Genomic DNA, 71,822 nt, shown 5'->3' on the forward strand with positions numbered 1-71,822 from the left:
GATGTCCTCAGAACAACCACTGCTGGAAAACAGGGCACTGACTTTTCCTCAAAGTACTCCTACACTGGTGACTTCTGCCACCACTAAGTTCTCTGTTGGGAAGCTTAGTGCACTTTGTCCTGTCTTGCTGCAGCGCCTCCCATCTCTTATAGCCATCTCTTGCCTGAGGGACTCAGATCTCTTCCCTTGGCTCTAAATGAGAAACACCAGGAAACAAGTCCTCCTCTGGGGCAGGCCAGGTGAGAGCCAGTGGGTGCCTCCCTGCTGCTAAGTAGTTCAGGACATTGTTCTCCCAGCACAGACCTCCAAACAGTGATAACGTGTGGAAGATAAGGCTGAAGGACTTTGTCAAGGCAAGCTTGGATTACTACATTTTTTCTGAGAGGGAAATAAACCACCACCACCAACAACAATAACAACAACAACAAAGCTCTATGACTGAGAGGACGTAAATGAGCTTCTGTCATGCTGCTGCTCCCTGAGCTGGGGTGCTGTGCAGCACTCTTACATCCATCACCATAATCATGCAACACCTGACCTCCTGCTTAGAAAAGCCACCTGATTACCAGGTGAGGCATTCCAGGTTTTGTCTGTTGTAGCTCTGGCCTCCAGTTAGTACTTGTGGGTAACCTCTGCTCCTTCTTCAGGAAGGTGCAGCCAGAGCTGCCCACAGACAATAGTCATGACCCATACTCCTTGTCTCTCATCAGGGTGTCATCAGCACTCTCTATGCCTGCTTTGGAGAAGTGGTTTGCATGTACTTGATAAGAGCCCTATAATCATCCCCAGTGGTGAAACTGGCTCCAGTGGGGATGAGGCAGCTCCTGCAGGTGATGCAAATGAAAGCAATGAGAAGAGGTAAGATGGAAAGGTGTAAACATCTGCTCCAAAGTAATCCCCTCTTCTCTGCTCTCTACATTACCGATGACCCTCCTACCAACCCTGGGGTGTGTCAGCCAGACAACCACTGGTGTGGGTACATCTGGCAGCCCTGCTGCCCAGCAGAGCAGTGGGGCTTTGCTGACACCTTCTGTTTGCAAGGCAGGAGCACAAGCTCACCCACTCTTCCCCCTTCTAATCTCTTTCACATCTGTTCTATCGTGGGCTGTGTTGCAACAAGCAGAAGCTACACTTACCTTCGCCTTATGTACCAAAACCTGCCTGTGTGCAGTCACAAAATTCCGCAGTGTGAGGAAATGAGAAAACTGACACCAAAGAAAACCAGTGCAATCATGGAACTTCCCTTTGCTTATCTGGCTGCAAATGTTCCAGCTGGTATGAAGCTTCAGACAGTGACGTGGGCCCAAGATTGTGGTGTTTTTCAGTTTTTCAGTGGTTTTCTTTCTTTTGTTTGGTTGCTTGGTTGTTTTTTTCTTTTTAATTATTATCTTATTAGAGACTCCATGCATTTCAGTTCTCCCTTCTATACACTGACTTCTGCCTGGAGCAGTGTAGGTGTGCCTCATGCAGCTGACAGGGACTCCCTTACACACCTTTGTAGCTGCTCCATCAAGCAATGGGCTCCCTTATCCCACGTTGTTTGCAGTGAAGGACCTACCCTGGGCTGCTGGTGGCTTTTATTCATTTCAAACACTTTAATGACTACAGAAAGTACCAGGTAAAAATTAGGTGACTGCCACCTCCACTAAAGCAGTTTTTTGCATACAAATTAAATGTTGACAAGTGATAATGGCAGGCTTGCTTCTGGACTCAGAGCCAAAGGCAGAAGACTACTGCCTAATTGGGAAAAACAGCAGAAAATGAATTAAATAATAGGGATGAGGAAGATATTTCATTAGCTGATCACATATGCCAAGCAATTCATCTTCAACATTTGTCACTTTTCCAACATGAATTTTAAAAGTACGGTGCTTTATCAAATGTGTGAGGCTCTTCCAGAGTGAGTGGTGACTGACCACTCACAATGAGTTCATTAAAGCAGTTTCATACTAAAAAGAACAAATATTGGTGGAGATTAATTGATTTCCTGTTACCATACATTCAGTCTGAATGATGTAGCTGAGATGCTTTAGTTACATCCACTTCATCTAAGTCAAGTGCAGCCTTCAGTGTGCTATTCATTTAAGTTTTCCATGAGTAATGAGTGTTAGAATAAAGTTAAATACTATAACTGTCCAAGCTGTTGTTCCAGCTTTTCCTCAGCTTGCCCTGCATTCTTTGGCTAAGAGCAGATCTTATACCAAGCCACTCTTGCTGGAAAGTACTGAAGGTTCATTCACATTTCTCTGTCCCCTCAGCTTTGCCAATTACATTTTCTACATGCACCATGTCATCCTCATTACTTGCACTCACTGGATGATTTCTGATGGCTGAAGAATGAGAGAAAGCTTTACAGATGCTTTCCTCAGAGCACAAGACCTCTCCATCCCCAAGTAGAGCAAGTCAGGAAAGGAAGGTAAGAGACCAGCATAGCTGTACTGGGACCTGCTTGTCAAACTGGAGAACAAGAAGAAAATGCACAGGCAGTAAAAACTGGGACAGGTCCTGTAGGAGGAGTATGAGGATGCTTGTGTAGGGATGTAGTCAGGAAAGCCAAGGCCCAGCTTGAACTAAACTTGATGAGAAGAACAAGAAAGTCTTCTACAGGTACCTCAATAAGAAAAGGAAAGTCCGCAAGGGTGTACCACCCCCCCCCCCCCCGCCTCCCCTCTCTCCCCCACCCCCCCCCTCCCCCCACAGTAGTGAGTGACACAGGCAAGCTGGTAACAACAGGCAAGGAGAAGGCTGAGGTGCAGTGAAATGGCATGTAAATTCAGGTCCAATATAGCAGTGAGCTATCTGTATGGGAGAGGAGCGTGCTCTTGCAGTGCTTCTCTATTCTCCTTGCAGCTGGATCTGAAATGTGCTGCTCGCAGCTTGCATTCACATCTGTCTGCTGTGGTTCTGTGCCTCTCTGTGTCTGCACTTTGCACTCTTGGTAGGGATGGCCTTTGGGCTGTTCTGTTACGTTTTCATTTGAAGAGAGAAGTGCAAATGTTTAATCTCAGAGATCCAGCCCTCAGGGAGCGCGCAAAAGGGCAAGAGTTTGAGCAGCATGTCTTCCCATCCCACATAGCCATGTGCCAGTCTGAAAGAACACAGACACAGCAAGCAGTGCAGCTCCAGTGACCCTTCTGTGTGGCTGTCCCAGGGTCCTTTCTCCTTTGGTTTCTGATCCCAAGAACTTTACACGGCATGCCTGGCATGAATCTGATATCTTAAAGATTATTAGGGACCCTTCAGTCACCAGCTCAGTTCTTAACTCTGGATTACATCATCTGAAGATGGAAAGTTCTGCATTGTAAGCTCTGGTATCTAAAGGCCAGTTTGGAGGGGAGGCAACACAGCCTGCATCTCTGGTACAAACTAATTTTGTTTTGGATTTTAGTGTGCAGGATTGTAAATATTTTAATTGCATTAAATTTCTCCTTTAATGAACAAACAGCTATATAATTACAGGAGCATATTCACATCTCTGCTGTAATGGTTGTTTAAGCATTTTAATTCTGCACTATGTTTGCAGGGTTGGACTCCTCTCTGAGAAAGTAATTTTGGGTGCAGAACAGTTCACAAGCCCTTACCTTAGGAGTGTATTTTCCCTTTAATTTACCCAGGAATATTGTGAAAGTTTGGGTATGTGCCCAAAGCCAAGCTTTGTCTTTCTGTCCTTTGATTACCTTGTCTGCACCTCCCTAAAGCCCAGAAGCCTCTGCAGATGGTCAAAAGCAAATTTCCAGCCTTCCACAGAAGGCCTGTGGCTGTAAGTTCTCTGCTATTCCTTGGTAGATCACATTATTTGGTTTTATAAACACTGAAGTAGAAAGCACTCAGATGCTGCACTTAGCAGCGCTGGTGTCTGGCACAAGATGGGCTGTATGATTTTGTACTGACACACACACCCACTACCACTTCCACTCAATGCAACTTCCTTGTGTCTCACCAAGTAACAGCCTGTTCTTGTCCAGTAATGTCTTCATCTTCCTTTTCTCCTGCTGCCCTTCCAGCAGTGACCATTACACATCGCTTTGCCTATGAGGGTCTGCTGCATCTTCAGTCCTGCAGTGTGCTACAAACTGCACTTTGTTAAGAATGGTCTCAGGATGTGCATCCTTTCATGCCAAAATCAGTTTTATAGTTTTCTTTTGTTGTTTCTTTAAATACTACATATGATTTCTTTAGATACAATATTAGCCTAATTAATGAGTGTGAGAAGAGAAACATTTATCCAGTGCCCCTTACTACCATAACATACACCTTTCAGCAGTTTTAACATTCTTGGCACAACACATATGGAGCTGGAAGGAATCAGTGGCCTGAGAGCAACTCACATCATATTGCTCCATAGGTTTGCATATAGAGCAGTGAAACAAAAACACAGGAGCTAAAGCACTGAGGTATTTTTTTCCTGGGCTTGATAGCTTAAAAAATGAATGAATAAATCACCGCATTGTTGAATGAAATGATGCAAGTATTGTGCCATCTGGCTCAGCAAGGAAGTTACTCACAACAACTGTTTTAAAGTGAAAATTGCAGTGACTGTCCACAAGCAGTAGCAGTAGACAGTTTCAGAAACAGTTTGTATCTTTAGTTATAAAAAAGATGTTAGCCCTTCATCCTACTGAAAATGTCAGACATGTATGTGTTGAATTTCTTGTTCTGTGAATCTAATGTGACCTACCAGGCTGTCACGGACTGAAGCTTGTACAGATGGAATCCCTTGCTGTCAGGCCCAGTTATTGTCAAGTCCACCAAAAAACCTTGCTGGTCATTCTCTTGTACTTCTTCCAAAACACAGGAATTCCCAGTTTCCTCAGGTCCTGCCCAAAGCACCTGGCACAGTTTAACTGCGATGGGCTTTGCCCAGTGCCAGGGGATCTTGTAGGCACGAGGAGCAGATGGATGTTGAAACTGAAAGGGACAAAGGAAATAGCCCCTGGTCTCCTGTTAGCACACTGGAGTAACCATTTATACTGTCAAATACTGCTGAGATTTAGTAAGTGCTTCAATAAGCAAATGATGGGAGGCACCTGTTAATTCTTCTTCTAAAGCAGAATTATTTTCCTTCTGACTTGGGAAACAGACATATGAGCCCAACTTTTCCCTCATAACTGTCAGTTTCATCAGATTCATTTTGGAATAACAGATCTAGCTGAAATCAGAAATAGAAAGCACCAGCCATATTTCAGACAGTGGATCCTATGTTAATTCTTTGTTGTTGCTTTGTTTTTTATTTTTGAAAAACAGAAGTTAATTTACTTATTTGGCTTTTAGATTCACAGTTGATATAACAGAAGATGGATAGGAGATTAAGTGTGGATTCCAAGGGGAGTTTTTCAGAGATTTTCATATGAGCAGTTTCTGTGGCTAATGGAGTTACTAACAGTACATTTAGGACTTGGTTAGTGTAGGCATTATAAAAAATCGAAGTGTGAAAGTTGAGCAGAGACCATAGGGCAAATGGGAATTAACTTGCTCAGGTAGACAGTTGTAAGATGAAAATTCAAGGCAGTAGCTGGATCTAAACACATTCAGGCAATGACAGAGTGCAGAGGTGAGTACGGAAATAGGGAGATGTAAATAGCTGATGGCATAAACAGTGCCAAGCTTGATTATTAGTTGAGAAATACATGGAAGAGATGGGCTGGCAGGGAATCAATTGCCCATTCATTCCTTATGCTGATGAGCTGATTACTCAGTGGGCTTTTGTGAGAGGAATCCATCGCTCTCCACTGTGCTGTGTTTTTGGGGAATCAAACTAACTGGGAACAGCTGGGACAAAGTTTGCAAGTGTTTGGTCATTGGTATAAAACAGATGAAAGTCAGTCTGTATTGCTTGTAAAGTAATTTTCCAGCTGGTGGAAGTATGAATTATGATAGGAAAGGCAAATAGGATCAGTTATAGGATTATATTTAGAATAAGAGGGATTAATGCATGTAATTTTGATGCAAAATAATGAACTAGACAAATGTGAGGAGCAAAGGGGGAATGGCAGAGGAGCAGTGAAAGCAAACCAAGATCATAGAGGGTACATACAGATGTGGCCGAGTAGACGGAAGGGAGGGAAGTAGATGAGAAATTTACTGAGGGTCATAACAAAATGAGACTTTTACAAGAGGTGGTGAAGTCCTGTGCTCCAGTTTTGGCTTCTATTGACTCCATGTGAAGATGAAGGCAGTGAAATGTCTCTGATAGGCACAGCAGGTCTCCCATTGGCATGAGGGGTTCCCTTGTTGTGAGGGAAAGGTTTGGGATCAAAGAGTTTGCCTGCCTGAATTCTTTTGAACTCATCTGTTGCCTGTAGCCTTGCCAAATAAGGCAACACCATGGTTAGCCTGTGCAGGCAGTTCTACCCCACTGTCAGAAGCTTCTTATGAATGAGATCAGAGACAAAAATTTCAGTAGGTCTTCTCACAACAAAGTGGGAACCCTAAACAGAGCCTATAGCACTGGGGAGGCAAGAATTCTGGCTCATGTGAGGGCTGAGCCCCATAATTTGCCAGACTGGACATACTGTAACTCTAAACCCATTTCCAGATTAATTACACAAAATCTGCAAACCACTGTAAAATCATTTTCATCTGCAGAAAATATATTATGGTATTTCCTCTTCTTCTCAGATTCAGTGAAAGCAAATTTTCACATTCTCCTCTGAACAGACATTGCCAGGAAAACACTTTTAAATGTGATGTGTGTTATTCTCCCATAATTCAATCCTGTACTCTGAATGCCACAAGTGTCTCTGTTATTTTGTCTTTCATTAGGCTGCGAACTCAGATCAGGAACAGTGTCTCCCCATGCACTTGCAAAGTACCAGGAAAACCAATGACTGTGCTGTGAATGATGAATGTGAAGCTCACTTGACCGCAGACAGTGTAGGCCAAGGGCAGTTCTAAAAAACAACTGCCTGATGAAATACTTGTGTTTCTTTGTGACGCTGAGTTCAAAATGCTGTATAAGAACCAACAGCTTGAAAGAAAATAAATATTTCTATTCTTCATTTGCTTCAGGTTTAGGAGAGGGTGACCCAAGACTTCAATTAGGGTTACATCTATTCCAGAGTGAAGAACGAGCAAAGCAAATAAGCAGGCAGGCCTGGGAACAGACTCCTCAGAATGATGCAAAGATGATACTCAAAAATCTTACAGGAACAATGTGTCCTAAGACACCTTCTATTTCTATGAATGTAGATCAAGTATAATAATGTGAGATTTTTAAATGAGTTAGTCTGATGGAGACCTTTATATTGCACATCTTTACTTCCATATTCCTTGCTCTCGGATTTCTGGTTATATACTGCTGGTTAAATGCTGCTAGCATTCTTCTTCTTGATATTTCTCTGGCTTGAATAACTTCTGCCATTACAGAATCAGTCTTGTCTGGAATAGAGGAGTCCTATTTCTATGATTTCACTTTGTGTCTTCATGAAAGAAACATGTACCAGTCTTCAATTTGTCTTTGTTTCAATCTATATAGGACTTTCAGGACCCATTCCCAGATACAAATATTTGAGATTTTCAGTTCTGAATATCCTGTCTCAAAAATACCCTGCAATATTAACTTAAAATTCCGTGCTTCAGTAGGAAGCCTCATGAATACCTGAATTAACTGAATACTTATAGAAAGCTGATACATGCAAAACTCATCCTATGAATTACACAAATGTTACCTAAAAGTGATCCTCACATGGTGCTTTCCCAGATTTTTACATGTATGTTACCAGTGCATCCAATGATGTGATTTACGTTGGAATGGTTTTATTGGTCAGTTTTTGCAACTTTGGTCTTTTTTCTTGATCAAAGAATTTCCATTCTTCTCCACTAGAAAACAGACACATTGAAGACTGCTTCGGTGTCCTAAAGATGTATTGAATCGAGCTAACACAGTATTTTCTGGGTAAACTAAGCACGTGAAAAGTGATCTTGCTTTTTTATTTAAAATTAGACAAATGCTCATGAGCTCTGGGTCTGCTTCCAAGTTGAAGAGAAGTAGTTTTATTGATTTTAGTGCTCTCGATAAATTAGGAACGTGCTGAGAAAAATGCTCCGCTCCCATGAGTTTGGAATTTATTTTCAAACTGAAGGGAATGTTTGCTGTGTTTACTGTGGTATTCAGGCACTGGGTTCCTTTCATCTTTCTCAAGATGCAGCTATATACAACTAGAGGATGCAAAGACAGTGAAGCATTTGTTGCTTTGTTTGTTTTGTTTTTGCATATACTGAAGGTTTTATTTCATCACCCACTTTCATGGAAGAATAATTCAGAATTAGTTCAAAGTAAAGGAGGCCTGAACTCCTTCCTTCCTCTAGCTCAGCAGAAACCAACATTTTTGGAAGATTTGCAGAGGAAGGAGCGCAATGAAAAATGATCCCACTGAGTCTGGAGTCCAACCTGTCATTGATGCAATCCACACAAAAAATCAAAGCCAACCTTCCACAGACATTCTTTGACTGAGATGAGCACCACATGCAGATTGAGGAGCAGACCTCGGTGATTACATTGCTCTGGTTGTGATAAAAGAAGGCAGCACTGGGAGGGATTCCCTCTGCTGGTCCTGGGGGTCCACAGTGATTCTTAGAAGGTCATCCTGCCTCTCTGGTCTGGGCTTGAGAGTGAAGGAGAGCAGTGTTGTGTAGATGAGCAAATCTATCTCATTTACCATTTCATGTTTTGAGAATGAATGAAAACAACTGAAAATCTGTCTCCACAACATTCTCATATAAATTATTTATATCAGGATTGTTTTCAGCCCATAGAGACTGCAAAGCAGTAAAGGTTCATCCGATCCCACAGGGATGGGCTGGCTGCTCTGATGGGGCACTGCCTGGGCTCAGCTCCATGCTCCCCCAGCAGCCCGTGCAGGCAGGCAGCAGTCAGTGCCTGCAGTCCATGCAGCCCCAGCACAGCACAGCCGGCGCACAGAAGGCTCAGCAGGTGCCGTTTCCCCCTCCTCCTCCTCCCAGCTCAGCACCCCGCAGTTGTCTCCACCAACTCTCCCGTGCAGCGTTAATGTGAGGGAAAACTGTGGCATCACCATGGTGCAACTCTGACTTCCCCTCATCCCTGATCAGTTCTCAGACAGGTGTCAAAAGAAACATGATTTCAGGAAAAAAGGGCATTAAGATGTCAGTATAGAGACAAACTCAACTTAGACTGTGAGCACATCTGTATATTCTTGATTATCTTTTTAAGAAAACTAAAAGAAATATTCCTGAGTGCTCCACTGGAAATAGTCAGCAAATAAGATTCAGTGTTCATGGAAGAAACCTCTATTATCTCTGAAACAAGTTAGCATAGCACGGGCAGTCAGCAGCCACTGCTGCATTTACACACTTAGAATGAGAAAAGGAAAACCTGAAATTTCACACAGCATTGAAAAGAAAACTATTTTTGATATCTTAAGGCAGATGCTGGGTCGTGGTCTGATGTGTTGTGGTTCAGAAATAAAATAGGTCTTTAAAAGGAACAACAGCTCTCTTTTCTCTGGAGGAGAAGTTCAGTGAATCCTTTCAATTTCCAAAGGCGTAGAGGTCAGACTGCCCCGTGCCCTCACTGTGTGCTTTCTGCATGAGGCTGAGATGACTTGTGTGATCTCATAGGCATGGGCTGCTTTAAAGACTGCTTTATGCAGTACATTCTGCCTGGAAAAGCAAACTTACTTTTAGTATTCCTTCACACATGATTTTGCACAGACGGCTTCCCAGGGAGTTGAACTCAGCCTGCGCTGTGAATGGTTTGAAAAATGTCTATTATTTAAAAGTTTCATTGTTAGAACTAAACCCGAACTGTTAAGAAGGAGCCTCAGCCACAACCAAGAACAAGTTCAAACTCAACAAAAAGAATTGCTGGCCATCTCTCCCGTTCTTGTCTTTTAAAGCTACAATAACAACAGAAAAACAATAAAACACTTTCCAAGCTTGGGAGCACTTTAGCATCAGTCTTGCTGACAGGAGCACCTTCCTCAATTATATTTTCATCATCAGAGAAACTATGAGCCCACTGTAACTGGATAAAAGCCCTTCAAAATGAGAGCTTCCTTCAGTGTCTCACTCCCAATCAGAGGTGCTTCCACGTGGCAGCCTCCAGACCTCACAGTTTATAACAACACAATGACACTTAATGACATTTCTCATCGCATTTCTGTCTCACATGGGGAGTGCACCACTGGAGGGGATGCACTAGGCCATGTGTGAACTGACTGGAGAAGAACTGGAAATACGTCATCACTGTTTTGTTTAGAAAAGTACTTCTGACAAAAAATCACAGGTTTTTTGTGACTTCATAGAAAGATTTCTTTCAAAAATATGAAGTAAGACCTGCATAAAAACTTGAACAAGATAAGCATGATTTTCAGGTTAGTGAAAATCAAGCACATTAATAGACAGCTCCTGGTTTCTGCATACAGAGCTGATTTTCTCTCCGTTGTCTCACTTGAGGGAAATTGAGCAATAAATGATGGGAACCAGTGGAGAGCATCCTCCTTCCAGGGCTGCAAACTACATTTGTCTCAGTTGTGCACACAGTCTGCATTCACACTGTGGTGAGTGCTCACCTGTGAGTGTGCAGTTCAAGTGCTTGTCCGGATTTATTTCTTGGTTGTTAATGAGTATTCAGTTTAGTTGTTTACCTGAAATGCAAAAAGTAGAGATTGGAAGTTTATTGTCATGTGCAAAATTATTGAGGGTGCACTGGATAGATGCATAATGCAAGGGGCTTTGACTGGTTTGCCTACAGAGGAACCCACATTGGTGATTCTCTGAGCAGCAGCAGCAAAGCCTCACATGTGGAGGCTGACCAGATTGCAGAAGGGGAACAGGATACAAACAGTTTGAGGAGCTGCTTCACTGACATTTCCAACACTGTTTTGGTAAAGGCCTTCGCTAAGCACAGTGACCTGAGATAAGCACAGAGTCAAGTTTAACATGCCTGAGAGGAGGATCTGGAGAGGAGGATGTCAGAAGTGCTCCAGTGTTACCATGATGACTGGCTTCCCACTTGCCCCCCATTGTAGTTGCACTGCTTGGCACTGGAAGGCACCAGCCTGGAGCTCCGGCTGCAAGGCTCCGCCAAATGCAGGAAACAACAGACACCCAGAGACTGGTGAAGTACAGAAATCTGAATGCTGAATTCAGATTCAGGAAAGAATAGGTCCTGTTTCACTGGGTTACACAGCTTCTGTTGGTTAATAATATTTATTGATATCCTTGTTACCGGAAACAGAGAAGAAGAGCGATTATCTTCTGTGGAGAAACCTACACTAGGGAACCTGCTGTAGCAGGGGATTTGGTCTAGGGGATCTCGTGAGGTTCAAATGACTTCCAACCCTGTTGATCTGGGATCTCCCCTGGCTTCAGGAGGTGACTCTGGCCTTACCTCCCAGAAGTTAATACAGCCATGGCTGGGAGCCTTGTGCTGCAGGCAGCAAGGTATGCAGGTGAAGCACAGCTGGTCTGACAGCTGCCATCACGCTCCTGTCCTACAGGGCTGTCTCCTTACCTACCAGACCACTCTGTGCCTGCAGGGCTGCCTTGGTTCAACACCCACAGGCTCCCAGCCAAGCCTTTCTCTGTTGGCCTTTGAGAAATATTCCTGCCTCGTGCACATGTGATTTTGCAACATGGGTGATGTATTAGGCGGCACGAACTCACGGGATGTAACGCGATAGGCCTCCCCGTGCTCGGTAATGTATATGTATGAGGCTGAAATTGGAGCCCTATATAAGGGTCTCACACGGTTCATTAAACGCCATTTTACAGCTCACCATATTGGTGTGATCAGCGTGTAACTTGGTCATGGGGCCGTCAGATGCACATTCTCAATGATGGACGTAGTTCTTTAGGTTACCTTACACAAGGCAACAATTGGTGCCCCGTGTGAGGCCGTCCTGAGAGTGAGTGTGCGACGGCTAACCGCGAGACGGATGCGAATCCTACGGTTAGATCCCGTGGAAGCGCCGGAGGGGCGATATATTGACTGCAGCTACTGATTATCCTGCGGTGAGACCGTGGAAGACCGTGGGACTTTGGGCCCGGGTATATATACAAAGGGTGCGAGGACGTACGGTGTCGAGCACCAGAAAAAACATGGATTCCGTCACAAAGGTACTATTACGGGTTTGTAAAACCCACTGCGGTAGGAATGCTCCTTCTAAGAAGGAGATTGTTGCCGTTATTACTTTTTTGCAGGAAGCGGAGCTTTCACCCTCCCCTTGTAATTTGCTCGATTCGGAGCGGTGGGAATCTTTCACCGCTGCCCTGCTCCTAAGAGCAACAAACGATTATAAGGCGGAGGAGTTAAAAACCTGGGTTTTGGTCCTGGGTGCGCTTAAAGCGGCTAAGGAGGAGAAAAAGATCCAGGCAGTCGCGAATGGGGTTTTTGGGGTGGGTTCCGGGACGTCTGGGGTCCCGGAGGGTGCGGAGGAACCGCTCCCTTGCGGCGACTCCGTACCCAAGATGGCGCCGACCACGCCGGCCGTTTTCACAATGGCCATGGCGGCGCCCGAAACAACTCCGGAAGGGATGGCGGAAGTTGCCTCATCTGGGGAGGCGCCGCCATATTATCCCCGCCTATACCCCTGTTTGCAGAGCTTTCGTTCACCTGAGGGGGGTGGGTCCTGTCCGAGGGAGGGAGAGTCATGAGGGGAGGCGCGCCGTGGAGGCGTTAAGCCACCCCTAGACCCGCCCCCGGAGGAGGGACCTCATTCCCCGAAAGGGGAGGAACGAAAGGTACTGCCTGCCCCTACCCCTTTGGTTTCGCCTCCCGAGGAGGGGGAGGAGAAAGGGGAGGAACAAAAGGTACTGTCTGCCTTCACCCCGTCGGTTTCGTCTCCCGCGAAGGGGGAGGAGAAAGGGGAGGAACGGAAGGAATTGCCTGTCCCCACCCAGTCGGTCGTGGTTCCCCGGAGGAGGGGGGAGAAGTGGGAGGAGCGAGAGATATCGCGTAAGCCCACTGATTGGACTGACATTTGTGATACGATGCGAGAGGTGGGGCTCAAGGAGCGGGACTGGGCGGTGTTCCCAATTGTAGTCAAACAGGAGGGACCGGTTTGGGTACCTTTGGAAGCAAAAGCAGTTGCTCGGTTTATAGAGGCGATTGACAAAAAGGGATTGAGATCCCCGATGACAATGAGTGCCTTTGAGGCTCTCGTAGCCCCAGGTCCCCTACTCCCATATGATATTGAAAGCCTTATGAGAGTAGCCCTCGAACCAGTACAGTTTACTGTGTGGAAGGAGGAGTGGATAATACAACTCAAAGCTGTTTTAGCACAGGCTGCGCGCGATCCACAGCATCCAGCAAATGGGAAGGAGGGAGATCCAAAAACTGATTTAATGAGGCTTTCAGGTTCATCTGCGGATTTGGCTGGATCTGCAGAGAGGCAGCTTAGGGACCTCCGCCCAGGAGAGCTGCTTGCCACCACGGGGGCGGCTACCTCTGCTTTTATACACTTTATAAGAAAAGCAGAGCCTGTAGCCCCGTGGTCAGAGATTATGCAGGGTCCCTCAGAGTCATTCTCTGAGTTTGCCAATCGATTGATACGGGCAGTAGAAGGATCGGAACTGCCTAAGGAAGCGCTGACTTCTGTTATAAAGGATTGCCTGAAGCAAAAGGCTCATAAAGAGATTAAGGATATCATTCGAGCGGCTCCTGAAGATCTTGAGACTCCTGGTGAAATTATTAAGTATGTACTGGACAAACAACAAACAACGCCGTTGTCCAGTGAAGGGCTAGCAAGCGCATGGCTTTCTGTTATGGCCATACAAAATGATCGAAAAAATGGCCCTTGCTTTAAGTGTGGCCAGACTGGCCATTACAAGACGCAGTGTACAGCTAAAGAAGAGGGGCATAGGAGTAGAGAAAAGTGCCAGGCCTGTGGCAAGCTGGGTCGTGAGGCCCGACAGTGCCGGAAATATGTTATCATGCCGCAGGGAAACGATTTTGGGAGGGCACCTCAGGCCCTGGGTCCCTCCCACAATCAAGCAGTTGGGCCTACCATCCCATCGAATTCGTTCAGGGGGAGAGGCCAGACCTCTCGCCCACAGTGGCGCTAACTATGGACCTCAGCAAGCGCCCCATAGTCAAGATAATCTTGACATATATGGGACAATTGCCTTACAAAAAGATTCCTCGCTCCATCCTTATCACCGCCCTGCTTGATTCCGGAACGGATGTTACGGTAATAGCAGAAAGGGACTGGCCACCAGCTTGGCCAGTTCTTGCCTTGACGAATTCCATCTCTGGGGTTGGAGGTACAGTGTCAGCTGGCGAGTCAGCGGAACAGGTGGAAATCGCCCTTGTCAATAGGGATGACTCCATAGACAAACCTGTACTGATCGAACCTATGATTGGGTCTGTTCCAGGCACAATTTTGGGCCGAGACTTCCTTGACGCCTTAGGGGTTCGCATGACAAATTTATGGTAAGGGCCACTGTCTACCAATTGGCAATAAAACACGCCATTCCTTTGCGCTGGAAGCAGGATGCTCGTCCTGTTTGGGTAGATCAGTGGCCTCTTCCTTATAAAAAATTAACAGCGCTCAAGGAGTTGGTTTCACGAGAACTCCTTTTAGGTCATTTGGAACCCTCTCTTAGTTCTTGGAACACTCCTGTTTTTGTCATTCGAAAATCATCAGGCTCATTTCGGCTGTTACATGACCTCCGCATGGTTAACGCTCAGCTCATCCTCTTTGGTCCGGTGCAGCAGGGCAGCCCTCTACTATCAGCTGTACCTGAGGGTTGGCCTTTGGTGGTTATCGATCTTAAAGATTGTTTCTTTTCCATTCCTTTGGCAGTCCAGGATCGAGAGGCCTTTGCCTTTACTGTACCCACCGTTAATAACCAAGGGCCTGCTGAGAGGTACCATTGGAAGGTACTCCCTCAGGGTATGGCATGCTCCCCCACAATTTGCCAACTTGTTGTGGGCAAGCTAATTGAGCCAGTCCGAGCAATGCTACCTGCTTGTCGAGTTGCTCACTATATGGATGACCTGTTGCTTGCGGCTCCTAGTGAGGTTCAATTACACGACTTGGAAAGGCGGGTGGTTGAAGCTCTCACCACGGCGGGTTTTACTATTTCCCAAGAAAAGATTCAAAAGGGGCCAGGGATTGAATTTTTGGGTTACCGTTTTGGACCCACAATGGTAGCACCCCAAGGCTTGGATATTAAACCCCACATTAGGACTTTGTGGGATGTCCAGAAGCTGGTGGGGGCTATCCAGTGGGTGCGCAATGCCCTTGGCATACCTCCGCGTATTATGAAACCATTTTATGACCAGCTGAAAGGATCGGACCCCAGAGAGGAGAGAGCGTGGACACAAGAGATGGACTCGGCCTGGCAGGAAATCTTGCAGGCTTGCTCCTCCAATGCTCTTGCTCGATGGAGCCCTGATCAACCCCTGGAGGGGGCAGTTACCAAGTGCCAAGATGGGGCGGTGGGGATTCTCGGACATACTCTGGGTTCCCGGCCACGTCCGCTCTGGTGGCTGTTCTCTGTACAGCCAGCGAGAGCATTCACCTCCTGGCTTGAGCAGCTATCCTCTTTGCTTCAAAAAATCAGGCTCGCTGCTGTGAGGGCATTGGGAAAAGAGCCAGATGTTATATACATACCAAGTGCCTTTAGAAATGTTAACCCTTTACCTGATGCCATTCTACTTGCTTTGCAAGGTTTTGGTGGTAAAATCTTCTACTCAGACTCACTGCCAATCTATGATCTTGCAAAACCCCTTCAGATTTCATTAAAACTCAGGGTATTTGACAAACCGATGAAGGGACCAACTGTATTTACAGACGCTTCTTCTGCCACAGGCCAGGGAGCAGTGGTTTGGCAGAATTCATCTAAAAAATGGGAGCACAAGCTGATAACAGATAAAACGGTCAGTGTTCAGGTGCTTGAAGCCAGGGCTGTAGCAATAGCCTTACGCTTGTGGCCAGAAATTCCATGTAATGTGGTCACCGATTCAGCCTTTGTGGCAAAGTTGTTGCTTCGCATGGGCAATGAGGGTGTGCCTAGCACTGAGATTGCTTTTCTGTTGGAGGAGGCTCTGGCCTTCCGATCTGCACCTGTGGCTATTCTTCATGTCCGCAGTCATTCGGAGGTACCGGGGTTCTTTACAACTGGGAATGCGATGGCTGACCGGGTTGCTGGTGGACAGGTGTTCACCCTTCAGAAAGCACGTGACTTACACTCCACTCTGCACATTGGAGCACGAGCTTTGTCACGAACATGCTCCATTCCTTTATCTGCAGCCCGAGACGTGGTTCAAACGTGTCCGCATTGTAATTCAGCACCTGTGTTGGGGGCGGGAGTTAACCCTCGGGGGCTCTCTCCTCTAGATATTTGGCAGACTGACTTCACTTTCGAAGAACGCATGGCACCAAAGCAATGGTTGGCGGTCACAATTGACACATCATCGACAATCATCATAGCCACCCAGCATGCGCGTGCTAACTCTCCTGCAGCTCAGCAACACTGGGCCACTGCCATTGCGGCCCTCGGTTTGCCACAACACATCAAGACTGATAATGGCTCGTGTTTCATCTCGCGGTCTACACAAGATTGGCTTGAACGGTGGGGAATATCTCACTCTACAGGCATCCCTGGGAATTCCCAGGGACAAGCAATTGTGGAGAGGGCCAACCGTCTCTTGAAGGACAAGATACGTGTCCTTGGGGAGGGGGATGGTCACAAAGGCAGGATCCCACTAGCTCAGCAGGCTGAAGTATTGGCACGAGCACTTTATGCAGTCAACCATTTTGAGCGAGGAGAGAGTAAGCACACCCCAATACAGAGACACTGGAGACCAACAATCATTGATGAGGGGCCACCGGTAAAGATAAAAAGGGATGATGGTACCTGGGAATCAGGGTGGTCTGTTTTAGTTTGGGGCAGAGGTTATGCTGCTGTAAAAGACAGAGAATCGGGGAGAATTTTATGGGTCCCGTCAAGAAAGATAAAGCCTGATACGACGATCACCCATAGGGGTGATCTAGGAGAAACAAAAAACTAATAGAAAGCTGAGTACTTTCTTTTCAGGCATGGTTGATGGGAACCCGCCAGCCGCAACCGCGAAGTGACTCTTCAGAAAAAGGAAAAAGAACAGATAAAGAACTGCTGCTAGTACCAACGAGAAGGACATCTGTTGTATCACTTGCTGTGTGTCTTTGTGTAATTGCATTCATTACCAGGGGAGAGGGTACTCACTTAACATCACAACCAGAAAATATTTGGGTTACATGGTCTAATCGAACTGGGCAGAAAGATTTCTGCCTTAGCCTGCAGTCAGCCACATCACCGTTTAGAACATGCCTTATAGGTGTACCCAGGTGGGACCCAAAGGAGTTCAACGGATATGTGCATAAGAACAACTGCAAGAGAGATGCAGTGGACAAAGTTTTCTTTATGAAAGCATTTGAGTCTAAATTCACTGACTGGGCCAGAATGTCTGCATGTTTTATTAGATCCCTGAACACCTCCTTGCCCTGGGATCCACCAGAGTTGCAGCTTCTTGGATCCCAATCGGTTGGTAACGTAACATGGAATAAGAACTCTCAAAAGTGGGAACGCCCGGTTAGATGTTTGTATTTTTCGGGTTTTAGGACACCGGGTAAACTGTCCAATCTCAGGGTATGGGAAGGCCTACTCGGGAATGGGGCACCATTCTCGGGAACAACTGGGTCGGAACCCTTTACTTTACTTAACCCCATTCAATTTGACACATATAGCTTGTCAGGGGCATATTGTGGTTTCTCAGCTGAAAGGGTGGAGGGATTCTCCCGTCCCTGCTCCGGGGATGGCTCCAAGAATGGATTTGCAGACCAATGCATAAAGCAGGGTGGGAGGTGGCTCTCTTACAATCAGAAGTATGTGGTACGTCATCCTAACGGGTCCACCTATAATCTCTCATGCTACTGGGGCCCTGACGATCTGGCATGTTCTGGTTGTTGTTCTCGAAAGGAACCTTTAGCTGGGGAAGGAATAAACTGCAATGGTACAGCCAAGGCCCTTCCTAAGGACATATTTTTGATATGTGGGGATAGAGCTTGGCAAGGGATACCAAAGAATCCAGTTGGGGGGCCGTGTTATTTGGGAAAGCTGACATTGTTGGCTCCCAATCACACTGCAATGATAAGTGTTATGAAAAAGATCGATCGAGCTCGACGCCAGAAAAGGTCAATAAAAACATTGGACCAGGATTGTAGTGATGAGGTTCAGCTGTGGGGTCCCACAGCTAGAATCTTTGCATCCGTCTTGGCTCCGGGAGTAGCTTCAGCCCAGGCCCTAAGAGAAATTGAGAGATTGGCATGCTGGTCCGTGAAGCAAGCTAATGTCACCACAGCAGTCCTGTCGGAACTCCTGATGGACGTTAACAACATCAGACACGCTGTTCTTCAAAATAGAGCTGCAATTGACTTTCTGCTGCTTGCTCAAGGGCACGGGTGCAAGGACTTTGAAGGGATGTGTTGTTTCAATCTGAGCGACCACAGTGATTCGATACATAGGAAGTTGGAATGGATGCAAGAACACACGAAGAAGATCGCAATAGATGATGCATTCGGAAGCTGGTTGGAGGGACTGTTTGGTAATCTGGGCCCATGGCTTAAGCAGTTTCTCAAAGTATTAATCATAGGTATTTTATTCTTTTTAGCTTTAATGATTTGCTTACCTTGTTTGTTTCAGTGTGTCCAGGGTTGTTTACAGCGTATGATAGAAAGAATGTTTAATGAAAAAATGGAGTACCAACGGGTATATGATAAACTTTGAGAAGAAGAAGGAACTGTATAAACCCAAGATGCCTTGGATATAATCATTAGAAAACTACTGATGTTATTAGATATTGCACTACCTACCTCTGTAGCTTGTCTACCTCACTTTTTAGATAACTTATTAAGTTTAAATTATAGAGACTAACATTTTTATATTAGGATTAAGGATTAGCGTTCGGGATGTAACGGGGCATACTTTATCGAGCATGGAGAGGGGGAAATGATGTATTAGGCGGCACGAACTCACGGGATGTAACGCGATAGGCCTCCCCGTGCTCGGTAATGTATATGTATGAGGCTGAAATTGGAGCCCTATATAAGGGTCTCACACGGTTCATTAAACGCCATTTTACAGCTCACCATATTGGTGTGATCAGCGTGTAACTTGGTCATGGGGCCGTCAGATGCACATTCTCAATGATGGACGTAGTTCTTTAGGTTACCTTACACAAGGCAACACATGGGGTAGACAGCAGTTGCTCCTGCTGTTTTCTCTACAGCATAAGCTCACCCAAAGGAGCCAGAGCCCATGCAGCTGAAGAGGCTGCTGCACATGTGGGCATCCTAATCATCATTGTTAGAGCCCCTTTGAGCTGCTTGGATCGAGCCATCTGGCCTTTTGCTCAGAGGACGTTCAGACCACCGGTGGCTGAGGGAGCAATCAGCAAAGGGCTGTGTGATGTCAGGTGCTGAGACTTTGACATGACCGGCACTGATCTTCAGCTTTGTTCCCTCTGTGGCATTTCAGCACTAAAATGAGTTTCTGCATATGCTGCAAATTCTTATGTTTCCTCAGGAGCAGTAGTTTTGATTTTCCATTTCTGTCCAAATGATTTTCCAGGGACAGTGTGTTTGGAACATAACCTGTGGGGTGGCACATGAGGAGCACAGCATCCATGGGAAATACCACCCCATTTTATTTTAAAGAAAGGCCCGGGCAGCTCCCACCTGCTTAGTAAAGAGCGTCCCCAGGAGCTCTGTCCAGAGATATGCCTCCAAATTGAGGCAGTGCCGTGGCTCAGTGGCCATGTGCCCACCCTGGGCAGCTGAGAAGGGTGGAGTCGGGCAGCCCATTTGTGACATCAGCAGGAATGCATTGCATCACAACGCAGGGGATGGGTTTAGGGCCACAGGCAGGCAGCGCTGCTGCATTTTTGACCTGGGCCAATGGTGAGTGCAGCAGCAGGGGAAGGTCGGGCTGGACGAGGGATGTGGTGCAAACAGCGGCCCCTGTGGGAGCACCACGGGCAGTGCTTGGAACTGTCCCTGCCAGCGCTGGCCTCGGTCCCTGCTGCCACCCAGCTCCCTCGTACCCACTGCTCCTACCTGAGCACAGGGCCATGCGGCTCCTGGCCCCGCTCCCTCCCAGCCCCACTGAGCCCCTCTCTCCCATCTCTTGCAGATCATGGCTTTGGTGTTTGTTCTCGCATTGTTGGTGCGGGCGCTAAGTGTCAGTGTCAATACTGATGTGCTCATGCTCGAGAACGTGCAGCGGCGCGAGGTTGATCTGCAAAAGCACATGATACCTCCGCAGCACGAGATTGAGCAGAGGAATGAGCAGCAGAGCTGGGTGGACATGTCATCTCTGCTCTTTGCTCTGCTGCAGCACTGGAAGATCTGTTTCAGTATGGGACTGATTCTGTTGCTCTTTTGGAACATGGTGCAGTCCCTAAAAATGAAAAAGCGTGATGAAAGCAGCAGTGAAAATGACAGCTCCAGTGGCAAGGAGGAGGCATCGGGAGTGAAGGAAGAGGAAGAGGAAGAGGTGGAAAAGGAGGAACAGGAGGAACATCAGGAGGAACAGGTGGAACAGCAGGTGCAGGAGGAAGAGGAACAGGTGGAACAGGAGGAACAGCAGGTGCAGGAGGAACAGGAACGGGTGCAGGAGGAACAGGTGGAACAGGAGGAACAGCAGGTGCAGGAGGAGCAGGTGGAACAGGGCGGACAGCAGGAGCAGGTAGAACAGCAGGAGCAGGTGGAATTGGTGGAAAAGGAGGAACAGGAAGAAGAGGAGGATGACGAGGAAGAAGACTTCAAAGATTCAGCACTGACAAAATTTCTCACAAGGCGTGCCCTGGAAAAGGTGGAAGGAAGGGCCACCAGGTGCCCTATAGTGGAGGAGCTGATGGACCAGCTCGTGCAGACCTTCAGATTCATCTGGTCCAACAGCTTCTTCCCGGTGCTGCAGCCTGCCATTGGGGTGGGCAGTGCCTTTGAAGGCTGGAGTCCCCGGGAGTGGGACAATGTGTACTGCCTGCTCGTGCCCATAGAGCCTCCCCCCGGGCACACCTTCCTCCTGGAGCTGGGAGATGAAGGGCACGGGCTGGCAAGGAACTCCCGCGTCCGCGTGGAGCTTCAGTGCATGTGCCAAAGGGAGAAGCAGCTGGGGAATGTGCTGTGCTTCCTCCACCACCATGAGGAAGAGCTGAGCCAAAATCAGGACCCCAGCCTGCTACAGACTCTCTGCACTGACTCCTACCTGGATGTGGAGAGAACTGTCACCTGGTTCACCGCACAGGTGGCAGCAATCTGGAAGACCACCCACCACGCGCACGCCTACAGCCTGAAGGTGCTGCCTTCCAGACGCTCCTGCAAGCTCCAGCTGACAGAAGCCTACAGCGGGGAAAAAGTCCTCGTCGAGCTGCTGTTCGGGGTGCAGCAAGACTACTCGGACATCTACCTGACCAGCCAGAACACAGACGCCGGCTTTACGCCCAGCACAACATGGCCACAGAGCTGCGCTGTGGCAGAAAAGAAGTTCTTCCAGCACACGGCCAGGAGTACCGGACAGGACAGCTCCCACCTGCACTGCCTGACGTTGCTTGCCAGCATCTTAGTGGGCATGGGCTTTTCCACCTATGTCATCAAGACTCTTGTCCTCCACACTTTGGCCATCATCCCTTTGAAGAAGTGGCGCAGGAAGTATTTCCTGAATCGGATGGAGAATCTCCTGCGGTACCTGCGCTTCTGCCTGGATGAGAAATGCCTGAACCACTTCTTCCTTGGCAGCAAGTCGGTGCACAGCACGATTGTCCTGCCGCAGTCCTTCCGATCCGCCAAGCCGCTCAACCTCTTCCAGCACCTGGAGGAGGACCCGGACGCCCACTCCATAGCGCTGCGTGAGTTCAGGGAGCTGAAAGATCGCTACATCAGACTGCTGCTGTTCGGACGCTGAGAGAGACCTTTGTCCGAACCCTTCTCTTGTTTTGGCTGCAAGCTCACATCCTGTGAGCAATAAGACTCTGAGACCTATTTAGGAGGCCAGAGGTGGCTGTTTCCTTGTGGCAGTCAGTGTCACGTTGGAGAGAGCTTACCAGTGGAAGATCCGGCCTGTGACCAAATGACTCCATCTTGGTATGGGAGATCTGGGGATGGAACCATTGTATCTTGTGAAGGCAAGATGCAAACAGATGCTTCCCTGCTCCCTCTGACGACCATCTCTACTGAAGATCAACATCTGAACTACGAGTCATGCTGGAAACCCAGTGGTGACTAATTCTCTCTTGCTTTCTACAAAGACTCTTTGCTTTTATTTCCTATCTCTTTTCTATCACCCGACTTCCCTTCCCCATTTCCCTAAACAACAACAACTTTTAATAAACTCTTATAAACTATATATCCTGTTGTGTCACAATCTCGCCGTCGTGTGTACGTATATTGAAAGAATATAGAGGCCACTAAGATGGTCAGGGTGCTGGAGCAGCTCTCCTGTGAGAAATGGTTGAGGGAACTGGGCTTGTTTAGCTTAGAGAAGGCTCTGGGGAGATCTCGTTGTGGCCTTGCAGTACTTCAAGGGAGCGTATACAGAGGAGGAATTGCTGTGTCACGGTGTTATCTAGATCAATCTATGTCTGTGACGGGGAGGGGCAGTAGGCTCCTGTTCCCCCTGGCTCCCAGCGTATAGGAAGGGAAAATAAGAAAGGGGTAGGGAGATGGGAGCTGGACTCAAGGAAACAAACAGAGAAGTGGCAACGATCTAAGGAGGAAAACTTACTATTTTACTAATTACAATCTAATGGAAATCGAGGCTAATAAGCCAAGTAAAATAAAAGGGAAAGAGAGAGAGAGGTTTTCCGAAGACCGAGAAGCCTACTTTGAAACTGAAGGTGCCACGGCTTGGAAGCACACCCAGACTCGCTACCAGGCAGTTTGAGAGAGAGACAGCATCACTTCCGTGATGTGTTTCCCTCTCTGACTGTGAGACCCTCTGGGACATGTAGTTGTTCTCTGTGCTCTATATGATGTTATGATGTGGAATACCAATAGAAAAATGTACAAAACCATGACATTGTGAGGGTGGGCAGTGATAGGACAAGGGGGAATGGCTTTAAATTCAGACAGGGAAAGTTTAGGTTGGATCTTAGGAGGAAGTTTTTCACTCAGAGGCTGGTGACGCACTGGAACGGGTTGCCCAAGGAGGCTGTGGATGCCCCATCCCTGCAGGCATTCAAGGCCAGGCTGGATGTGGCTCTGGGCAGCCTGGGCTTCTGGTTGGTGACCCTGCACACAGCAGGGGGTTGGGACTGGATGAGCACTGTGGACCTTTGCAACCCCGGCCATTTCATGATTGTATGATGGGTGACATAAATCGCTGTCTGATTATTGTTGCAATATGCTTCTTTTCATGTGCTCTTAACCAAATACTGCTGGTGTTGCCCTGGGTGTCCTGTTTGGGGTCGTATCCTGGTAGATGCTTTACGAATACAAATGGTGCATAAAGGCCTGTATAGTTCATTAGGACCAGATCTCATGTCCATCGATAGCAGTATTATATAGAAATAATATACCTTTACATATATAAAAATGATAGACCTTTCAGAAGGGTATATAAATGCAGCACAGTGGACAAACATATATTACTCTGTCCACCTGTTTGACAAAAATGTATATATTATTTTATACCCTGAAGCAGGGGTTTTAATATTCCTTCAACAATATTTTGATATAATCATCAGTGACTATAACTGCTCTGCTCTGGATCTTCTTGTCATCTTTCTAAATGTCTGCTCCATTTTTTCATCATGTTGGACCAAAAATATAGCGTGGTGATGAACTACACAGGTCTGTTTTGTGCTGTAGATGCTTAGCCCTGGAAGTTTATCAGTAAATAAGAGAGATGAAAAATCCACTTTAGAGAGAGGATTAGGTAAAAAATTCAGCTTCTTGAAAGTAATCTGGGAGGTACTACTGACGTATTCGCCAATTAACCTGACTTATCCCAGGACTTCAACTGTCCCGGGGAGAGAGACACAAACATGGATGCCATCATGTCTTCTCTCAATATATTGCTCTGTCACACACCTTATATGCCATCCTAAATCCTGCGCAGACACGTACACCCGCTACGCAAAACCCAATGCACGCAAGAGAACCTATACACACACCTACCTAAACCCGCAGCCCACTAACTCTTAACCTACAGGCCTAACTCAGCTATTCTAGAACACTCCATCTACTCAGAACTACTGTATGCACTCATAAATCCTCGCAAAGACAACTTAGCACCCCAACATACTACAGAACTCTGTGATCAGTGGGAGGTTGGCACAGGTTTGCTGTTAAAAATGGCACTTTCTGCCCTTCTGTGTCCATGGGCTCCTGAAGGATTTGTAAATCCTTGTGCTAAAGGTGGATGAGGCTTGCACATCTCCTGCCACCTGATTATTACCTGTGCAGATGGAACATATCTCTGGGTTCTGCCTGCAGGTAGCAAGGACAGAGCAATCCCACATGGACAGGGACTTGCCAAGGTATAGCTGAAAGCAGGTGGTAGATAAGATGAATTGCCTTCCAGCAATTTGCAACCAGAACGAGGAGAAATTTCATATGATAGTGAGCTGCAGTTCCTCCTATCAAACCTGACCTGGTGCTAAGCCTTCTAACAGCTATTGTCTCGGACCATTTAGAAGAGAGAGTCCCATTCAGCATTTCCTGTCCCTGCTGTTACCTGGAGGCTTTTTGCTGTGCTCTCACTGCTCCTTTCCATGCTGATCTTTGGGATGCTGCATTGCTGCAGCATCACTGAGGAGCAGTTAGAGAATCACAGAATCATCATCATAGACTCATAGGATGGCTGGGGCTGAACAGTACCACAATGATCATCTAATTCCATCGCTGGTGGCACCGCAAAGATGAAAGGAAGAGGCTTTATGTTATAGGAGCACTGCCATGCAGTGCTGATTGCCTATAGGGTTTCAAGCAAGGAAACACCAAAATAATAGATCAGAGCACCCATGATTTTGTGTTGTATTCACGACAGTATTTGGCCCCTTATTTGCTATGGTGAGTTTCATTTGCTGGAAACCTTCATCTCTCTTTTAAATGATCATTCTTTGGTTTGAATCAAGCTTTAAATGGGAGTCAGTGAATGCGCTCCTGGATTTCTGTATGTGTTTGCCCGGTGGGATAGGTTGTAGTTAAGTGAAATGCATGGTGTAAGCAAAGAGAAATTGCTGTATGCAAACCATAATTTTTGCGTACTTACTGTTTGGAGTGCTGATGAAAGGGATGTATCACAGCATTTTTATCATGTCGGCTGCTCTCCCTGTCTCACTGCCTGAAGGGTGGCAAAGGGCCCCTTTCATCTGGAGGATTATGAGGCCATCATGGTAAACAGCAACACCTGGTTGGGTTGACATTGTTGGAGCTTTCATCTTTTGTTCGAAGTTTTGAAGTGTTCCTTGTGGTTCTTTTGTTCCCCGAGTCATGACTTGATGTTTAGCGAGATCAGGGAGGAGCAGCTTCTTGCTGGAGTCATTAATGTGGATGGGGAGGGGAGAAGACAGTGGCCAGCTGAGTGCTTCCAGAGTCCCAAGGTTGGGGATGGCCCTACAGGTTTGGAGCTCAGTTCTGGCTGCACAGAGGGTGCCTGGATCTCTGCTTCTGCTGCTTTCACCCCAACAAATGCTCCTTAAGAATGAAATGCAACATGCCGCTTGGCTTCATACCTCTTAATCCCAGAACAGGAGTCCATCCACACGGGAGGCTGTCCATGAGGCACTGTGCTCGGGGGGATTTCCCTGGCTGGACCATTGCATGTTCTCTGCCTTGCAGCCTCTGAATGCAGACAGAGCCGGATCCTGGTGGGCGAATGCCAAAGAAATCTCTTAGTTGGTAGCCGAGTCTCATACTTGCCTTTATGATATTCTTTTAACATCAAAGTAAGATTCATATATAAAGCAGAGCACCCAAGAATATATCTCTAGTAATGGTGACAGTGAAATGTCATTTTTGGATGGAATGTTTTTATTTCCCTTCCTTTTTAGTCTCACCTTTTTTAGTTTTCTATCCACTGATTTTGCCCAGAATTTCCAGCCTGTGGAAATATATTCCCGTGTTTATTTAGCACTGCTGCTTTTCCTGCGCTAGCAGTATGGATTTAGACATTGGCTCATCCTTTATGCAGTTCAGAGAATGACTTCAGGAAAAGTCCTAATCCAGCAAAGGTGGATTCTTCAATAAGGAAAAATACAGCTCAGATTGCAAGAATAAAGATGGAATGGGTCTTTGCTGTGTTCTGCCTCTTCCAAGCATGTAAGATTTTTCACTCAGGGGTGGTGACCCCAGCACTTGCTCTTGTTGAACCTCATCCCATTGGCCCCAGCCTATTGATCAGCCTGTCCTGGTCTCTCTGTGGGGCCTGTTTACCCTAAGGCAGATCAGCACTTCCTAACAACTTGCTGTCATGTGCAAAATTATTGAGGGTGCACTGGATAGATGCATAATGCAAGGGGCTTTGACTGGTTTGCCTACAGAGGAACCCACATTGGTGATTCTCTGAGCAGCAGCAGCAAAGCCTCACATGTGGAGGCTGACCAGATTGCAGAAGGGGAACAGGATACAAACAGTTTGAGGAGCTGCTTCACTGACATTTCCAACACTGTTTTGGTAAAGGCCTTCGCTAAGCACAGTGACCTGAGATAAGCACAGAGTCAAGTTTAACATGCCTGAGAGGAGGATCTGGAGAGGAGGATGTCAGAAGTGCTCCAGTGTTACCATGATGACTGGCTTCCCACTTGCCCCCCATTGTAGTTGCACTGCTTGGCACTGGAAGGCACCAGCCTGGAGCTCCGGCTGCAAGGCTCTGCCAAATGCAGGAAACAACAGACACCCAGAGACTGGTGAAGGGTCCTAAACCAACAGGCGGTACCACCCTCATTTGTAAATACAAGTCACCAAGCCCTGGCTTAGATGAGCCAGGATCCTGTTCACAGAACTACAGACTTCTGTGGAATAGCCATGTTCTTCTTTCTTTTTTTCTTCCTATTATAAATTTTGCAAACAGATCACTTAACCCAGAGCAGAACAAAACCACGTGTAATTAGCTGTGAAGTAAGTGACACCATTCAATTCATGAGAATTTTGTTTTCTGCTTGCTCAGAAGCACAGCACTCAGCACAGGATATGATCTGCAGTAAGAAAGGAACACATCTGACACATTGGAGTCCTACTGGGATTTGGCAGTTTATTTCCATGAGCTGATTGTCAACAGTGGGGGAATTAATGACCACGTTATAAGCAGTGTGCATCTGCACACAAGCACTTATGTTTGGCATGTATAGTGTCACACGTGCAATGAAATTAATTACAGAATTATGTGCAATTATGGTTATAAGTGTAACATATTAAGCAGTCTCTTGCCAACTATTTAATGCACGTACTCTCAGTAAACTCATTTTTTTCAAGGATTCACAACTCTTTTCAAACATATACTTCAATTTAAGCAGTTCCTGGAGTTAAAGTGGTTGACTTGTGATTTATACTCTGCTGATGGGGACATTTTTTTTTTTATTTTCATGTCCTTTTAAACTGCTTATTGTAAAGATTTCTCCCCATTGCAGTGTCACTTCTTGTGCCACTGTGCCACTTCTTCTTACTCTGTTCCCTCATTTTTTAACTGACTTTCCCTTTGTATTGTCCTGTCATTATACGTACCCAGAACAAACAAGGTATGGAACAGTGTCTGCCATTGGTTTGTGTCTTACTGTATTGTGGTTAGGATGGAGTAATTAAGGTGAATAGACCCAGGGTTCCAACACCCCCCAGGGGCAGCCCCAGGTCCTGCAAGAGCAGCTCCGGCCCTGCTGCAGCCCTCACCATGCCACTCACGTCACACTCTCAAAGAGCAGCTGCAATTCCAAGGAGGGTTATTTCATTTGGCACAGAATCTTTTTTAAATGGGTAGCTTCCCAGACTTATGCTGAACAGCAACGAGCAAAATTAACTTGTAGAATTGTGTGTAGAATTATCATGACAAGTGTTCTAGCTGTATCAGCCAGCAACTACATCCCTAAGATGCAATCGTTATTTCATTTTGGTAAGCCCCTTCCCCATTTTCAGATGTCACAGAATGACAGAATTGTAGGGGTTGGAAGGGACCTGCAGAGCTCATCGAATCCAGCTCCCCTGCAAAGCAGGCACTCTACAGCAGGCTGCACAGGTTGGCATCCAGATGGGTCTTGAATATCTCCAGAGAATGAGACTCCACAACTCCCCTGGGCAGCCTGTTCCAGTGCTCCATCACCCTCACTGTGAAGAAGTTCCTTTGTATATTGGTGTGGAACTTCCTATGCTCCTGTTTGTGGCCATTTCCCCTTGTCCTGTCCACACAGACAAATGAAAAGATGGTGGCCATGTGCCTTTATCTCCCACACTTAAATGCTTATAAACATTAATCAGATCCCCTCTGAGTCTTCTTTTCTCAAGGCTGCACAGACCCAGGTCACCCATTTCCTCATAGGAGAGATGTTCCAGGCCCTTTATCATGTTTGTGGCCCTCAGCTGGACTCTTTCCAGACGATCCCTGTCTGTTTTGTACTGGCAGCCCAGAACTGGATACAGTACTCAAGAACCGGATACAGTACCATATACGTATTTTTTACTTCCATAACTCAACACAACCTTCTGTTTGGGAGACAAACAGCAACCTGTTTGTGATACACACCTGCAGTGTGTATCGGTGCTTTTGACTGAGTGAAAATTCTTACATTCAAAATATGATTGCCAAGAATATAAAAGGGATCTTAGGCAGCTTCTCTTCCCAGAGTTTCATCACTGGCTGCTGAGCTCATAGACAGAGCTGTGTTTGACGGGGGCAGTGCCTGAGCACTTCACACAAAGTGGCCAAGGAGCAGTGCTGCATTTCTGCATGGCTGCATTTCTGCATGGCTGCATGGCTGCCTTCAGTGCTGCAGGAGCTGTCAGTGCTGGTTGTCTCCTGGCAGTTGGAGGCATTTGGGCTCCCCAGGAGTAATTTTGCAGAAAGCCTAAGAAAAGAGAAAAAGCAGTGTGTTTTTACAGACAGCCTTCTAGGGAGAACAAAGCGCTTCCCTTGATTTCTGCACATAATTTAGGGATAACTTAATTAGCTTCACTGAAGTCATGCTAATTTACCTTAGGTAAAAGTGATTCTCTTTCTCCTTTTGTGAAAAGGGAACAGTGTAAATTTCCTGATGTTAATTAAAACAGAAGCAGACTATACCTTCATGTATTCAGTGCAAAATAAGCAAGACTAGAACACAGCCCAAATTCCAGATTACAATCACTGGCATGGTCACTGTTTGGCACAGGCATCCGCAGCAGCTGGGATTTCTGCAGCTGGCTGATAGAACAGCATAAGGAGGAACGTGTTACAGAGGTGCTTGAGAACTGCGTGGGTTTCTTTCCATGAAAATATCAGAGATTTGGGAAAGCTTTTTTTAGGGGCAGGTGCTACAGAGAGCCACTGTGCCAGGACCGTGGGGAGCTGCGTGGTGGGGTCACCATAGGACATAGAAGGTTCCAAGTTGGAAGGGACCCACAGGGATCACACAGCACCACCCAGACCTGGTGTCAGAGTGGTGTCCCAACACTCCCTGAGCTCCGGCAGCTCGGGGCTGTGCCTGCTGCCCTGGAAGCTGTGCCATGCCCACCGCCCTCTGGGGCACAGCCTTTCCCTCACCCCCACCTGCCCTCCCCTGACACAGCTCCATGTGTTCCCTCAGACCCTGTGGCTGTCAGAGAGCAGAGCTCAGTGCTACCCCTCCACTCTCTGTGAGGAGCTGCAGGGTGCCATGAGGAGCTGTAGGGATGCCATGGGGAGCTTTAGGCTGCCATGGAGCTGCATTCTGACATGAGGAGCTGCTATGAGGGAGTCATAGGGCTGCCTTGAGGGATAACTAAACACAAAGACTACTAATACATTTCTGTTATTGTTTCATCTGAGGACCTCTATAAAACAGTGTAAGAGATTATTCTTTCACACCATTGTCTCAAAGTTTGCTGAGGACACAGATGGACAAGTCCTGGTCAAGGGTTGAGAAATCCTTTGTCTAAATCATAGAATCATAGAATTACCCAGGTTGGAAAAGATCTTGAAGATCAAGTCCAACAGCAGCCTAACAATAGCACCCTAACACTAACAACCCTTTGCTAAATCATATCCCTGAGCACCACATCCAAATGGCTCTTAAACACATCCAGGGATGGCGATTCAACCACCTCCCTGGGGAGCCTATTCCAGTATTTAACAACCTTTCTGTAAAGAAATGTTTCCTAATATCCAACCTAGGGACACATATGGACAAGTCCAGGCAAATCACAGTCAGAGTTGATGAAATATTTTGTCTGAAGATTTGCAGTCCAAGGGCAACGATAGAGAAAGAGATAAGCCACAGCTTAGTGGCTGGGAAGCAGTCTTTTCTCAAGGGAGATGCCATCTCGGGGGTTCTGCACATGGCTCTTACCCAAGTACCCCGGAATGCCACATTGGCAGAAGAAGGATAAAAAAGGGACCAATAAACATGACATCAGGTGCTTCACAACATGATTCCTGCATGCTGATAGACTCTCCTGGGCCTGCTACCTGAAACTTGCCCCTTCCTCTTGGGCCTGCTCTGTCTCTACCTGCTTGCTGCCTAAGGCCGGCCACTCTGCTGCTGCTCTTCCCTGCACTTTTGCCTTGGGGCATTGCAATGGCATGCAACAGAATACTGCTAGGTCTTGGTGGTGACTATCCCTGCTTTATGCAATTTTTGCTTCTTTCCTATATTTCCTATTGCCCACTTTCCCTTCCCCATCACCCTAATTCATAATAGTTGCCAGTCCTCCCCTTCCCCATCTCCCTGATTAAGATTTGTAATAAGCTGGTTGGACCACCATTTGAACTCTTTGTTTCTTAATCTCATGTCAGGTATACATATATCAAAGAACCTCCTCTCCTTCCTATGAATTGGAGCAAGACAAACAGCTGTAATAAATAATGGTTTTCCTTATCAACATGTGTGGGATCGCAACCTTCCTTCCTTGCAATTACCCTAGAATAACGATTTTCTGCTAACTCCAAGTGGGCCTCAGCGTGAGTTCCTCAGATCTGAACTTTACTTGAGGATAATCAGGGTTGTTTAATTTTTGAGCAGCAGCTTCACTGAGGTAATTGATTTGTTCTTTAAATCGTGGTTTCAGGGAAATGCTCTTTGTAATTTCCTCAGCTGATATTTCATGTTGTGTAAAATTGCAGCTGTCACACTGCTTTGTATCACAATATGGTTTTCAATGGAAACATATCACCAGCTACAAGTGATTGTTGAAGGAAGTTTAAAAAAGGCACAGAGAAAAAGAACCCTGGAACTGTGTATTCTTTGAAAAGCTATAGAAAAATTCATGGCAAAATACACTGAAGTCTATGGACAGCAACTGTACTAATCGCAGTTCATGGAAGTAATATTTTTTTGATGAATAATGTATGCAGAATGAAACTTATTCAGTACAGTTCATCCTTTAAACAATGCCTGCAAAGATATGACAAGCAGCTGGAGAGATCTTTGTGGTGTGTGTTAGCCATGAACACAAACTACCAGTAAGCTATTAGGGAAAGTGCAAATCGTCCTTTACCTTACAAAATCTGTGTATTACAGAAACACACAAAAGGCTTAACTGGAGCTCTGCTAGCCAAGCGATGGTACATATTTTCAACATCTATGCCCTTGTGCATTTTCAAAAACCTCCTAATTTGTAGCACTTAGAGACCAAGGCATGATGGGCAATGGGTGGAGTGAAGCAATGCTGCGTGAATGAGTATTGGCAGCTGGGTGAGAGGTGTAGAATGGGTATTTTATTCCTCTATCCAGTTGCCCTCTGGGATGCCAGGCCCTTGGCAGATGGACATGGAAGGACATAGAAGAGACAGAGGGCACAGCTGAAGTGAGGTACATTTTGAGCAGGCACAAGATGACGCTATTGGCGAGAGGATGGCCAGGCACTCTGCTGGAGACCAAGGAAGCTGTGGGTTCTCCATCCCCAGTCAGAGTCGGAGCTGGACTGGCCCAGGTCTGCAGTGGAAGCAAACCTCCAGGCTGGGCACATCTGAGCAGAGGACTGGAATTGCATTCTTCCAAAATTTGTCTAACATTTTTTTTGTGTGTGATTTGCTGTTCTTAAATATACGTATATATTACACATGTTATATAAACATTTAATTATTGTGTATTTGTATACTTAGAATATATCATAGAATCACAGAACAGTTGTCTGGAGGGACCTTTCAAGATCATGTAATTCCAGCCCCTCCAGAATTGATTGCCATGTGCATACTAAATATGTATACATCAGCTATGTAGTTGCTCGTTTCTCAAAGGACACCATGAGTATTGAACTGAAAATCTATCTGTAAAATGGAAGTATGATTGAAAACCACACCAAGATATTTTGAATCCAGTGATGTTTCTTATAATAGAACTAAAAGAAATCAGGCTTGCATGTCACCCACAATCTAACAAAATGTGTTTCTATCACATAATCTCTAATTCTAGGGTTTGACCAGTTTCATTTTATTATTTCAGCTTCTGCTTTTAGCTGTAATGTTTTAAAACTTCCATTGGAGATCTCTTGGTTTGCTTCATTTCATCTCATTCTATTCCTCAGTTTTAGACAGTGACTATAGCAAAGAATGTTTCTGATTTTCCTGAAAGTCGTCATTTACTCACAGTGATTTCTGACAAATGCTCTGTTGTACAGATTCTTTTTTATGATGATTGCATGGAATGTGCATATCACCATTATTTCCTTTAAGCCATTTGGATGAAGATTTGCTTGTACATAGACAAAAGCTGTATACCTTGGCTTTCTGAGTTTTGGTTGCATTTATCTTGCTTTATTTTTCCATTTAAGGATTACTCCATGTTTAACCAGCATGGAAATAGCACAGAATTTGGAGGTTTATTAATATCTATAATACAGAGCATTTGTGTCTGTCTCATGCATTGAATAAGATGATAGAAATGGGAAAAGATAAATGACAGGATTTTACAACTGATGTAGCAGCTGTTTTTGTGATGGAAAGCAAAGCCATTTCAGTCACTCTTTAATATGATTGGGCGTAGCAAGGTTATGCACTTGAGGAAGAACTGACAGAGGGAGCACTCTTAATAAGGGACAACTGAATTGTTGTGTACGAAAGAAGTGTGAAGCAGAAAGAGAGCAGTGAGACTGAGCCAGAGGAAAGCCTGGAGCCTGAACCTGTTGAGCGTTAAATCCCCTTCCCAGGAATGTGACTCATTTGTAGCAATCCATGTTCCAAATCAAACCATCAGCAGACACATCTGCCTTAATCAGGGAGTATCTTTTCCAGACATTTTCTGCACTAATGGGACACATTTTCTGTTCATATTTTGATGGACAGAACAGTGCAAAAAACAGTCATCCTAAGTGAATATTTATTGTTGTATCTGCCATTATTAAATGCCAAGCAGACATTATTTTACTGCTAGATTTTTAAAAAGATTCAGAAACACTCTGCAGATTAATGCAATTCAAATATAGGTATTTCAAATGCATAGTGATATTCACAGTAATCAGTATAAAAAAAAAATCAAATCAAGTCAAATCAAATCAAATCAAATCAAGCATTACTCCTCCGTTTTCACATACTGAGTTTCCTGGTAAGGCTTACAGCGTCAGGATACGATGAAATTCTTTAAAAGACCAAAATGAACAGCCACTTGTTTAATTGCTGTAGACTTTTATGCCAGGTTAGACCTATATTTGTTTCATCATATGGGAACAGTCCCATTCTATCCCAGACAGCCATTTTATTGTGAACATTGCTCTGCACTGCGAGACCACACCTATGCCAGAGGTACTTGTTTTCTTCCTACACATTAACTAACTTTGGTTGTTGAGCAGCATTGACACCAGAGGCTGTTGGGCTCCTTACCACAAAACCATTCCTCAAGAGAGGCTGAAATACAGTCTTACCCATCACTCTATGATACAGTGCACAGAGGGAGAGAACAAAGAGGGAGACAAAAAACTGAAAAAGAGAGCAAGAAAGAATATCCTCCATGTGATCTTCTGCTTTGTGTTGATTAATAGCATTGCTTGTTCTGCATGACAGTTACTCCCAGTGTGAACTGATAGATCATCCAGGGATCTTACCCAAGCCAGTTACCCATTAACTCGTAAACAAAGTATAAATATTAATTAATAATTCTTGGTTTTACAAAGTAAAGGACCCATTAAAATCAGGCAGCATGGAGATTTCATTTAGAAACACCTGCTGTCTCTCTGACTAGGCTCCCATAGGCAAGGTTCAGTGTGATGGCAGTGTCTTTTGAGGGTCGTTGGATGCCTGGGAAGCAGCAGCAGCACTTCTGTACCAAAGTGTTTCCCTTCCCCTATGCATATTTTAAATGAGGTGAACGTGCCCTGTCACTCACCAGCTCCATCAGCTCCTTATCTTAGCAGCTAATCTTGCTGCAGGTAGTAAAAAAAATTACTGCAAGCTATTAAGTTTCTACTAAAATGTCAAATTCTGTGGAGTCTTGAAAAGAAAATGAGTGTATAGTCCCATTCCAGCTAGACAGATTGAGTTTGGTGTCCACTATGAACTAAAAGATTTACTCTCCAGATTGGCTAATTCCTTGAGCATTAAATGCCCCAAGAAAGGGAGCAAACATACTATTAATAACTCTAATGGCTAAAAAGCATATTATTTTCAAGTGATTTGTTAATCAGCATGAGTTCTGCCTACAGCTATTGCAATCAGTCATCTTTCTCCAGTAGTAGCTAGTGTCTTAATAAGGAACAACAAGGGATTTGGAGGAGCTAAAATTGTTCAGGCTCGAAGGACGATAACAGAAATTATTAACCAACTTGGATAAAAGCCACCAAACAAGATGGGAATACTATTGGAAGGGCAGATTGTAAAGCCTCATTGGAAACAGATAGAGCCAAAGAATGAGTTTGTGAGAACGTCTGTTCCGAAGCTGCTTCCCTCTGATGAAATTCTCATCCATAGTTTAAAATGGGAAGAGGAATTTTCTTGCATAAGACATCAGTGACTCATGGCTGTGGCTGCAGGAGGGACCTTGGATTTCTGGTTGAGCCTGGGGTGATGAAGCTGAGCCTGGAGTCCCCTGCAGTGCCCTCAGAGCTGCCTGCCAGACCTTGGTTGAGTTCTCAGCTAAGCAAACAAAATGATGATAATTTGTTCCTTAAAAAAAGAAGAAGAAAAGAAAAAGAAAAGGAAAAAAAGGAAAAGAAAAAAAAAGGAAAAGAAAAAAAAAAGGAAAAAGAAAAGAAAAAGAAAAAGAAAAAGAAAAAGAAAAAGAAAAAGAAAAAGAAAAAGAAAAAGAAAAAGAAAAAGAAAAAGAAGAAGAAAAAGAAGAAGAAAAAGGAAAAGAAAAAGAAAAAGAAAAAGAAAAAGAAAAAGAAAAAGAAAAAGAAAAAGAAAAAGAAAAAGGAAAAGAAAAAGAAAAGGAAAAAGAAAAAGAAAAAGAAAAAGAAAAAGAAAAAAGGAAAAAAAGAAAAAGAAAAAGAAAAAGAAAAAGAAAAAGAAAAAGAAAAAGAAAAAGAAAAAGAAAAAGAAAAAAGAAAAAGAAAAAGAAAAAGAAAAAGAAAAAGAAAAAAGGAAAAAAAGAAAAAGAAAAAGAAAAAGAAAAAGAAAAAGAAAAAGAAAAAGAAAAAGAAAAAGAAAAAGAAAAAAGGAAAAAAAGAAAAAGAAAAAAAAAGGAAAAGAAAAAAAAAGAAAAGGAAAAGAAAAAGAAAAAGGGGGGAAAAAAAAGGAAAAAATAAAGAAGGTTCTTTGCTGTTTATGCTTCTTTTTGTCCTTCAAAGCAAAAAATAAAAATAAAAATAAATAAAAAATTTGGGCTTGGCCCCAAAACTCCAGCATCCAGGAAGGGTTGTTATGACAGATGTGGTGAGCACCAGAATATCTGTGGGCAGGGGAAGTGAAACCATTGGAAGAAATTGCCCAGAAGTTGTCTAATTAAACAATTTGTGAAAACATTGTTGTCGTTGCCTCAGACAGCCTGGTTTGTGTGAGTAATTCAACGTTGTGTGAAGGCTGGATGAATGAATCTAATCTGTTTGAAGCTTCTGGCTTTATTGGTAACATTTTATAAATAAAATAGCAATACAGAGGGCTGTAGAATCCCAGTGCTCAGGTGGGATGCACATGATGAGATGCAGGTAGTGGACTGTAGAACACCTTCTGGGCAGGCACCCAGCACCCAAAGCACAGGGCTGAAGGACACAGCCCAGAACCAACGAGGCCACTTTGCAAAGCACAGATGGGCTTTCTAGGATGTATTTTTTTCTCCTGCACTTTTTAATTACTTCTTAAATCTGGGATCTTTTTAAAGCAAGTCAGGAACATTGAATTACCATTTTAGGTTTTTTGTTTGTTTGTTTGTTTGTTCATTTGTTTGTTTAGAATTATTAAGCTGTTTTTATTACATTTTCAGACTTTCTATGGAATAATAAAAATTAAAAAGCTTAGATTGAGAAACAACTCTACAACATTTATTAGATGACTGGCATCTATGAACATAAGATTTCTTCATGAAATTTTGTTAATGAACCCACAACAAGCAGGGGAGCATTTTGGTGCCCTGATGTACACAGGTGGTTTCCCAGCAGGTGGCCAGCACTGGCATTCCTGCAGTAATTGATTAGCTCAGGTGTACAAGTACAGCACTGATTGATTACCTATTAAATAACACTCCATTGCATTTCTTTCAATTATACAACACAGGATAGCTGTTGCCAGCCAAGAATTCCATGATATCAGACATATTGATGACTTATAATTGTTTATTTGCATTTGGAGCTGAGGACTTGGAGCAAACCTCTGTGAATGGCCACGAGGAGCACGTCTGTATCACACAGACAGTGTGCTGGGCTGGAGGACGAGGGCTTGGATGGGTCACTGGGCTTTGTGACAAAGTACTGTGAACAAAGGGGACAGTCCTCCTGAGCAGGGCTGAGCACAGGATCCTGCCCTGGGCTCCAGGTGGAGACACAGCAGCTCAGGACAGGCTCTAAGGAGGTGGTTCCAGCTGGGGAGGCCCTGCACTGCACACCCACCTGTTGATTTAATGCAGCTGAAAGCTGGCACTGCGCCTTGCATTGCTCGTGCAGTTTTAAACACACACAACTCCCAGATACTGGAATTTTACAAGGCCACATGCACATGTAAAGCAATCCTCTTGCTATTCTGAGGCAAAGGGAAGCTCTGTTCTAAAAATCTAATAGCTCTTTATGGCCATGTCTCTCATCTGATTGCTTTGCATCATTTCTGTGATCTCACTTCAGGATGCATTTTGGTTGGCTGTTTGTGAGAGCTTTTGTTAGTGGTGCTATTCTGGGACTGCATCCAACTTGCTCCTCATCAAGACCTCTGAGAGAAGTTTCCACATGAACCAAAGCCCTTAGAAGTCAGAAGTTTGAAGAGGAGATGCTGCAGCCAGTGAGCGGTGGGACATCCAGGGTCAGAACTATCATTACAGGTACAACAACAACTCCACTGCTGTTCCTACAGCCTAGACATGGCTGGGGGGGGGGGGGGGGGGAGAGAAGGGTGGGGAAAGGGGGATCACACATTCTAGCAGCCCCACTATCTGTACCAGGTTGGCAGAGGCTTGAACCCCCTGAGCAGTGCTGGGTCTGCTGGCCTCTGACACACTCCTATCCAGGGCTGACCTCCAGAACAATTCGGCATGAACAGGGGCACCCAGAGCATCAGCAACATAACGAGAGGAGGGGTTGTTCTACACATGCTTCTTTTTCTGAAGAAATCTTTTCGCCATCATCTCCCAGTGTGCTTTTTTTTTCCCCGCAAAGCTGTGATCAAAGTCTTCAAACATATGGCTCCATGGCAAGGCAAGGATTTCCACAAGCTCCTGGACTCATCCTACCGCTCCAGACATCAGCTTCTTGGGCAGTCATACACATGGCTGGGATCCTTTGGGCTGTTTCTACAGAAGGTTGCAGCACTACATTACAGAGCCGAACCACTGCCTTAGGAAAACTATTCAGCAGAAGCAGCTAACTAGTGATAGGATGAGAAGTAATGGCTTCAAAGGTGTGCCAGAGGAAGATTTAACAGCCCTACAAAGTCCATCCTCCTGAAGATAAGAACAGGGGAGAGACCTGAAGAACATTCAGAGCCATACCAGGACTGCATGGTGCAGTGCAGCACAGTCAGGGCGCTCAGCATGGCCACAGTCATTGGGCAATTCCCAGCCCCAGCACCAAGGACTCAGGCTGTGCTGGTGCTACAGAGTCATGAGAGAAGCACTGCAACAGTGGGAGCTCTGCACAGGGGCTGTGCTGAGGGGTGGGCTGTAGGAATGCAGGAGTCATGCAGCCGCAACATGTGTTGGTAGCCATGGCAGGGGGGGATTTGATTCTGCCAGAAGCATCATAGCAGGGTACAGCTCAGGTATGAGGAGACAACAAGGTGTGTGCTGCAGAAGACTGCAAGAGTAAGAATTCATGAGTAGCCATAGTTATACATCTTGCTGAACAGATTCATTTCCCAATTTTAAAATGGCATTTGTTTTGTCATGTTTCTCATCACCATTAGTGCATAATGGGACACTGTGCATCAGTTTAAATGAATTCATAATGAGTGCTGTAGCAAGTCTATTGAATAGGAGATAAATAGGTGATTATTCTGACTCTGCTCTGATGAATGCGATTACTTATGGAGTTATGTGCCACTTCCACAACCTTTTATGGAGAGAGATACCATAAATCAGAGCAGACTGGGTGACCCATTAGATGTCATAGCCAAAAAAGAGGAGGACTGACTACAAGAAGTAAACCAGAAAGGACTGACAATGCTAGATGCCAGCTAGCACAGATCAAAGAAGACTGATGAAATGTGAAGACATAATGTGGAGACTTGGGTGACCAGGACCCTCTTAAGGGAGTAATGTAAGGATGCAATGAGAAAAGGAAAGAAATGAAGGACTTGAGACTGGTACAAGGCAAGCTTTAGGAGAGTCATGGGCACATTCACAGGAAGGTGCATCCTTCCAGCATTTCCCTCTGGGCTTGAGGGAAATGAAATTAATGGTGGGGAAAGGAAGGGAAAGAGCAGGGAGATGCCGTAATATGTATGTTCACTTTTACACAAAGGTAGAAGAAATGAATTAGTGAGAATTTAGCAATGATATCTAGAAAGTTAGAAGGTAAATGATGTGAAGTGGCCACAGATGTATGATTATTTCCTGAGGACATCAGCTGAATGGATAATGGATATTGTTGCCCAACATTTAAAGAGGGGATGCAGGCTGTAAGAAACACAGAAATGGCTGTGCTTTGGACAGATGATCAGGAACAAGGGAGAATGGACCTGAGGTCCTGGAATCAGAGATGAGAACAGATATCTTGGGTGGAAGGAACACAACAGACAAGGTATAACATCCAGGACACAGTCTGACCTGCTAGCATTAAGAGAAAATGGCATGAGTAGGAGGAGGTGCTGGGCATAAAGTGTGTGATTTGTACCATACAGGATAATAGTTCTGAGAAAAGCACTTCACAGGCAACATCACAGGAGACAGGTAAAGCTGTCATTCAACTACTTACAAAGGCTGACAAAGATAAAGAAAAATTTTCCAAAGTACCCTCTGAAAGCAAAATAAAACTCAATTTCAGACAGCTTAACGATATTTCATCACGTTTTTGTGGACACTGAAGCATGATCAGAACTAAAATTCAACTTGGTTAAGAAGTGAGAAGAGAGATGGGAGTTCCTAGGAAGAGCCCGGCTGATTCATCTGCACTTTGATGCTGGAAGGAGAGCTGATACTAATGTGCAATGAGTAGTTTTGGGACAGTCTCTGGAGATACAGAAAGATCGGCTGAACTTTGGTGGCAAGGACATGCCCCAGGGAACCACCATGTGCCAAGGGAGAGGGGACTCAGATCAGGGGATGAGGTCACTTCCCACTTGGAGAGATTTGTTTCACATTTGAAATATTGTAATAAAAACTCTGAAGTTTTTGCTGTGCTGTAAGAGAGATCCTTCTCATATTGGCAATTGTGACATTGTGGGAAACTTCTAGAACAGACTGGGAGCAGGTGGTCTAAATGGCAGTGCGGGCTGGCCACAGGATATGTAGCATAGTCTCTGGTGCAAAAAGTAGCAGTGACTTTAGTTTGGCAAATAGCATGGGTGGCATGGAAAGCCTGAAACCACAGAAAAATGCTGAATCATTAATAGTAACTATGAATGACTGGAATGAGTGTATATAAGGGAGAACTCATACATATATTTTAAGAAAACATAAGCATTACTGTACAGGCCTTACTAACAATGAAGTTTGGTTGTATAATGCTGAAATTTTATGTTTGACTAAGAGATTCCCACAGGAATGAAAGTAGAGAAGGGTTACGGCTGCAGTCAGTGACTGTCTGGACTTAATGAGCCAGAAGATATGAACAGAAGAGCTTCTGCGTCAACACGATGAGCCACTGGTCAGACTCAGTATGGATCACATTTGAGTCCCAAAGGCACTGAGCAGTGTACATTCCTCCAGTGTCACAGGCTGGGCAAACTGCTCAGATGTTTTCCTTCTGGATGAATGTCAGTTTTCCAGCTGCAGGGTATATCCCATACTCAGAGAGTCGGCCTGGTATTGTCCCCCATAGCACTTCTGACCAGAGCTTCTGTCCTTCCCAAACACTGCTCTAAATACATGTCTGGCTCCTGACCCACAGAGCAAGTGGGTCGCAGTCAGACTGCAGTGATATGCCCCCACCTGGAGATGAGCAGGATCTCATGGTCACAGCAGGAAATACCCCAGACTGCCAGCACCCTGACAGGCAGAAAAGATGTTCAGGCAGAGACAGACAGTCAATGAAGTAGTCCCTCAGAGACTGAATACATGTCCCAGGTGTAAGGGATACTACAAGAGGACCATGAGAGATTGCTTGACAAGTTGGCAGTGCGGTGCTGCCTGAGATGGAGCTCACATCTCCTTACTGAAGGAGTGACAGATACGGTTAAAAAGAGTTGGAAGATGCACATTGCACTGTGTCCTAGGGTCCTAGCAGCAAAGACTGCCCTTATTTCTGTTGTCAAATACACATTCTCCCCCAAGGGCAGCTGGTATCTTACATATGCCAAGCACTCAAAAATGCCGCTCTGTCACAGTGTCATGGTCTGGTCTCATAGAGAAGTTTATTAGAGTGCCTCTCTATTCTTCAAAGAATAACTCTGTATCATTTACAGAAGGCTTAGGAATGCCATGTGTAATGTGTGCTTTAAGTATTTGTTTGTTCTTACTTGAGCGTGGCTTTTGATGTAGGTCTACCCATTACATAAAAGCCAGTAAGCTAGAAAAGGATGAAAGAAAATGAAATGGTCTGTATCATATCATTCTGTATAGTATTTGTGTATACTGAATATTTCATTTATTCTGTAATCTGCAGATAGTTTGAAATTGAAAAGCCAGGCTATTGCAATGGCAGCCCTTTTGTTCTTGGAATGAGTTTGGCTTACTCAAGCAAAGCAAGTGAGCACCTGATTAAAGGCAATATTTATCTTTAAGGAAAAAGGCTGTCATTCTGTTGAGCTATTGAGCAACTCCCAAATTTATTTAGCACTGTACATGACAGGAGCATGAATGGACTTCTTCCTGTGAGATGCAGTCACATCCATGGCAAAGTCAAGTCCCCACTGTCCTGTCACTGGAGGGGAGCCCAGGAGCAGTGGGGGCTCTGGGGCATATGCAGACACAGCACTTGGGATGTGAGCACACAGAGCAATGCCCAGAGTCCATGGGGTAGGAGAACCATACTTAGGACACAGGTTCAGGGAAAACCCGAAGTGATGTGCCAGAAGAAATACCACATGGGTAGATGAGTGGGATGTGCAGCCTCAGAGCAGTAATCCTCGGGGCTGGAAATGAGAGGATCTGGATAGGAAATGTCCCATCCCTGGAGACAGCCCTGGGAAACCTGATCTAGCTGTGGATTTCCTCATTCACTGCAGGGGGGGTTGAACTAGATGGCCTTCAGAAATCCTTTCCAACTCTAAGGATTCTATGATTCCAAAAAGGAGAACCAAGTCACAGAAAACAACCCAGTATATGGGATACTGGCTGAGCAGGACCATAGGCAACCCAGTGCCCTCAAAGTCTATGGTGGTAAGAAACTCTTTACTCACTGCAATATTCCTGGAAATCTGGTGTTGTTCCTAAAATGCAAAGCATGGCTGAGATTTCCTGGAATGAGAGAAGAGAGTGAATGTCTGGAGAACAAGTGGTGCTTCCCTCCTCCCATATATATACATATGTAAATAGCTTGTGACCCTGAGAAAGGCAATTCACAAGGAAAAGTGAAGAAGATACATAAAAACCTTTTAATCTTAGCAGGAAAAGATGCATTATGGAGAATGAACAAAAGTGTTCTTTCCATAGCAAGAGCTTCTATTTTATTTACTTACTTCGGTTTAAACAATAACTTGTTGCTTTCTTATTTTGAGACAAGATGTAGGATTCAGAACTATGATGATCAGAAACGTGGTTAATATTCAGCACAAAAGTGCAGAAGGCTGATTTTTTTCACTGAGAGAACTTCACACACCCCAGCACTTCACTGGAGGCTGCTAACCCTGCAGACAGAGAGCACAAGGAAGAGGAACAATCCCCACCTTCTGGAATTCGCACCCAGCAGGGGGCCAAGGCACTCTAGGACTCCTCTCTCCACTCATTGCTTCCTTGGCAGCTGGAGAAGAGAAGGAGAGTCACAAGGAGCCACGTGAAAGCACTGCAGCATCTCTCCAGACTGCATTCATCAAATCCCACAAGCTGAACCTAGCTATCTTCTATAGCGTGAACTGTGTGCTCAAGAGCAATGCTCTACGCAGGCAGGATGCAGAGGCAGGTAGTCAAGTAGAAAAAGATGGACTGTACAGGATTAGCACAAAAGACACCAAGCTGAGTGGTACGGTTGACATGGAGGAAGGAAGGGATGCCATTTGGAGGGACCTTGACAGACTTGAAAGGTGGGCCCGGGTGAACCTAATGAGGTTCAACACAGCAAAGTGCAACGTTTTGCACTAGGGCCAGAAGAACCCCAGGCACCTGTACAGGCTGGGAGGAGTGGTCCTTGAGAGCAGCTCGGCAGAGAAGGACCTGGGGGTCCTGATGGACAAGAGACTCAACATGAGCCAGCAGTGCGCTCTGGCAGCTTGGAAAGCAAATGGTATCCTGGGCTCCATCAGGAGAAGGGTGGTCAGCAGGGATATAGGAGGTGATTATCTCTCTCTACTCTGCTCATGTGAGGCCCCATCTGGAGTACTGTGTCCAGGTGTGGAGCCCTCAGTACAAGAAAGACATGGAGATTTTGGAAAGGGTCCAGAGGAGGGCCACGAAGATGATCAGGGGGCTGGAGCACCTCCCCTATGAGGACAGGCTGAGGGAGTTGGGTTTGTTCAGCCTGGAGAAGAGAAGGCTGCGGGGTGACCTCATTGCAGCCTTTCAATACCTGAAGGGAACCTGTAACCAGGAGGGGAGTAAACTCTTTGAAAGGACCACTAATAGCAGGACAAGGGAAAATGGTTTTAAGTTGAAAAAGAGGGAAGATTCAGGTTGGATGTTAGGGGGAAGTTCTTTACTAGGAGAGTGGTGAGGTCCTGGAACAGGCTGCCCAGGGAGGTTGTTGATGCCCCGTCCCTGGAGGTGTTCAAGGCCAGCTTGGACGGGGTCCTGGGCAACCTGATCTAGTAAATGTGGAAGTTTGGTGGCCCTGCCAGGCAGGGGGGTTGGAGCTTCATGAACCTTGAGGTCCCTTCCAACCCGGGTCATTCCGTGATTCTGTGAAAAGAGACTGAGTTGGGGTATCTGAGATCCTCATGAGAACCAGCAGTCAGATCTGGCACACCCAGACCAGTCTGGTTACAAGAGAGGGGAAGAGGCCAGAGAAGTCCCATTTTTAATCTCACAGGTTTTATAGGATTTTAGGCAATATCCATGAGATTTTATTGAGCAGAAAGAATTTTTACATTTCTGATTGCAACAGTTTCTGAGATCATTCTGCTCAAATCTCATCAGACCTCTGTATTCAGAAGTTCATCTGCTTGCAGAAAGTGATCAGACTTCAGCAAAGTGAGAGTACAAATGGGAGGAAACAAACATGTCAGCTAATGGACAATGGAGCCAGGAGTCTTAGCAGTAATCAAAGAAAAGCACTGTGAGCAGTGCAGGAAAGTGACATACCCCTCTCAATATTATAGATCAGCTTTTACTGAACTCAGCAGAGCTGTCTCAAGCTTTAACTCCAATGATATCTGCAGAGCTATCACTACTTTCAGTGTACCTTTCAGTGAAGGTGAAATAACGTCCACAAAGAAAGTGTAACTCCAAAGCGAAAGGCTGAGCAGACACTTCATACAGAAGCACAGCTCCTGGCCCATGCACTACTCACTGCTTGGTCCCACTGGGTGCAGGACTCACCTGCAGGCCAGACCTAACACATCTGGCAAGCACGGTTCATCAGACTGCTAATGGAAAGCAAAGCTGCCCATTACATGCTCTCTGATGTGCTGCAGATACAGAAAAATGAACATATAAAATAAGATCACTATCAACTAATTTCCCATTGGTGTTTTTTGTTTTTTTTGTTTGTTTGTTTTTGTTTGTTTGTTTGTTTTTTAAATAGAGAAAACTCTCTGGAGAAGGGAGAAAGAATGTTTAAATATTGATTTAATACAGAGAATGGTCTGATGGTAATACATTTTCAGAAACACTCTTAATGGAAGGCTCCATCACAGTCATACACTGCTTCTAACAAATGCTTGGGCAGAGTGTTTCTCTCATTCCTGAGGTATAAGCACACAGAACAAAGCAGAAATTTTTCTCTAACTCCATAGTTATACTATGTTCCATGGGCTGCATCTGGCCTGTGGATTGTTGTTCCTGATCTATATGTTATTTTACCTCACTTTATATTATCTTGCTCCTGTTTCTTTAAGATATTCCATATTTTAAAATGTCATGTTTGTGTCCTTTAGATTTGGCATAAGAAGCAGCTGGAACTGGGCTATCTCCTCTAGCTGAAGTAGGGCTCATTTAACACAACATATTTCACTTCTTCCCATATGCTGCACACCCACAGCATTACACAGCTATTTTTCCTCCAAGAGAAAGCACACCCAACTCACAGCCTCCACACCTGTTTTAGCTCCTGTATCCAGACTAATCAAAAGAGGCTCCACAGAAGATAAGAGAGCAGTCAGACATCCTCTGTTTACTGATTTACACATCACACAGCCTAGCCTTGTGAAAGCAATGTTGAAGAAATGTAATCGGTTTATTTGCACTGTGACAGCCGCGTAAACCACAGAAAGGAATGTGACAAATGAAGCCATCAGCTGTGCTGTGCAGGGAGTGAATACATTACACTTCCAATTACCAAAGTAGATAATACATTCCTTAAATAGGCTGGCACTGAAGCCCAGAGCCATTGTCATGGCACCACTGAGCATCCCTAGCAAGGCACTGGGTGAGAGCACTTCCCCTGAGGACAGGCCCCAGATGAGGCAGGAGGTGATGGCCAATCTGGGCTCATGAGGTGCTATCAGGGATGGGGCTAACACCACACATAGGGGTGGCAGGAGAACAGGGGCTACACAGTGCATATCACTGCTGGAGCAGTTGGGGTTGCTGTAGGGAGAAGTCCTGGATCCAATGATCCTGACATCAGAGATACTCTTGTGGCATTTAAACTGATAGGACCCATATACAAAGCGATTCAGGCAGCTTTTGCTCATTAAGGGATACAGTGTGGTACACAGCAGCCCTGAAAAATCTCTGCTTCTGTCTAGCAAACACTAAGGGCCTCTGAGCCACTAATCTGACTGTAAAGTTAAGAAGTTAAAGCATAGTGCCACTTAACCTTGCTGTGAGGAGACTGCATGCCTTCATGCATCTCAGCAGCTATGCTCCTTGGTGCTCTGTCAGTGAACCCCATGGCTATGCAGTGCAATGGGCACTATGTGCTTGGGGCTGCATGGACACTGCACCCACCCGTCTGAAGTAAGAACCCTGACCTCCTAGTAGCCACCCCATGCCCCCATCTCTCCAGCTCCTGAATTCTTCTTCACACTGCACTGTGTTCCTCCAGCTGGGACCCACAGCTCAGAAACTGGACAAGAAATGTCAGAGCCATGTGGATTAAAAGGCACCTCAGGAAATTCCCCCGCTTTGTACAGGCCAGCAAAAGTTCTGCTGCCACCGAAGTTGTCATTGGCTGTGGGGGGTGGAGGAGGGGGGAAGGCTGGGCAGTGTTTCTAGAGGCACACAGCATACTTGTGCTGCTCACAGCAAAGAGGACCTTAGAGAGACTGAAGCTGTGCAGCCTCTTAGCTTCTCGTTTCATAACCAATTAACTTTACAGACACTGTCCAGACTGCCTGCTCCAGATGAAAGGTCTCTGATTATCTTTCCAGGTAAATTAATGCCTGACATATTTTGTTATTAGGCTTTGAAAGGCCTAATAAATAAATTTACTAGACAATTTCTTCATTCAGTATTGCAGTTTAAACCAACAGACAACAGCAGAGAAATGGTTCATTGAAGCTAACTGCCAAATAGCTGGTATCATGATGCAAATCAACCCTGAACAGTGCCCAGCAACACTTCTGGTCCACCTCACAGCACACAAATACAACTCCTGCACACTGCCTTCTTTGTTCACAGGCTGCTGCAGTCTCCATTCAGCTGAGCAAAGGCTCAGAGTTTCTGTCCTCCCCCTTTCAGTACAGTTATCCCTCACTGGGGGCACAGAGCACGTACAGTCCAGTGGTCCAGTGGAGAGGCCACAGCCCCCAGAAGTGTGAGGAAGGGACTGGGTTGCACCACAGCAGAGCTGGGTGCTGTGCTGGGAATCATCTTTTCTAAGCTGATATTGCAAATGGACCACTGAGATGATCCCTCATACATCAAAGCCTGAATTCCCATTAGCTGTTGAAAACTATTTAAAAATTACTCTCAAAATACTTCTCCTTAGTTCAAAAGTAGACAAGGCAGATATTATAGATGTCAGAGAAGACACTTCTTTATTCCCAGTGGAAATGTTATTTGTACCTTCTAAACACCAGAGCTATTACAATAAACAATTCCATGCAAATAGGAGATATTTATGAGCAAAGAGGCACTCATGGGAATGAAATTATGAACACAGGTTCTTATTCTTAAAATAGTCCCTATTTTATGCAGATTAAAATTCTCCCTTGAACTATTCCCGTCCCTGTTCCCACCCCAGCACAGGTCAGGAGGAGTCAGCCCCAGGCCATGCCACCCAGCCCCTGCCTGGCACAGCTGGGCTCCTACCAGCCGGATCACCAGCTGCTCCAGGCTGCAACCAAACCTGCTGCCTCTGGTGTGCCTGTCATGCTTATCACTGGTTAACAGGCCAAGAGAAGCTGCTGAACCAATGTTCTTGGCCTGTCTCACAGCAATCTCATGCAAGTCTCAAGTAGTAGTAGCCATAAATGATTAATTTTCAGCAACATGAGACAGGACTCCATCTGCATTGCTCTATACCATGGCTGTTACTATATTCTGTTCTACAAGATTTAGTATTAGCCTCATGCATCTGTGAGAAAGATTAAACAAACAAACAAAAAAATAAAAATAATTAAAATATCAACCAACACAAATGACCATGTCTAACTGAGAAGCAATGATTTTGAAGGAAATGAGTTTTAAGATACCACTGAAAGTTGCTAACAAATCTGAACCCTTACAAATACATCATCAAAATGCATCAGGAAGAGATACTTCTACTCAACAATTCCATTTGATTGTTTTGAATTTGGTTCTAGGAAGGCTGTTTTTTTGTTGTTGTTGTTGTTTGTTTTTTTGAGGGAGAAACAGAAAGAGAGAGGAATACTTAAACAAAATATCTTGATAATCCATGAGCTTATGTTTGGAAGAAAAAAAGGGTACTTTGAAAGAGTGACCTTACAGCAAATTTGCCAGTAACAGTGGTATTTCCCAGGCAACCAGCACTGCACTTGCCCTCAGCTCTGCCCTGGGCAACAACTGGCACAAGCAGGTCAGGACCTGGGCAGCAGACATCCACACTGCCATCAGGCTCCCACCTGAGGGTAGCCTTCCATCCCTCCAAGATGGTTTTTACTTGGGCACCTGCATCTTCACTGTAGAACATGTGCTCAGCTTTGAAGTCTATGGAAGGGGGTGACTTTTTCTGCAACATAGCCATAGCCTAAAAATGAGCATAATATAATAACCACATGAACTTTGTTCTTTAATACCTTTGGTGTTCTCAAAAATCATGCTATTCACAAATAAAAGCACAGTTGACAACATCAAATTACCAAAAGGGAATGAGCTCTGAACTTGAACAGAAGCTGGGGGACACAAATACATCTTGATACCTAAGGACATTTTGTACAGACAGAACAGCTACATTCCTGGGACGGGGACATGAAATTAAATGACTTTATGTAGTCAACTACAACTCTGTATTCACAGACAGGGAACAACTGGACATTGCATTTCACCATGCTGGAGTGGACAAGCTGTTCTCCCACACCGTATACTCAGACCTTTCTACTACCACAGTGTTGCTCATCATTCTCTTCCCTGCTTGCCTTGCTCCCCCAGCACCTTGCTGTCTTGGAGATGTGTAAGAAACATTCCTTGGAGACAGTAACTACAAGACAGACAGAGCTCTCCAGTTAAACCTTCAACTTGACAGCTTTTCCCACTGGAAAGATCATTTTGTAGGTCCTTTCCAACCTTGTGATTCTATAAGTCTATGAAAGGGCACAGTGGGAATAGCACAGTATCTCCTGGGCTCAAAGGACCCTTTTAACTCCCAGAGCCCCTGCAAAAGGCTTGGGAGTGTCTGTCACACTGCATCCTTATGGTTGTTCTCCCACAGCAAAGAGGTGGCTTGGTTGATGATAGCACTGTTGGATTAAAGCTCACTGGCCTTTGGTCACTTACACTGCACCTGGTACTGAGCTGGTGTTCAGAAGGGCCACCCACAGTCCCCATTTCTGCCAAGTGGTTTTCCCCATTTATCTGAGCTTGAACTCCTGTATCCATAAAACAGGATTAAAACAGACCTATGCTGTTGTGCACAGAAATCCATAAAGAAACAATGCTGGTTATTGGAAAGACACAAATGCTCTCAAGTATGTGTGCAAAACAGTAGTAAATATTTTAATAAGGTATTAATGGTTGACTTAAAAGGCACTATGCTAATCTACAAAGAGCAAGACCGATGTGTCTACTTTCAACACAGGATTCTACACTCCTAATGGTCCTGTAATTTTCAGCTAAAGCCTGTTTCTGGAGGATTATCAATTGTCTCTCATAGGCATTACTTATAGAAAATTCTCAGGAACACTGTGCATATTTTAGCAGAGCCAGAATTATACAGAGAACATGCCTTATTTTCATATCTATAGGAATAACTGGCTTCTGTGTCATTGTGTGCATAGGTTTTAAATTGTGGATCATCACATCAGTATCCTCCATGAACCTTAAATGCTTGTAAACATTCTACTTAGTAATGAATCTACATTTAATATAAATGTTTTTTTTCCTGAAGTTTATTCTAGGAAGAAAAGAACAGAAATTCTCATAATAAAAAATAAATTGTAGGTAAATCATATTCTTAAACTTCATATACTATTATATTTCATAACTTAAATTCTACAAGTCTTGTATTAATTAAGCAAATTTTAAGAAAATGAGATCAAAGCAGAGAGTACACAAAGCCAAGCATTTGTAGTTATAGCCTATGAAAGTCTAACAGTTCTCTCCTTATTTCCTTAAGGTAGTAAAGAGAACCATAAAACCACTGGTTGGAAGGGCTACCAGCCTGTTCAGTTGCTCACACTATGTTATGAACTCTCAGAAAGGCCTGATAAGGCATTGCCCAGGCAGACGATCTGCCCAGAACCAGACGATCTATATTAAAATACACGGCCTAACGCCATTGGCACCGTCTGGGAACCCCGGCTCTCTCCCAGCGGTGAACCGAGCCCAGCCCTGAGCCCGGCACAGAGTGACGGAATTTTCTTCTCCTTTGCAAGAAGCTCCGGAGCTGCTGCGCTCCACGAGTGCCATCTGCTGGCACTGCTGCGCATTGCCCGGGCGGCCCCGGCTCGGCTCAAGGGCAAATTGTTGTGAACTCCCTCGGATAGACAGCTATGTTAGCTGGATAATCACAGCTGCGATGCCACCAAGAGGCATTTTGCCATCCGGCTGTAATTCTGTTATTCAAAAGGTAACTGTCAAATCACTGAAATCACATCCAGTTTAATTTAAACCAACTCTCTACTGCCCCCACCCTTTATCTGCAGAAGAAATCAATTTAGAAGGCTAGAGGAAACCTAGAAAAGTATCTCATCGCTTTAGTTATGCCAAGAAACTAAAACCTGTTTTGGTAGTCTCTGTTTCACAGACTTCCAAGAGTATTGTGGAATATTACTGCCTTGGAATGGAAAGATTTACAACCAGAAAGCCTACGAGTTATTACAAAAACAACACATTAGTTAGAGGATTTACTGTTGCAATTAGGCTCTCAGATGTGCGACATTCGGGCAAAACAAACAAACAAACCAAAACAGAAGGAAGTGCAATTGCCATGCATACAGACAGCCAGAACAACAAGAATACGTTTTCTTTAACAGAAGAAAAATTGCTGTAGAAGGTAAGTAAAATAGTGAAAGAGAATGGCTACGCTCATGTCAGTAGATTTGAACAAATTATACTGGATATGGCTCAATTAATTTGTTAGCGCATTTCTGTATGGAACATCTGAAAAAAGGTGTATCCAAATCCAGAATTATCTTTAAAATGCTAGCTAGCAAACAGCAAAACTATTGCATTTATCTTACTGAAAACACAGATGCAGCACAAGTCAGCATTACACTGTACACAATCAGGAGGTGCTACATTTGATTTTCAGCTTTCCCCTGGAAATGAACCCACAGATTTGCAGAGAATGACACACTCATAACATCAGGCACTATCCCAATCACCTCATCCAAGTATAACTCAAAACAAGGCCTGACTTGATGTCCTCCGAGTTCATATAGAAACGCACTGCTTCAGTAGTATATTCATAGACTGTAGTCCATGATCCCCCACCCCCCTTCCACACATAAAAGACAGAATACCTTCTAAGATTAATGTAACCAATTAATTGCTGATAGGAACCTCCTCCTCTACCCAGCTGCCTCTGAGAGCATCTGTATTTGAAACACCATGCCAGAACAACTTCATCTCACTTTATAGTGAACCTGTTCTGAGGAACAGATGGTACATAGAGGATGTGCTGCACTGCACCCACAAAAATCCACTGCCTGCAAGCACAGCAGATTAATGGCCTTTCACAAATTATTAGTACATCCCCATTTTTCAGGTGTCAGATAGATGTTGCCTGAAATGTTATTGCTAGTACTCTAGAAATCCAACATCTACTCTATTTTCTTTCTTGTTATTTCTGGCAAAATATGTAATTTATGTCTTCCAAGCCATCTAAACTGCAATGTATTGACAGCCAGACAAACAAATGTGCTGGAAAGCAGATGCAAACAGACACATTCTTAATATATCTATAGTTAGGAAGAAAGAGGTCAAGTAAAGCCAACTGTTGCACAAGATACACTTTGGATTTAGTTCAGAGAAAGCTATGAGGAAGTTTTAATGTCACTTTCTTCATTAACTGTAATCTGGTCCACCTGAGGAGAAATGTGGAAGTCAACAAAAGCTAAGGTAAGAGCTTGCTCCTTCAGTCTTCCTGGCTCTGAATGAAAAGAAGAAGAACATACCAAGAAATCTTGCAGAGGAAAAAATAATCAGCTGGGATTTCAGTGAGAATTCCCAAGTGTACCTCAAGTTCAGGTTTCTGGGCATTACTTACACTGAACCCTGTGCAGTCAGATGTACAGTTGGAATAAGGCAAGAATAGTTATGTATGATTAGAATAATACAAGAACAGTAATGTACAGTTGGAATTACACAAGAACAGTTGTAAATAAATAATCAGATGGTATCTATGGGAAAAACTCATCAACTCTGAGGCCTTCAGACAAGATGGAAAAGGTTGAGTCTTGCCACAACAGAGCGATCTCCATAAAGAGATGCTGCCTTAGTGGTCAGCCCTTAAATGAAATCTAGGAGAGATCTCTGTCCTTTTCCTCAAAGGCAATACCAGCTGATCAATAACTGTTCCACACTTTGGACAGCCAGAGCTAATGATATTGTATATAGCTACATAGTATCAACCTTCTATTTCTATCCAGTTATAATCTTATGCGCACTTATTAAAATTAAATTGAATGCAATCACTTACAACTCCTGACCTGAATTATCTCTGCTTCACGTCAGACCTCTTCAGCACAGCACTAGGGATTAACTAGCATTGTAGATGCACAGTATGGGCAAGGAGTCCAGGACATTGAGAGTGTAGCCTCCCTGACTGCTTGGTGTCCCACTACAGTGCTGTGACCTTCCTGACAGCATGAAGAAATTCTGGAACAAGAGAATAGCTTCACTGCATTAGTAATAGTCATTACACTCCTTTTTCCTCATATATTTCCCTCCTAGCCTTTAGAAATCTACAGGAATATTTTCAGAGCATCAAGCCTAAATTCATACTTGCAAAATCCATCCACATTTCTCCTGTAATTACAGCACACAGAGCAGTGCTGACAACCTGAAGTCTTTTGAGGCTCCTGTCCCATTGATCTGGACACTAAACAGGGGAAAGCTACTGTGGACGTTAGTGGATTCACAGCTGTATACCCAAATTTTCCTGTGCTCAAACTCATTTCTTTGTTTGGGAAGCTGAAAAGGAATTGAAGAGCATCAGTTAAATATTTCATGTTGTGCTGGAATGTATAATTCATGATCAAATCCTTGAGAAAGAAACAGATAAGATGGAGCTGCAAAAGCTTTAAATGAAGTATTTTCTTTTTGTAGTAAACTGACTGCTGAAAAAGTGCTTTTCTTCTTTTCTATTGGTATTATAATGAGAATTAAAAACGTGATAGAAGTAAGAAATGCACTAAATGGATTTGAACAGTTATTCACTTATACATTTTGTTGATTGATGCAATTAATGTTTTATACATGCTTTTCCAAAGGTACCCTGTTGTACTGAGTTCCTCCACATATCACTACCTCCCATAGGAATGGGATGCATTGGCCTCAACGTTTAAACAACCCCATGTGTTGTTCTTTTATTGTAGTAAGCTCGAGGAGTCACAGGGGCTATTTAGCAGTGCTTTTGAAACACAGCTTTTGGAACTGGTTCACTCCGTTAAAGCTGATGTGGTGGTTTCCAAAATCTGAACTTTCCTCCCCTTCTCCAGCTGGACACCCCTATCTCCCTCAGCCTCTCCTGATAGCAGAGTTGCTCTAACTTCTGTATCTTCTTGGTGGCCCTGCAGTGGACTCTGCAGCAGCTCTGTGTCTCTCTTGTACTGGGGAGTAGAAGACATAAGCAGACTACTTCAGATACGGCCTCACCAGTGTGGAGTAGAGGGGAAGGAGCTCTTCCCTCCTGCTTGCTTGAGCACTGAACTTAACAAAAACACTGGGATATGAACATTTCTTGTTTTCTGGTTGTTGGGCTTTTGGGGTCTGTTGTTGTTTATTTGGCTGGTTGGCTTGGAAAGTTCAATACCATTATACATGCGCTGGTAGGATCTCATCTGATAAACTGCATATAGTTTTGATTACACATATTCAATATAGACTAATTCAGATTGCCATCTTTTCTTGGCTCACTAACAACCAAGATCATAGAACCATAGAATGATCACAGAATCATAGAGTGGCCTGAGTAGGAAAGGACCTCAAAGAGTATCTAGTTTTAAACCCCCTGTCAAGGGGCCACCAACCACCAGACCAGGCTGCCCAGATCCACATCACACTGGAGAATCATTCGGTTTCCAGATTATTTTAAGGAAAAGATTTTAATCCATCGTATTTTCTGAAAACTAAGAATTGATCCTGCTCAAGGAAACAGAAGAGAAAAACATCACCCACAGGCTGCAGATATTTACCTCGACTTCTCTACATGCCATCCCCAGTGTGCTTTTCAACTCACCTTGTACAGTGACCCTGGCTTTTGTTATGGAGTCCTCTGTCTCACAGGTGTACTCCCCACTGTCCTTGGCAGTAGAGTCATGGATGATCAGAATGGCCCCAGTTCCCTCCTGCTGCAAGTCGTACTTCTGGCTTTTTCTGATTGCTTTGCCATCCTTGTACCACCTGATGTTCAAATCCGGTTTTGACAGCTCACAGCTCAGGCTGATGTCCTGCCCTGCTGCTGCTGTCTTATCCTCCAGCTGTTTTGAAACCTCAGTAGGTTTTCCTGGAAGAAAACATTGCTTTTTGAGTAACATACACTTAGGGTAGGATGCCTCTCTCAAAATACATGCATCTACATGCTGGAGATAAGTTAGAGAGGCACTTGCAACAGACGCCATCCTACAGCCAGCAGTAATCTGTAAAGTACAGACAATAGAATTCCAGGCAGCATTTATTCTCTCTTAAATCTACCCAATTGAGGATGATGAACCATGTCTGAAAACTGCCTCTCTCTTCTCTCCACTCATCACACTGGGAGCCTCGGATGATGCTCTCAGATGCACATGCTCTAGATAGGAATTTGTTGTACAGCTAGATGATGTGAAGGCCATCCCTTCAGCTTATACTTAGAGGATATTTGCTCCCACAGTTCCCTCAACAGATCATTCCTGATTTACTGTTAATGGAACAAGCTGTAGTGAGATGCCCATTTCCAACACTACCCCAGTGCTTTGGGTAGTTCTCACATTTGTGTAAAATGTTTCCTCCTTTTACTTATTTTTAAGAGAAATTCTCAGTGCTTCGAGGTTCAAGTAGAAGGTTGCTATTCACTTTAACCATATTATGAGTTAGCTCTCACGACAATCTTATCAGAAGACAGTTGAAGGAATCAGACCCCAGAATCTCTCCCATCTCATTACCTTTCACAGACAGAGAGGCTTTGGAGGTTAGACCACGGGCAGTAAAAAACGACTTCCCCAGCGTCAGTAGGAGTCACACTTGTGATAATGAGAGTATATTTCCGACTCACGTTAGAAGCTTTAAATCGCCCACCACTTTCCACTCTGCTTCCATTCAGTGTCCACTTGAACTCATCAATGCTTTCATGGGACAGAATGCATTCAAAAGTACAATCTTCTCCCTCCTGGATTTCAGTGGTTTTCAGCCGTTTGGTAATGCCACTATTCAGCTCTGGAAGGTAAGAGATACGTTAGTATGAGGTTTATATGGAGAAAAGGCATTTGTGACTGACATGAGTAGCAGTACTGGTGTTTTAACTCAGGATTTGCAGAACATGGCTGTGTTCCTTACTGATGTATTCTCTAAGACATTCTCCACTCAGAATTACCAGAAAGCTATAAAAAAAAAGAGACGTGAATCTCTTGTCTTTGCTCTGGAAGAACTACAAGGAGAGCAGCTCAGTCCATGGAGCAGAATGAAGATTCAATGAGCTACAGAGGGAAAAACCTAACAGAGAGGACAACTCTAGGATGCTGTGTGAGAAAAAGGGTTTTGCCTATGACAAGAAATTAAATGTTTCTATTAGCTCATTTGTTACCATCCTACCCCTATTGGTGTTCAAACCATTTCTCCATTTTAGGGATGTTTAGAAAGGAAATATTTCCAGGACATTCTTGATGTGTTTGGTGATTTTCATGGCAAAATGAGATACATTTACATCAAAAGCAATGGGAATTTTCCAGACATCACTGCACTAAATTGCAGTAATACACTTCTATTGTAGAAACTATTAAGGCTCGTGGGGGAATAGGTGTAAGACATAGTGACCACACTGAATGTGCTTTCAGCACTCCTTTACTTTCCACAGTACTTACCCTGAATGCCGACCTTTGATTTGGCAACATCAGTGCCAATATCACAGGTATAGAAACCTGCATCTGACTTCTCGAAGTCATGGATAAGGGGACATAGGGTCTTCCCAGACTGTACCAGCTCATACTTGTTGCCAGAAGTGAGCACAACACCGTCCTTCTTCCACACTGGTTTGACCTTCTCTTTAGAGACTTCGCATTCCAATTTAATCACACCCCGCTCCTCACCAAAAACATCATCCAAGGACTTCATGAAGACAGCAGGCTTCTCTGCAATTAAAAGGGCAAAACAGAACAATGTGATACAGAAGTTGAGACATTTCCAGTTGCTTTCAGATTTTTAAAGAGGGATAAATAAATCTTTACCAGCACTGACAACACCAATATAGAACATAAAGCGGTTTCATGTCTGTTGACTGAATGCACTTTATGGAATTCTGAACTAATCAGTAGGAGAATACAGGGAACAGGAGGGACAGCCTGCATTGCCTTGGGTGGGACTGATATCATATGAAGTAATTGGGATGCAGCTCTTCTAAAGCTGGAGAGCTGGCATTGCCCTCACATGGAGCAGAGCTCATACAGCAGGCCTCAGGATTAAGAGGATTAGCTGCTGAACAATTTTGATTTTCCTGTTTTATTGACTCCTTTTATCTATCTTCTATTTCACACATCAGATGTTTATACTGGGGAAAAAACTTCCACCAAATGCAAAAGAAAGGAGAAAGAGGAAATCCTTCAAACTCTGAGCGCATAGAGTAAAAGAGCTTAATTGCTGGGGAGAGCAGATTAGAATCACAGTACCCTTAGAATTGGAAGAGACCCTTAAAGGCCATCTAGCCCAGCTCCCCTGCAATAAAAAGGGACATTCACAGCTAGATCAGGTTGCTCACAGCCTGGTCATTAGTCATCCCAGAGGCAAAACACACACTGAATGATCTCTCCCTGCAGTCATAAATCCTTGGAGACAACAGCATTGACACTGCATGTTACTGAAGCAGTAAAAGAAACTGCTCTTGTAACTCTCCTTGTGCTAAATAAAATGATGATAAAAAGCAATGGAATGCTTTGGCAGGACACCAAAACCATCCTCCTTCGTTGATATCTGCTGCAATGGAACCTTCCACTGGAAGAAAGCCTCTGATGACTTGTAACCCCAGAGAGGTCAGCTTTAGAAGCAGGACTGCTGCACAATAGAATGAACTGGAGCTCCTTAGCATCTCTTACATCCAGGAGGGCTGTGATCAGACCCAGCTATCACCTTCAGGTGCGCTTTCTGACACCTTGTCTGACTTCACTGTCACTGTGCCAGCATCCTCAGGCTTAACCTGCTTCATTGTCAGTGTGCAGCAATTGCCAACGTTCTTGATGTCATTGTAATTGTTGGTGTAAAGGAGGTTGCCATTCAGGAACCATTCCACGTCCTCGTCATCATGGGACAGCTCGCAGGAGAGAAGACAGCAGAGCTCTCTTCTTCAATTTCCACATCCTGCAGGTGCTTCGTTACTTCTACATTGCGGGCTGTGGGGAAACAAGGTGAACTGTTACCACTGTTACTATAAATCATACTGGGATGTGGTAGAATGGTTGGACTAGATGATCTCTGTGTAATCTTCTCAGTTAAGATTATACATTTATAAAGTTAGCAGGAGAGAACGGCAGAAATCAACCTCAAGAAGAGAAATCTGAGGTGAAATAGGACATGGAAGAGGCCACCCTCCCTGCTCATACCTTCAGCTGTCAGCGTGGCCTCAGTCTCTGCAATTCCTGCCTTGCACTTGTACACACCAGCATCATCGGGCTTCAGCTTCAGAATCTTGAGCTCTGCTGAATGCTTATCCCTCTTGATCTTGTACTTCTCAGAGGGCTTGATGAGTGTGTGGACTTTGAACCATTTCACAACATTTGGAGAAGGCCTGAAGTCACAGGACAGGATGACAGAATGATGTTCCAAAGCAGTCTTGTCCTCCAACTTCCTGGTGATTTCTATATGGTAATCTGCAAAGCAGGGGTGGAAGAGAAGAAAGGATGAGGACAATTGGAAGAAGAGGAAAGTCTCTTGCGTGTATTCCATTCCAATTAATGTCATGTTCACAATGGTTCTTTGAACGACTCTAAAGATAAAACAAATGATTGTCTATAGGGAATGCCATTGACTACATTTCTATAAAGTAATACTGTATATTATCTACCAAATGCAAGGTCCAGCTCTTGTTCTGTGCTTATTAAATTGCTCCCAATTGTTGAGGCTTTTATTCAAATAAGAGTGAGTTGAAAATATAACAAGTACTTTAGGATGTGAATGGAGACTCTTACGCTGGGGACAACAGCAGATAAAAAGCCTGCAAGTTTCTTTCAGGTGAAATCAATGACAAACTGCATCAAATTTAGGTGCTACCAAACTTAACCTTGTCTAGTTCAGAAATACAATTAATTTCACCTGATTTGACTTCTTTGGTATAGCCAAGGACAAAACCTCAGCTCTGTAGATCTGAATAGTAAGCACATCACAGCTATTCAAACACATCTTTGCACAGTGCAGTGTTTTCAAAGCCAGGATATGTTACCTCTGACAAGCAGATTGGCTGTGGATTTGGATTTGCCAATTGAGAACTGAATGGTGCTTGTCATATCAGTGGTGGTTTTCGGTATGGTCAGCTGGTGGATGGTGCCTTCTTGCTGCATAATCAAGTTTCTGCCAGCCTGTAAGACTTCCCCACGTAGGAATACCTCTTGGGAGGTTTCACAGACGGAATGGATATCTCGCATTCAAATTTGGCTTTTTCAGGCTCAGTCACATAGTCATCACACAGCTCCTTTACTAGATTAATGGATTGCTCTTTAAGAAGTATGGAACTAGAGAAAGCAGAGATTTAGAAGGAATGTAAAAAACCCTTACATTATCACCCCACTTACTCACGTCAGCATTACTGCACATGAACACTACACCTATCAGCTCAGAATGCCTTGAAACATCATTAAAAAATAATAGAAAGAAAAGAATGTTGTTAAGAAGTCAGACAATAAGACTGACAATCTGAAAAGAGCCCAGATCTGATTCCCAGTCCAACATCCAAATCAAACCATGACCTTCCCATCCCAATATCAAACTCCTCGCATTACAAAATGGAAAAGAGGTTCATTGAAACACGGACATTGATAATTACTTTGGTTAAATACAGCAACTTAGTTCTGAACAACAAGTTTTCACCTAGTAAAGGTCTCTGTAGCTCAAATGTAATGACTCTACTTAGGAGAAATTCATTTTCCAGGAAGTTCTTGCCCTTATAATTTTAACAGTGGCAAAGCTGGGGACTGAACTCTTGAGTAGTGTGCTAACTCAAATGTCTCCCTTTTCTTTATCACACTTAACATCATATATATACCCTAACATTGTATATATTAAAAAAAAAAACAAAACCCTGTGTTCTTTTCAAACAGCAAGAGAAAATGAAGAAAAGGTTAAGCTATGTTTTTTATCCCTCAACGTTCAAACACAAATCTGAAGTCTAAACGTAGAAAATCAACCTCCTAAGAAAATAATCTGTCTTACTTTGCAAAAGTAAATTCCAAAAGAGAAGCTGGATATTTTGTGGGCAGAAAGGTAGGTAGGTAGGAGTTTTTATTTCTGTGAAAGGTCCTGGTGGTGTTTAACTTCCTTGACATTAAAGCAAAGGATGTTAGCTCGTTTATAACATAAGATAATTTAATCAAAATCGTCATCAGAAGCATAATTACCTTTAACTGTAAGATGGGCACGAGATTCACGAGATTCTGCCTTTTCTGCTACCGATTTTATTTCTGCTGCATCCTTGACTTGGACAAGTGTGTAAGTCAGCGAGTAGGTCTTTCCTGAAGCAGAGAACCAGAGTCACTAAGGCTGGAAAAGACCACTAAGGTCATCTAGTCCAACCGCCAGCTCATCCCTACCAAACTGTGCTCTTGAGAGCAAACCCACAACTACACTTGGCTTCCTTGAGCAAAGAGCTCTGAGGCACATGGCCAGGCTGAGCATCATCCATCTGGTTTCACAGCATCACTGCCTGTTCTCTCATGTCAATGAAACCACCCATTCCCCCACATCCACATCCCCACGAAAGTGGAATCTAAACATGGCTTCTACAAGGACTGACCAAATGTGGCTGTCGTCACCTTCAAAGTACCTGATACAGAAGGATCACACTCACTGTCAGACAAAACCTCTTTGTAGAGGTGAACTGACTGCCCTGTTCACCCCCACGTTGGAAATAACTGCACTCATTTCCTACCTGCTCCCAGCAGTGTGGGATGGTGGGATAGCATCACACTTCCCACACTAAGCATCCCACCATGTCACTTGTTCCACCTAAACCTCAGTCCCAAAACAAAAGGGGAACTCGCTTCTGAACCCTCTTCACTTCATTTCAGATGTCTTATATGCTTGATCTCCAACCCACCCCCCACTCAGGAGAAAGATCCCCCTCTTACACCCTACCATCTTGCTGCATTCTAATGTTGTCATCAGCCTTCAGCTTGTTGTCATCTTTGTACCACTGGGTCTGAACCTCATCGTGTGAAATCTCAGACAAAAGATGCACTCCCATATTCATTCACTTCCACATCTTCCAGTGGTTTAACAATCTTGATATCTCCAGCTGTGAAACGGTAGAGATATATTTGTCAGGGTATTTCCAGAACTGAGTGCAGCATCTTTTCCTTACACATATTTGCATAGAAAATAAGTAGGATTATGTTTTATTCTAAACCATCATCCATTCCTGAGTCATTTCCCTTTTGAACACAGTCAATGCATTATTGCCCTTGAACTTAAAGATAGACTTACTAGCTACAATGGAGCTCCCTGCAAACACTTTTCATGGAAACCAGAATCTTATTTATTCTAAAACCTTTCAAGCAAAATTAAGGGTAGAAAAACAATAGAACTGACTGAATCTTTAAGGTCATTTAGTTCCAATCCCCCTGCTATAGGCAGGGACACCTCCCTCCAGACCAACTCTTCTCCTCAGGGTCAAGGCTTCTCTCAAATCATTCTCCTCTAAGCCTGTGCCTGTGCTTGGGATTGCCCTGGCCCAGGTGCAGGGCCTTGTACTTGGCCACACTCAAGTTCATGAGGCTGCCAAGGGCCCACCTCTCCAGCCTGTCCAGGTCCCTCTGAGTAGCATCCCTTCCCTCTAGCACATCAACAGCACTGCTCAGCTTGGTGTCATCTGCAAACTTGCTGAGGCTGCATTTTATTCCAGTGTCCATGTTGCCTACAAAAATGTTAAATAACACTGGTCCCAACACCACCCTCCATCTGGACACTGAGCTATTGACTGCAGCTCTCTGAGTGTGACCATCCAGACAGTTCCCTATCCTGCAACTGGTCCATCCATCAAAACCATTTTTCTCCAGTTTGGTGACCAGGATGTCATGCAGGACGGGATCAAATGCTCTGCACAAGTCCAAGTAGATGATGTCAGTTGCTCTCCCATTATCCACTGATGCTGTTACTCCATCATGAAAGGCCACCAAGTTTGTCAGGCATGGCTTGACCTTGAGGAAGCCATATTGGTTACTACCAATCTCCTCATCTTTATTTTCCAAACTATGCCAAGGAGAACTAGACAGAACTCTACAATGTCGTGTCACTACAAACCTGTCTGAACCATTGGCTTCTCTGCATGCTCATCACTAGTCTCTCCTTAGCTTGTGTGCCCACAGTGTACGGGGAATGTCAGCCACAAATCTTACCTAGGGGACATCTTTGCTTCAAAGTCCCTTGAACATCACACAATCCCTTTTAACTCTCTAGGTCTGCACTTATTTATGTCAGAATCAGACCATATTTCTGTGCTGCTATTTCCCTTTCCTTCTGAAGGGCCTGGATACAACTTGGATTAACCTCAGGAGCAGAGTTCCTGCATAAAACAGCCAGTACTGAAACAGCAACCCAGCCTGGTTGCAGACTGAGAGAGAAAATGAGAGTTCACCGCCTGTGAATAATGAGACTTCTCTTATTTCCCTGGGAAGTAATGCCCACTTTTTTACTTTGACAGAGCTCCTTCCCATCCTAGAAGGGAAAATATCAAGTCAAATCTACATTAGTCCTTCCATCTCTGCACTGGGCAAAGGCAGCCTTCACATCTATGCTTAATTCACCCAATTCCCTAGAATTAATGGAACTGTACTTACTGGAACATATGCTGAAGCTTAAGCACAGTGCAGTGTTTTCAACATGTAGGAATGGCTATAGAACATGCATAAATTCTGGCTGACCTATGACAGCTTAAAGCACTGTGGAGGACTGTTAACAAGCCCGTTTGGACATCACCTTGAATAAATGACGTTATCCTCAAGTAAGGAAAGGAACAGCTGAGCACCGGGGAGGTACACAAAGGGCCAGAGCAAATTCTCACACTGTCAGGTGCAAAGAAAACTGAGATTTCACCCTAAAACGCAGTTCACAACAAGGCTACAAAATCCTGGCTGAGAATTTCTGAATGCTCACCAGTTGTTTCCAGCTCGAATGTCATCTTCTGGCCAGCAGCCTCGCAGATGTATTCTCCAGCATCTTTCTTCTCCAGCTGCTCCACAACCAGACGCCGTGTTTTGCCCACAGATTCCATTCTGAACTTTCTGGAGGAGGCAAGCAGTCTTCCATCCTTGAACCATTTTACTCCAGTTGGATCCTGTGCTACTTCACAGCTGAGGGAGGCACTTGCTGCCAGGGCAGCACTCACCTCTTTCTGCACCTGCTCCTGGTTTATAAACACAGGTTTTGGCTCTGAGGGAAGAAAAGAAAAACAGAAGGACTGAAATGAGACCATCTTGCAGGTTTGTATGTACAGGTTGGAACAGGTTTAGGTTACCACTTGTGCCCAAACTAATAGCCTTCATAGAGAATATCAGCTCTTCTGTTGAAACAAAGTGTCAAATCTAGGCAAGAAAGAACCTAGGAACTGAAGGAACCAAGAGGGTCCTTGAACACCAGTCCCATGGTTGCAAGTCACTATGCAAACATATTGAACCCAAAAGAACATCTGTCCTGCAGGCAACCAAAACCTGAGTTCCTTTTGCTTAAGACCCACTGTGAAACATCAAAACACATAAACATGTGATAGTCAAACCACTGGCTGCCTTTTCATGACCCAGAACAGTACTCCTGGCTTCCTGAACAGACTCCTCATGGCCTCTACCATTGCCACAACTGTGACTGTCAAAGGCACAAAGGAAATATGCTCACCAACGCAGTCCTTTGTTCTTTGTGTGTGATTTGCAGATATCTATCTTACTTTGAGCTCTGGCAATAGTCAGCTCTACCAGGTCTCTTACTGTGAGTAGCAGACTCACCTATCCAGATGCAGCCTCCAACATAAAGGCATAGTAAAAAGGCAGTGTACTACTAGGAGAAGTTCCTGCTTCTCCTGCCATGAAAGGCTGCACGTACAACATGCACTCCAGCCTCACTGCACATACTTATCTTAGTCAAATGTTTAGGTGAACAAGAATTACAGTTTGGGATCTCAGGCACAGGAGAGATTTGAATAATATCTTGAACACTGCTTCCATTGTACATATATCAGTAATTATTATTCTACAGACAGACTGAAACAGGTCTTTGTGCCATACTAAATCCAAATACTTGATACAAACCCAGGCAATCAAGTATAGGGGAAAAACCTCAGCACAGACTACTGCAACTGGATCACTGTATAATAGAAACTAGATTTTACTTTATTGATCTCTGCTGTATTTCAGACAACACCTGTCTTACCTGTGACATGAATCTTGAAGGTGAGTTTCTGGCCAGCAGCCTCGCAGCTGTACTCCCCTGCATCTTTCTTCTCCACCTGGCTCACCACCAGCCGACCCTGTTTGCCCTCTGACTCCACCTTGAACTTCTTGCTCCAGGTGATCAGTTTCCCCTCCTTGTACCACTTCACCTCCGTCTTCTCCTGGGCCACCTCGCAGCTCAGCGTGGCATTTTCTGTTGGTGCAGCCTTCACCTCCTTCTGCACCTTCTCCTTGTTGATAAAAGCATCTTCTGCTTCTGGAATTGAAGGCAAATGGGCACATTTAAGACATGAATCTTTTCTACACAGCCTTCCCCAAATGCCCAAATTAGTCTTTGGACTGTACCGTTGAGGACAGCTTTCCCACTCACATTTCCTGACAGTGCTATGAACTGAATGCCAACATCTGAACTATATCAACTGCCAGTGAAGAACTTCCTCCCTGCCAGACCAAAACAGCTTAGATAGCCCTAAACTTGTTTTCATTTCCACCAGTATCATGTTCCAAAATCTTCAAAAATTAAAAAACACCCGTTTCCCCACTGTCCAGCAGCACACCAGCATACGCAGTCATTGAAAAGTCTGTTTCATACAAGGGGACAGGCATTAAATTGTCCAAACAAGCTGACAGCTGTAAGTTGCTTTGCCAGCAAAAGCCAGGTGAGGGGTCAAGGTTAAATTCTGTTTGTGATTAAGTCATAGTGAGGAAATGTATTTTTCTCACCTACATATTTCTGAAAACAATTCTAATATCTCCTGAGTTTTCAGAGGCAGTAATAAAATGGTTTCCCCTATGGAATCATAGAACGGTTTGGGTAGAGAAGGAAGCTTTAAAGATCATCCAGTCCAACCTCTTGCCGTGGTCAGGGACATCATTCACTAAATGAGGCTGCCCAGGGTCCCCATCCAGCCTGCCCTTGGACACTACAATGATGAGTCACCCACAACCTTCACTGGACAGTCTGTTCCAGTGTATCACCACCCTCATCATAAAGAACTTTTCTCATGTCCAAATTGAGTCTACCCTCTTCACTTTTGAAACCATTGCCCCTTCTTATGTTGCTACAGACCCTGGTAAAAAGCCTTTTTCCACTTTCTTATCAGACTCTCTTCATAAATAGAACGCCTGTCTTCCTCCATTTTGGAATGAAAAGCACCAGCTTGAAGCCTTTCTATTTTTAAGCATGTCTTTTGTACCTGCTATAGAGAAGAAAACAAAAGAAAATACTGGAAAACCTTTTTAGTTGCAGGTTTCTTTAATTTAATAGAAACCACCAATGCCGCCGTCTAGCATTGTGACCAAATGCTGTCTTAGACTATTTAGGAAGAAGCATTTGCAGGGGTGTGCTTGTGCCCTGAAGATATCTTTAATATTCTTTAATTTCCCCTGAAATTATTGACTTCTCATTTTGCTATCATTGCATCTACTTGAGATCCCCAGGGAAATTCCCAAATTATTTCCAGCCTGTCTTAAGCTGAGGCTACCCAAGTCTTCTGCTTCAGAAGGCAAACAGGAATGTACACAAATTAAACAGAATTTAAGCACGGTCTACATCACTGAATGCTGGGGCTGAATGTGTCAAACCACTTAACTTTCCCCTCCTTCTTTGTTGGGGGGTTCAATACAGTCGAAACAATTTCTCTCATCTGTGACATGAATCTTGAAGGTGAGTTTCTGGCCAGCAGCCTTGCAGCTGTACTCCCCTGCATCTTTCTTCTCCACCTGGCTCACCACCAGCCGACGCTGTTTGCCCTCTGACTCCACCCTGAACTTCTTGCTCCAGGTGATCAGTTTCCCCTCCTTGTACCACTTCACCTCCGTCTTCTCCTGCACCACCTCGCAGCTCAGCGTGGCATTTTCTGTTGGTGCAGCCTTCACCTCCTTCTGCACCTTCTGCTTGTTGATAAAGGCATCCTCTGCTTCTGGAATTGAACTGGAAAACATTGAGTAAAATATACATTAGATATGAGCAACTTGTGACTGGAAGACATTAAAAGTTGCTTCTATGTTGTATTGGACCATTTCCTGGAGCAACTCTGCTTCACAGTGTTTATCACACATTATAATGCATCCTCAGCACAGTCCCTATGGTCATCCCATCCCTCTGGGTAGTCTTTACTATCAGCTTGGACTCCTAATTTTCAGATTTCTTCTAATGAAGACAATGACAGATCTTCATCTGTCTGTCTTTTTGATATTGCTCCACTCTGCACTGGATATCAGCCAAATACAGCTCAATTATGAAGACCTCAAAATCAGGAAACCATAGAAATTTAAGAGCAGAAAACCATCTTTTCACTCTACCCTATGGGAATGATATAGCCCATAATATGGTGAATATTTGGCCTACATTAGATTTTGTAGCTCAGTTTTATGCATAAAGCATGGTTTTGTACTCTCAGCAACCCCTGATTCTTCAGAGAACTGGCTGAGGTCATCTCCTCTTAATACCTAACACATATAGAAGAAAGTGTTTAAAGCCCACCTTACCCTTTGTGTCAACAAATGGAGTTAGCATCAGAAAGATATCAAGTGTAATTAGTTAGGCATACACACTTCAGTTAAGGGGATTCAGTTAATCACTTTGCTAAGTGGGATCGATTGATACATTGAATCTTTTATTGATTACTTTAATGACTGTTTTATCTGATTCTCCTTTTACCAACAACTGGTTGCTGAGAGCGTTCATGCTAGTTCCTATTTGAGGCGTGGGAGAACAGATAAACCCTAAATAAATGGGCTTCCATTTCTATTCCATGGTTTGCCCTACAAAAGGCTGTAGAAGTGCAGAATATTTCTGACGCACTTACATCATGGACTTCTCTAGTGCTAGCCAGCTTCTAACAGCAGAGCAATTTTGAATAAGCTTCCTATGCTTGTTTGGGTCCCAGGAAAGATCCCAGGGTCCTGATGCTGATACCAAGTCAGAGGCTCCAAGCATGAATGCAGGACTAGCAGGTGTGAGGGGGATTGACATTGCCTTTTATTTGCAGTGGAGACATGGAAGACCACTCATTCAGATCATTCATGCAAGCATATTCAGGCATACCCAGCTCAGGTGACCGGGAAGGCTCCTGCTCCCCAGCAGTCATGGCAAACCCTTCCAGGACCTGACCCCTATCTCCTTCCTCCCCGCTGTCACTCTGTGAAGCCTTCTGCTGCCATCCCTTTCCCTTCCTTCATGACTTTCTCCTCTGCATGCTGTCTGAATTCTGAGTGGCAGCAGCTGCCCAGGAGGGTAAGTTCAGCTCAAGTTGCTGTGCTGCTGACCGTTGCAGTACGTGCAATCCCAGGATTCACACCACAGCTCTACCACCAGCACTGCAGTCCACTGAAGGCGAGGGAGCAGGGCAGCAAGCCAATGCAAGAATGCAGTTGATACACTCTACATTTGATCTCCCTGCTTGTATTGACTGCAGAAGCATCATTCTCTCCACCCATCTTCAACAGCCCCTGTTTTGACTGATGATTTTCAGGGGAGGTTCAAGTTGGATGTTAAGAAAAACTTCTTCTGAAGAGGAGTGGTGATGTGGTGGCACAGCTTTGCAGGGAGGTGGTGGGGTCACCATCCCTGGGAGTGTTCAATAACCATGGAGATGTGGCACTGAGGGACGTGGGCAGTGTGCATGGTGGGATGGGGTGAGGCTGGATGTGGGGATCTTTGTGGTCTTTTCCAACCGCAATGATTTGATGAAGATCAGAAGGGTTGCTTATTAGCAAGACAACAAACATGGCCTAGACCAACCAGGTGATGCAAAACTTCTCACAAATGCAATGGAGCTTTGGCCCACTTCAAATAAGGATTTCAGCATGCACCACAAATACTGAGATAATGAGATGGCAGAATCAGCCCTTTTTACTCTAGTTTTCTATAGGTTTCCAAGGTGTGCAGCACTTGTTTCTTTTAAGCAAGAAGGTCTAATCTGCATCCCGTAATGCTCAACACTCAGCACCTAACATTCAACATGTCCTTAAAATGGGATTGTTCTGTGCTACCAGTGGAACCCTGGGGTAGAGGAACCCTGAAAATCTTTCTGAGTGCAATGGTAAGAGGAGAAATTAAGACTCAGGAAGCCATTGCACTTTGGGAGAAGCTAGTAAGATGAGGATTTCTGTAGTGAAAGAGCCAACCACTCCAAGAGTACTCATAATCCCTCCTGACTTTCACACCACATCATTTTGCAGTGAGGGCTGGACTTGCACGTCATGTTACAGTGGTACACATGAGAAATACAGCAACGGTAGCTAGGCAAGCACTCTCCATGTATGGCAGAGGAGGAGGTATTACATTACCCTGTGCAGCCATGAGCTCATCCGGTCTGAAAGAGAACAGAAAACCTTTGGTTTCTGAGGCAAACAGCTAATAATAGCCCTCAGCTAGCAAAATTCAAGTGTAAAAGCACTACATTGCTGTGTTTTCTCCCTACACCTCTGCAATAAGATGTGGACTGGCTTTGGCTGCTGAGGAATAACTTGGTAGATTCCAGCTGTTTCCATAGTCTTTCTGTCATCGTTCATATTTCATTTTCTCTGACAGATACCTCCCAAATCTACCCTTTCTGTAATCCACTCTTTGCTGAAAGTGCCAATTTCCTGAGCCAAAAGCATGAGCTACACAACTCACGGAACAGATCCAAAGGCCCCAGAATCACATCCACGTGGTGTGGGAATAGTAAGAGCTGATGGTTTAGAGTCTACACCACAGGCAGCAGCAAAACTGTCTACTACAGGAGCAGAGATATATTGCACACCAGGGACTGAAGGAGCAGAATGCCCCAAGATGGAGAGAGCAAAGACTGCAGCCTTTACAAGGGAACAGAACGCAAGCTATGCCCTGCAAGGACACCAGGTCTGTGTGAGCAGAAAGGCAGTAGACTCCCAGTACAGTTGCTCCTCCACATAGCTGACCAAATGCCAAACCTTGACCAGGATTAAGCTCCAATGTGTTCACTGCCATAGGAAAGAAGAGGAGAAAACAGATTCCCTGTCCTGATCAGCTCAGAATACAAGACGAGAACTGTAAAGTTAACAGAGAACAAGCTGACTTACGAGCAAAAACCAGCAGAGTGCAGCTACAAATAAAACAGAAGACAAACCCTCGTCATCAGCCAGCTCACTAATGGTCACTCAGAATGCAGCTGATGTGCCCATGGCTATCTGGAGTCTAAGTTAAAATTTACTGGATCTTGTGCAAAATATACTGACACCAGAGCAATCTCTACTGCAGCTGGAGTGAGAGATCTGCCTCCGTGCTAAACTCTCAGACTAATGAGAAACGTACTATTAGAAAGGTATCAATGGATTCATGACTGGTCATTACATTTACAGAACATGGAACGAATGGTCGTCAACATGGGATTCAACAAGCCAAAGGCAAGTGCAATGCCTCTGACTAAAAGTTCTTAGGACACCAACAACCAAACCTCAGTGCAGCCACAGTAGAGAACTGTAACTACTACTGTTGAAATATCAACTGGTAGAGCAGTGTTGCACATTGTACAAATCACAGTTGGACATCCATGGACAGCTCATTATAAAAGTAGTCGTTGGGGAAGAGCTGGATGAAACACTGTTAAAAACAAATAATCATTTTAGCTGCACGTTTGTAAGCATTTCTTTTCATCCTCCCCAAAACAGTTTCATGGCAGAATCAAGAGGACACATTCACACAGACGTTTCCACAGCCAGACTAGGGAATAATCAAAGAATATCAACCAAAATGTGTTTCCTACCAGTTACATGAATCTTGAAGGTGAGTTTCTGGCCAGCAGCCTCGCAGCTGTACTCCCCTGCATCTTTCTTCTCCACCTGGCTCACCACCAGCCGACGCTGTTTGCCCTCTAACTGCACCTTGAACTTCTTGCTCCAGGTGATCAGTTTCCCCTCCTTGTACCACTTCACCTCTGTCTTCTCCTGGGCCACCTCTCAGCTCAGCGTGGCATTTTGAGTCAGTACAGCCTTCACCTCCTTTTGTACCTTGTCCTTGTTTGTAAACACGTCTTCTTTCTCTGCAGGGACATCACAACAGTCACACCGTTTTGCTGTAGTCTGCTGCAGAGCTAACTCCAGTTCCCCGTTTTCACTATACCTGCCCTTCACAGAGAGCATCGTGAGGAAAATACTTTCCCCTCTATTTTGCCTTGGGAAATGATAAGCATATCATTTCATATCACATCATATCACATCATATCACAAAGCTAAACATTTCGCAGTCTGATAGCAGATTTGGACATGAGATTTAGAACACCTGCATGCACAACTGAACCTCCTCCCTTATCTTTTTTTCTTCTGATGTCTCTCTACATTTCCAGAAAATCAGAAGGGAACGGCCCTCTAGAACAGGTTGCCCAAGGAGACTGATTGCCCAATGACACTAATTGTGTCATTCAAATTTTGTAACCAGATCTCTTCAAACACCTCCCCTTTTCTCACTCCTTGCATGCCTTGTGTGCTCTTGCACTGTAACCCTGCAGACACCAGCTGACTACAAGAGCTGCACAAGTTACCCTCCTTGCCTATTGTTTGTTGCAGTAATTCATTCCTGGATGGAAAAGCACATGTAGAAAAGTGTTGCTATGACACTAGATGACAAAGAAAGTCCTATAGCCAAAATGTTTTGCACCAGAGAGGCTGTCAGTTGATCCTCCAAATGCAAGACACACCAAATGAAGCGTTCCTTTATCTCTGGGATTTCAAGCATTTTCTCACCTCTGACTTTCACTTGGAATGTCGCTTTGTCATCTTTTGTTTCACAGCTGTAGCTCCCTTGGTCTTTCAGGGTCACATATTTGATCATGAGCTTGAGGTGCGTCCCCTGGGAAATGATGGTTGTCCTCTGGTCCTGCTTCACCTCTGTTTGATCTTTCTTCCATACGACAGCTCCGCTTGCAGCTGACACCTCACACACCAGCTCCAGGTCTTCAGAAGGACTGACTGATATTTCTGGAGTCGTTTTGGACTTGCTGACAAGATTAATGGCTTCATCTGAAGAAAAAAAGAGAAAGTGGTTTACATCCTGACTCAGGCTTATTCGGCACAGCATGAAGATACAGTTAGAACTGATTGTAATGTCTCTGCTCATTACATTTGGGTGATTGAGTTTCACCTCTGGAGGTACTCACATACAAACGTGTGCTTGATTCTCCTGTGTAAGGAAAGAGTAAGTTCTATGCAGACAGTTCTTATTTCTTTTAATCAATTCTGTATTCTGCACATGTTCTTCTGAAGCTAAAATGAAGGCAGCTAAGTAACGTGTTTTCAATACATGAACAAACCTATTCAACACCTTGTCTCTAAGCTAACAAGCAGCGTTTGATGAGCACATCAGTATTTCATGCCCTTCATTCCATCCAGACAGAACCTGCCTGAGGAGCAAGCTGATGGCTGTCAGCTACAGGCAGACCTAGCTTAGTATTGCATTTCTTATAGCAACAACTGTTGCTTTCAGTCACTGAATATACCAAGGCCAATTGCTATGCCAGGCACATTTATGGCATCAGTGAACAAATAATGCGTTAAAAATTGTAATAGACAGGAGCCATGTATTCTTTTAAAACTAGATGACCAAAGAAGAACAGTCCCTCTAGAGTCAAGCTGTGAAGAACTAATAGCACCAACCAATATCACATACATAGATTACTTCCCTGCCCTAAGACCATCTTGTGACCATTTGGTGCTCCTAATTAAGCCCTCTTGATGGCTTTTTTGTCTGAGCCATGTGACATTTTGTGATAGGAGTTACTGCTAGTGTTCCCTTAACCCAACACCAAAGTAGGAGGTATCCATTCTCAGGGAATCATGTAGGCTTCCTCTGTATTTGATGCTCAGAGACAGCCCCAGAAGTTTTAAAATCTTAGCTTAGCTCTCATCCAATAATGTTCATCAAACAGTGCAACTTGTCCTTTGGGGATGCCTTTGTTCTGCATCCACCAGTTCCAACGGAGTCTTCTTGGCTTGTTTTAGATCAGTTTTTCAACAGATAAAGCCAGGGTCTTTGAATTACAAAGTGAAATTGCAGAATGCATGATTCTCAACCAAACAGAACGGGAGGTGGGATGCAGGGTGAATACCTGAGCCAATACCACCTGCAAGCAATCCTT

General features: G+C 44.5%; 2 protein-coding genes and 2 long non-coding RNA genes across 4 annotated transcripts; 1 reads left to right on the plus strand and 3 right to left on the minus strand.

Annotated features, from left to right (window-relative positions):
- Nucleotides 1-9,370: 9,370 nt before the first annotated feature.
- Nucleotides 9,371-19,769, minus strand: LOC146758594 (uncharacterized). Its single transcript, XR_014933988.1, has 3 exons — nucleotides 19,704-19,769; nucleotides 10,551-10,625; nucleotides 9,371-9,639 (listed from the first exon to the last, which is right to left on the minus strand). It is a non-coding gene; the product is annotated as an uncharacterized LOC146758594 (long non-coding RNA).
- Nucleotides 19,770-19,964: 195 nt separating this feature from the next.
- LOC146758595 (inositol 1,4,5-trisphosphate receptor-interacting protein-like 1) lies at nucleotides 19,965-22,064 on the plus strand. The gene is made up of 2 exons (XM_085514880.1): nucleotides 19,965-20,039; nucleotides 20,158-22,064. Exons 1-2 carry the CDS (start codon nucleotides 19,965-19,967, stop codon nucleotides 21,928-21,930), a joined length of 1,848 nt encoding a protein of 615 aa, XP_085371006.1. The 3' UTR covers nucleotides 21,931-22,064.
- A 5,135-nt stretch (nucleotides 22,065-27,199) lies between these two features.
- On the minus strand, nucleotides 27,200-54,100 carry LOC146758596 (uncharacterized). Its single transcript, XR_014934037.1, has 2 exons — nucleotides 52,381-54,100; nucleotides 27,200-29,020 (listed from the first exon to the last, which is right to left on the minus strand). It is a non-coding gene; the product is annotated as an uncharacterized LOC146758596 (long non-coding RNA).
- Nucleotides 54,101-55,000: 900 nt separating this feature from the next.
- Nucleotides 55,001-56,330, minus strand: LOC146758597 (obscurin-like protein 1). Its single transcript, XM_085514512.1, has 2 exons — nucleotides 55,951-56,330; nucleotides 55,001-55,306 (listed from the first exon to the last, which is right to left on the minus strand). Exons 1-2 carry the CDS (start codon nucleotides 56,198-56,200, stop codon nucleotides 55,032-55,034), a joined length of 525 nt encoding a protein of 174 aa, XP_085370638.1. The 5' UTR covers nucleotides 56,201-56,330; the 3' UTR covers nucleotides 55,001-55,031.
- Between the last annotated feature and the right edge of the window lie 15,492 nt (nucleotides 56,331-71,822).

This window comes from Coturnix japonica, chromosome 13, assembly GCF_054131305.1.
Source record: "Coturnix japonica strain WE chromosome 13, WE-NBRP24, whole genome shotgun sequence".
In the NCBI taxonomy this organism is placed as follows: Eukaryota; Metazoa; Chordata; class Aves; order Galliformes; family Phasianidae; genus Coturnix; species Coturnix japonica.

Bases quoted from the DNA above. Each gene is read 5' to 3' on its own strand.
- LOC146758595 (XM_085514880.1), top strand. From the start codon at position 19,965: ATGTGGTGCAAACAGCGGCCCCTGTGGGAGCACCACGGGCAGTGCTTG. The intron at 20,040-20,157 runs GTCCCTGCTGCC...CATCTCTTGCAG, and splicing joins CCCTGCCAGCGCTGGCCTCG to ATCATGGCTTTGGTGTTTGT.
- LOC146758597 (XM_085514512.1), bottom strand. From the start codon at position 56,200: ATGAAGTCCTTGGATGATGTTTTTGGTGAGGAGCGGGGTGTGATTAAA. The intron at 55,307-55,950 runs GTAAGTACTGTG...CTTACCTTCCAG, and splicing joins ATCAAAGGTCGGCATTCAGG to AGCTGAATAGTGGCATTACC.